This window comes from Eublepharis macularius, chromosome 1 (genome assembly GCF_028583425.1).
Source record: "Eublepharis macularius isolate TG4126 chromosome 1, MPM_Emac_v1.0, whole genome shotgun sequence".
Lineage (NCBI taxonomy): Eukaryota > Metazoa > Chordata > Lepidosauria > Squamata > Eublepharidae > Eublepharis > Eublepharis macularius.
Window position 1 is genome coordinate 140,554,890 of NC_072790.1, and position 65,531 is coordinate 140,620,420.

The 65,531-nt window shown below is 42.1% G+C and overlaps 1 protein-coding gene across 1 annotated transcript; it reads right to left on the bottom strand.

The window, feature by feature from the left end:
- Positions 1–1,143: 1,143 nt before the first annotated feature.
- Positions 1,144–60,487, bottom strand: C1H6orf118 (chromosome 1 C6orf118 homolog). Its single transcript, XM_054984522.1, has 10 exons — positions 60,416–60,487; positions 52,455–53,161; positions 45,143–45,265; positions 36,966–37,025; positions 34,553–34,677; positions 28,166–28,224; positions 26,744–26,928; positions 22,042–22,095; positions 12,359–12,420; positions 1,144–1,750 (listed from the first exon to the last, which is right to left on the bottom strand). The coding sequence occupies exons 2-10, from the start codon at positions 53,145–53,147 to the stop codon at positions 1,624–1,626; spliced, it is 1,488 nt and encodes a 495-aa protein (XP_054840497.1). The 5' UTR covers positions 53,148–53,161; positions 60,416–60,487; the 3' UTR covers positions 1,144–1,623.
- Between the last annotated feature and the right edge of the window lie 5,044 nt (positions 60,488–65,531).

Consider the following 65,531-nt stretch of genomic DNA (forward strand, 5'->3'; position numbering starts at 1 on the left):
TAAGATATAGAGGTACACCACTGGCTCTGTAACACACTATGGTTTTAGAGGAAAAATGTATATAAGGGGAAAAGGGACTGAAATTATAGTTGGACTTTTTGCTTTGCACATCAAGGGGTTTGACCTGTGAGTATGAAATTGCAGATTATCATTTAATATGAATTTGTATGTTCTGGCTGTGGTAGTTATTATATTAGTTACCATAGGATATCTACTTTGGGTATTATTTTGCCTATACGTGAAAATAAAGTTTCTCTGCAAGAGAAGATAAAGTTGTGTCTTCCTTCCTTTGGCTTCTGATAATTAATTGTTAGTGGTAGAATTGATGTTCCCTGTTCCTTAGGAACCTTCCCCAGAGGGATGGGGCCTAGGAGGAGGTAATTATAGTTGAGACACCTTAACTCAACCTGACACATCAGCAAAGCACCAGAACATATGTAATCAATAGCCTTTAAAAATGTATATTTTGTCCTTTAAAATTCTAAAGTAGAGTGGAGAGAGTTGGTTTGAAATAGCAAAACCAAATGGAGGCTGAAGGGTGAAATTCTCTTTCCCTTCACTATATGGCCCTGATCAAAATCACACAAGCTGCCCACAATTGGTATTTTATGAATGGAACAAGATGCATGATCCTACAGTGCAATCCTAAGAAGAGTTATGAAACCAATGGGCCTGGACTGGAGTAACTCTGTTTAGGATTGCATTGTTTGGATCCTAAATCAAATGATGTATAAAATCCACAGAGCCAGCCTGTCCATTAGGCAGGCCATGGTGATTGCCCAGGACACCAGAGCAGTAGGGCCCCCCCTACTGCTGATTGCCTAGGACACCAGGACACCAGGGTGATTGCCTAGGACACCAGAGCAGTAGCCCCTCCCCAAGTCATGGGGTGGGGGGCACCCAGGTCAAGTGATTCCACACTTACCAAGGCTGCAGTGGGGGGTACTGAAGTCATGGGCTGCCTAGGGCACCAAAAAAAACCCTTTGGGCTGGCCCTGTGAACCACCTAGCCCACTCAAAATTATGGTCTTGTTGAATGTAATAGAAATGAACAAACGTCATTCTGCTTCTGTAGAAAAAGTGAGAGTAGATACCAAAATTTCTGCCAGTGTGAGATCTTAATTACAGAGACAAAGGGAATGCTGATTATTTTTAATGTGACATTTAATAACATCTTCAGAAATAAATCTATGCCTACTTTTCATATCAAGAAAATACCTTTAAAATCAAGCATATTCTTCTGCTTCTACTACAACCTAAGACATTGTAAAATTGCTATGAGTTTCATTGTGTTTGAAATATGAAATGGTTCATATTTTACTACAAGCCACATCTTCAGAATACCAATAATTTTCTTCTCAGATAAAAGAGAAGTAATTAAACTCTTTAAGCATTTACTGCACCAGAGAACCCAGATTTACCAAAGCAAAGTGCCAATATAGTGGAAGATTCCCTTTCAAAACTACAACCAGCCTTCATTAATACCACTTACATGGCAAACAGAAACATCATTACAGGTTCACATTAGGAAAAAATGAGACTTCTTTCTCATTTGTCCAGTAACATAAAAGACACAAAGTCTGAAATCTCATATAATTTTTTTCACACTGTGGATCCTTTCTTCTATGAGCAAATGTTCATATCCGATGTTGAAATGGGACCCGTTTTCTCATATACTTCTTCCACACTTTCTAAACGTTCTTCATTTTCTGGAGGTGTCAAGAAACTGTTCATCAAGTCCCAACAACTCCTTAAAATAAATAAGACGAATATCATTAGTGAAAAACATACTTAGAGCTAAAGGCGGTACTGCTAGGGTTTCATATAGAAGTTCTACAAAACATTATTCCGTTTTCTTATTAGGATAACCTCAGATGTTTTACAAAATTACCATTTTGCTGTTTTATCTAGTCACTATTCTACAAAGATTCCATGTTAGGCAATCCATAGAAGAGAAACAATGAATCATCTCAGTTACTTTTCAGAGTATAGGTAGACCAGAGAGAAATATGTTCTGTGTCCATCATAATATTGAAGATGGAACCAGAGCCCCCTTACAATGATACCATTTGTATATCATATGATGGTGTGTTATAGAAATGTGCTCTCAGTATTTGCATCACTATTATGGATCTCCTACCTGCTGAAGACACAAGGCTCATCTTCCAGAAGTGCTAGTTTCTTGGCTCACACTCACAATGTCATTAACAACTGATTACTCAGAAAGTGCTTTAGGCAGAGCAACCACTCCCTGCTCATATCCTGTTGCTAAACTAAGCAGCTTTCAACCTGGCTAGTGCTTAAGTGGGAGATTGCATAACACTTCCATGGAAGCAAGATGGAGGTCTAATGTTTATTCCTTTCTTTCCATCCAATAAAAGCTCTATGATTCAATGATCTTGAGAAGTAGATATTCTTTATCATTTGTCATCCAATAGACAAAAGGAGTAGGACTTCCGGTTGGGGGTAATGGTGAGACCGTTGTGATCCGGAGCTCCGGACCATCTGAAGTGCTGTTTTTGGTTGGTGGGGTGCACCAATCGCCCACAGCCCCCTGATTTCAGTCAGAAATCAGGCCGGAACGCTTGAAGCCCCGAAAGTGAAGGGTCTCGACGGGTGGGAGGCTCTGAATTAAGGGCTTTCCTCCCAAGCTTTGAGATCCTCCTCGGAGAAGGGTGGCTAAAATCTCTGCAGCAGCTTCTGGAGTCATTAAATTGGCATAGGCTCGTCGTACCCCAAGCCTCAGGAACAGAATTTGACAGAATTGGACGTTTGAAGCAGTGAGTACAACCCAAGAAGTTTGTGTTAAGTAAAGATTACTATCTCCCCCAACGGACTGCTTTACTGAACAAAGACTGATTTTATAAAAAAAATGAAGAACTGAGATACTAAGCAGAAAAAGCATACTAAAGAACTGAGTTGTTTAATTTGAAGTTTGAGAGCGAGAAAGAGCTAAAAAGTGCAAAGAAAGAATATTGTTTTGCATACCTGCGGTTGGGGAGATAGCGATGCGGAGGGAGGATCGTGGGAATCGGAAGAAGCAACGCGAGGCAGGAAGTGGTTACAGCAGAGTATAATAGACGGAGAGGAGACAGAGTGGTGAGGGAGAGATCAGGAAAAGCCGGAAGGGCCGGAAGGAAAACAACGTTGGAAGAGGGAGTGAAGCGCCCACCATTGAAAGTAAGGGAAGAGGAAGTAAAGTGCCCACCATTGAAAGTAAGGGAAGATCATTGTGTTGTCATCATTACCATAGAGAAAGATCGCCTGACATTTTATACTATAGAAAATCATCGCCTGACATCTTAAGGGTAAGGGAAGCCTTAACCGCCATTTTAATTGAAGGCAGACGGCTGAAATTTTGACATAAAAGAATTGAGACTTGAATTAAAAGGAAGACGGAGTTAAGAAAGAGAGCAGATTTGTGGGGGCCCAAAGTAAGCCCGATGGCTTCAAAAAAAGAAAAGGACTGGCAAGCTGCTATGGAGAATTTGGACAAAAAAATAACGGAGGGAAATAAAGAGATTCGGGAGATGGTACAGCAACTGCAGCAAAATTTAATGATGGAAATTAAAGAAGTGATTAAGATGGAAATAACGGAGGTTAAAAAAGAGATGGAGGCAATAAAAACAGATTTACAGAATACCCAACAAAAAGTGCAAGAAACACAACAGATGGTGCAGGATGGAGAAAAAAAACAGAGGCTATAAAGACAGAGACTATGGACATGGGAGAAAGAATTGTGATGATGGAATGTAAAGCAATGGATAGGCAAATTCATATGAGGGGTGTGCCGGAGAAAATGGGCGGATCTGCGTTGAAACAAGTAGCTGAAATATTGGCAAAATTTTTAGAACAAACAGAGGAGGAAATGATGATACACTTGGATATTGTGTACAGAGTCAACTCAAAGTATGCAGAACAAAAGAATTTACCAAGAGATATTATTGTCCAATTGACCACAAGGAGAATGAAGGAGGAAATTATTAGAAGGCATTTTGAGACTCCACTGGAAATAGCTGGGACAAGGGTTCGAATTATGAAAGAAGTACCAAGAAAAGTGCTCCAAGATCGGAAAAAATATAGAGATTTGATACAAAAAAAGAAAAAAATAGTGGACTATGAAAAGATAAGAGACTATTTTGACATGATTGATTTGCCTAAGATGCTGGAGAAGTTGAAAGGGAAGCTTGGTTCTGAAATAACAACATTGGAAGTGGTGCAAGCAATACAAGCTACTACAGTTGGTAAAGCTCTGGGACCGGATGGAATTACAGCAAAATTTTATAAAGTGATGGTAGAGGATTTAAAACAATTGATGCAAAAAGTGATGAATGAGATATTGGAGCGGGCAGAGATGCCAGATACATGGAATGAGGCTAATATTACATTGATACTGAAGGAGACATTAGATTTAAGTAATGTTAAGAATTATAGACCAATATCTCTAACTAATAATGACTACAAAATATTTGCTAAGGTATTAGCGGAAAGACTTAAGGTGTGGTTAGTGGAATTTATAGAAGAAGATCAAGCTGGTTTCTTACCGGAAAGACAAATAAAAAATAACCTACGAGTATTGCTGAATGCCATTGAGTACTATGATAAAAACCCAGGGAAGCAGGTTGGGGTTTTTTTTGTGGATGCGGAGAAAGCTTTTGACAATTTGAACTGGGAGTTTATGTTTGCAACAATGGAGAAGATGCAGTTGGGAGAGAAATTTATACAAGCAATAAAAGCAATATATAAAAATCAATCTGCAAATATAATTGTTAATTCGGATGTAACAAAAAAGTTGGAAATAAGAAAAGGAACAAGACAAGGGAGTCCGCTTTCCCCACTTCTGTTTGTAATGGTATTGGAGATTTTACTTAGGCAAATAAGAGAAGACAATTCAATAAGAGGATTGAGGACAAAAGGATTTGCGTATAAAGTCAGATCTTTTGCCGATGATATAATGGTGATAGTGGAGGATCCAGTAGAGTGCATGCCAAAATTGATGAAGAAAATGAAAGACTTTGGAGATTTAGCTGGATTTGTTATAAATAAGGTGAAGTCCAAAATATTGTGTAAAAATATGACTAAACACCAGCAAAAGGAGTTGATGGATAAGGTAGAATGTGAAGTAGTGAACAAAGTTAAATATCTAGGAGTGGAAGTGACAGCGAAAAATATTGATCTATATAAGAATAATTATGACAAGCTGTGGCAACAAATAGATAAAGATATGATCAAATGGAACAAAATGAATTTGTCATGGTTAGGTCGTATTGCAGTAATTAAGATGAATGTTCTTCCAAGAATGATGTTTCTACTACAGACAATAACTATTGTTAAAGATAGTAAACAATTTGAAAAGTGGCAGAGAACAATATTAAACTTTGTCTGGGCTGGAAAGAAACCCAGAGTTAAAATGAAGGTACTGTATGATGCAAAAGAAAGAGGAGGTTTACAATTACCAAACTTTAAATTATATCATGAAGCGGTATGTTTGGACTGGATAAAGGAATGGTTGACATTGAAGCATTTGAAGCTGTTAGCACTGGAAGGATATAATAAACTATTTGGATGGCATGCATATCTATGGTATGACAAAGTAAAAGCAGACTCTATGTTTTTACATCATTATGTAAGAAGAAGCTTGTTTGCTGTATGGACCAAATACAAGAAATATATGGAAGAGACTATACCAATGTGGATTATTCCTGCTGAAGTAGTAAATCCAAGAACAGAATATGCAGGGGAAGAGTGGTTGACATATAAAGAAATTCTTGAGATAAAACAGAACAATTATTTGCTTAAAGACAATGACGAATTGCCATTCCAATATGGATGTTTTCAATATATGCAGATAAAAGATTTGTATGAGAAGGACAAAAGGAAAAATGGTTTTATGCTACAAAATTCTGTGATTGAGAACTGCTTGCTTCAGGAGGGGAAGAAAATGATTTCTAAAATATACAAGATATTATTGAAATGGTTCACAGAGGAGGAGGTTGTTAAAGTTCGGATGGTTAAATGGGCAATAAACTGTAATAGGGAAATTTCAATGGAAGCTTGGGAAAAGGTATGGAAAATACAGTTAAAATTTCAGCATGTACCACAGTGCGAGAAAATGTTTATAAAATGATGTATAGATGGTATTTAACACCGAAGAAGTTGGCCAATGGTAATAGTCAGATGTCTGATAAATGTTGGAAATGTAAACAACATGAAGGTTCATTTTATCATATGTGGTGGTCTTGTGACAAGGCAAAACAGTTCTGGGGGGATATAGTAAAGGTTATGTCGGATATTTTACAAAGGAATATAATTAAAACCCCGGAATTGTTGTTATTATGTATGAACCTAGAAGACTTTGATAAAATGGACAAAGTTATGGTATTTTATATGATTATGGCGGCCAGAATGTGTTATGCACAGTTGTGGAAGACTCAGGAGATACCATCTATGGAAGACTGGATTTTGAAAGTTCTGAATATGGCAGAAATAGACAAACTAACGAGGAAATTGAAAGAGCAAGAAGTATTGGAATATACACTAAGTTGGGAAAAATTCAAGAAATATGTGGAGAAAAAGTGGGACATGAAGGGGAAATTGTGGTCTTTGGATAGTTGTTAAGGGGGAGATAGAAACTTACTTAAGGTTAAAAGGGGGTATATTTTATTATATTTTATTGGATTAGTATAGAGTTATAGTATTATAATATTATAAAGTTAAGAGTAAGACAGCGTATTCACATGGGAAGTAATAAGGTTGAACAATAAGGTTGTATAGGTAATAGGGAGTATATACAATATTTTAGTGATGTAATAGAAGCAATAGATTTATAATATAGATAATAGGTATTTAAGGATTAGTATATTATATATATATATATTTTTAGTTAGTATATGTACCTATTATATACTTATATATTTTTATATACTCTTAATTTAGATAAGTATTATATTAAGATAGTTAATACAACTAAATAGACTAGATTAGTATGTATTATATAGATATATATTATATATATTATTATAGATTTTAAGAATTTATAGTATATATTCTTTAGGTTAAGTTGGGTATGGAAAACTGTTGGGAGTCATTAGATAAGGGAGGGGGGAAAGGATGGGGAAAATGCAATGGGGTGGAAAATGATAATGATTATTATGTTTATGTTTGTAAACCCATCCAATAAAAATTCTTTAAAAAAAAAGGAGTAAAAAAAGTTTTGTGACTGCTAGAGTCTTTTTATGGATCTTTATCAGCAAGCAGAGATGTAACTAACTCATAAGGGTATGAATCAGAACAAGCATAGTGAAAGATAACGTATCTTGAGATTAACATACAGAGGACACTCCAAAAGAATGTATGCAGTAGAATCAATCTTACTTAACCCTCCCAAGGGGACAAAAACAACTGAACTAACTTGCAATTGGGGTCAAAATGACCCCAAATTTTGGAAAAGGCAATGGAAACCTGATAGCTCTCTCAATCATGGCATCAGCTACTAAGAAAAAAATCAGGCCTCAAGAATAACCTTTTTCAGCAATGCAGGACAAAGAAGAGTAAAACGTGCAATCAAGGTCAAAAATATCCCTCATCAAACCTCACAGAAATGAAGAAAGGGGGGGGGGAATAGGCACATAACAGACCCTTGCAATAGAAAGGGGCATTCCATTCCTGCCAGTTAAAGGGGTAACAAAAACAAGAGAAAATATCTGCATTCTTTCTGCTAGCCTTCTTGTAACCTGCCCTCAGCCTGCACTTGTTGGAGCCTTACAATTAAGAGCTCTTCCTGAATAACAAAGGGAAACAATCAGCTCAGTGGACAGATGGCTTTGGGTTTTCTAAAGTTCCAGGCTGAATGGCTCCTTCAAGTCTGGAAAATGTAAAGAGATTCAAATGCCTGAAAACATGCCCAGGCTTGTTTTGCTGGGGGCCAGAATGACTCAATTTTCCAAAACTGCAATACAGTTCAATTTGAGCTTTTCAATGTATCTATGGAGTAGAAGGGAAGCTTTGATAGAGCTCAACAAAGGGAAACAATCAGCTCAGTGGACAGATGACCAGGGGTTATCTGAAGTTCTGAGCTGGATGGCTCCTTCAAGTCTGGAAAATGTGAAGAGGTTCAGAGAATGCCTGCAAACATTCCTAGGCTTGTTTTTCAGGGGGCCAAAATGATCCCATTTTCCAAAACTGCAATACAGTTCAATTTGAGCTTTTCCATGTGGCTATGGACTTAAGGGAACCTTTGAGAGAGCACAAACCCAGAGCTTTTACCTGCTCTTACCATACAAACAACAATTCAGGTTGTAAACGTTGGTTTCCTTGAGGGTCATTTCAACCCCCAATTTCAAAACGTATGTAAGACACCAGATCCAAGAGTGTGATATTTTTGCACAAATATCTATTGTTTAAAATTTCTCTCCATAATTTATGTTTTCACTGTTTGCTCCACTTTCCAATAAAATGGACATATGTGTTGGTCCATCTATTCATACATAGAAACAGTGCTAAAATCATTTTTCAGTATTTGTTGGGGATCACTAGAACCCCTAAATACAATTATGCAAAGTACTTTCACTTTCAAGCCAAGTCTAATGGGAGCCAGAATGACCCCTTTCACAAGTTAGATGAACCTCAAACTTTTTTAAAAAAGGCAGTGGGGAGGGAAAAGAGGGACTTCAGGGCATTTCAGTTCATTGGGGGAAAACATAACTGGAGTCGAGTGTCTGTAGATAATTATAAATGGGTAAACTAATTCCAGGAGCAAAATAACCTCTGTTCCTTTGGGAGGACTAAGGATAAAGTGCAAATTCATTCTGAAGAGTAAGATAAGTGCAAAAACATCCCCCACATGACTACCAAAGAATGAGCTTTTTGTCTAGCCAAAGCAAAAGCTTTTAAGAGACCTGAAGAGGTCAACAAATAGGTATAAGAAGGGAGAGACCTCAGGGGAGCATTACCAAAAAACAGATGAACAAACGTGGTGTGTTCTAAGAGCAGAGCTTTAGCAGTCAATTAAGTTTATACGATTTCTCACCAAAGCAAATGATGCATGACAGCCTAATTCCTGAATAGTATTCAGATTCTTAGATCTTTGTATGACATTAAAGGTATTTGAATTGAATTGTATTCAGATTAACGCCAAGAGCTAGAAGTTTCTCAGGGACAGTTTTAAACCAGATACATATGTAAAAATCCTCTCTTAAGTACACCAAGCAGTACTTACTGGTTAAATGTAACCTAATAACTAGTCTTAATGCTTGCAACAAAATCCTTGCTTCAAAGAAAGGTTGACCTAATTCCGAGTGAAGAGCCACACCTGCTACACAGTGGAGAATATTTAACAATTCCAATTAAAAAAAAAAGTAGATGGTCAATATTTTAATAACCAATGCAATCCTTATGGCTGCTCCATAAAGGATAATAGGGGTGACTTTTAAGGTGAAAACTTGAACAGCACCAAGAACATAATTCCCACTTAATATACTTAATTAATATACTGCTAACACAAAATTTTGCTTTATTTCTTGGCAATGACTGATATGGTCCTCATTTCAAATTAGAAGAAAATAGAATACTCAAATATGAAAATACCTTTACATGTTGAGGTCTAATGTTTATAATAACTCTAGACAAAGTTGGAAATGGCCTTATGGACTATCTAGTCCAGCTGCCTTCTTAGTGCAGAAAACTCAAAGTAACAGCACTCCTGACAGATGGCTGGCCAGCCTCTCTTTGAAAATCTCAGATTAGGAAGAGTCATATCTTCTTAAGTAACTAGTTCCATTGTCAAATTGCTGTTATGGTTAAGATGTTTCTCCTAATATTCAACTGAAATGTACTCTCCATTAGATCTAGTCTTGCCCTCTGGGGCAGTGGAGACCAAGTTGCCCTCTTCGATGAGAGTGCCCCTCATCTGAAGAATTCTGCTAAGTCTTCTCCAGGCAAAACAGATCCTGCAATCATCATCATCATGTGACTTATGCATGTTGATCTGAGGCAGGGGCACTAGTAAATGAATTGTCCTGAATAATCCATTCCAACACTATCATCCCAATCCAGTTTTACTTAAAATAGGTGCATTCCAAATGGGTAGCCATAGGAATCCACTGTAGCCAAAGGAACAAAGGGTCCCATGGTACCTTAAACATGAATGCATTTATTGTAGCACAAGCATTTATGAGCAAGAGTCTACTTTTTCGAATTCTTCTGACAAAACAGATTCGTGCTCACAAAAGCATATACTATGATCACTGTTGTAGCTTTTAAGGTGCCATGAGACCCTTTGTTATTTAAAATAAGTCTTGTGCATGCCTACTTGAACCAGGATGTAGATTAGGGGTGTGTGTTCAAGTGTGCACACACCCTAGAAGCAATGCTGCACAGAAGGCAGCACTCACTTATGTATGCAGATTGTGATGTACATGTTCCTTTGGGTTCCCAACTCAGTAAGTGGCTTGCTCTTTCCTTGTGAAAATTATGTTTCTGCATTAGGAAGAGTTAGGGAAAAAATGCTAAGTCAACTGGGTATATTATACGAATTTAAATATTGACACAGTCATGGACATGGGGCACACATTCTGCCTTCAGCTCAGTGGATAACACCAGAGTACTAGAGATGTTCTCCTTTGGGGACTGCATAGATACATTATTAATCTATGCCTTGCTGATAATTAATGCCATTTAAATAAGCTTGTAGGCACCAAGGGCAAGAAAAGATGATACAGTTCTGACTTCATACAATTAGACAACCTCCTTCAATTATGCCTCCAAGACAGACTTTGATTCTCCTGTTCCTCACAGTGTTGCAGACACTTTAATCTATAACAGAGAAGAGTTATGCCAGCTCCTGAAATGAGAATCATAATAAAAGGAGGGCAAATTTTGGGAGCTCCCTCATCTATAAACTGTCTTATTATGCAAATATCCCAAGGCACTGCGCAATTTAAAAGAGCTTAAACATTGGGGGGGGGGGGCTGGGAGTAAATTTTAAAATAGTCTTAAAGTTAACACATTTAAAAATATTTAGTGAGGGCACTTCCTTAACTGTCTTAGGGCTAATTACTTTTAATAATTATCTGCCTATAAATGAGACTAATTAACCTTGTATTCCAGTATTATCTACTTGTAATTGCTTTAATATTTTATTTCTAATAACCTCCAAGATGGCCATATTTTAATTATTTTAAAATGCTGCTTTTTTGCTTCTAGCAACAAACCAAAAAAAAGGGGGGGGGAGAATTTACTTCCTCAACAACACTGCTTCACAACGAGAAAAAGGAATTAATTGGCATACTTCCTTTTTCTCGTTGTGAAGCAGCTTTTTTGCTTCTGACATAATTATTTCCATTATTTGTTCAGGAAGACAAGCTCTTCACATCCTGCTAAATTTCTTTTATCAGCTGCAGATAGGCATATGCAGACCTGACTGCCCCTTCCATGGTGCTAGATACCTGCCCATGCTGGGCTCCTCCCTTGCATTCAACAATCCTTTAATTGTGTGCGTGATAACTCCTATGTGTGCGTGATAACTCCTATGACACTCCTATGACTGATTACCAGTAGATCCTTCTAGCAAAACCCTTGTGGTGATGGCCACTAATTAGTCAGCATCTTTTACATGTGCCCAATTGAGTCCGTATTCACCAGCTGTTCCAGAGACAGTTGGGAGGCTCACAAATAAAGAAGAATTCAAATTGTATATGATATTTCAAAAATCACTATTGCAGAGACTGGAGTTATCCATTTGTTTCAAGACTGAGTAGCTCTTAATGAGTAACCCATTTACAACTTGCTCGGGATGGGTGGGGTGGGGTGCTGAACACAGGTTATGATGAGACAGGCTTTCATAATCAAGGTGTGAAATGTATCACATGAAACAGAGCCACGCTTGGCTTTAGTGCTGAATTTCTAAAAGAAAAAAGATGACAGAGGTCAAATCCCTCCACAAACAACACTTTCAGATTGGGAAGACTTTCTCCTTCTGCCTGACATGTGAAGACTCTCTGCTTATTCAGCAGTGGGGGGAACATATCTGAACCAGTCTGGAGTAGTGGTTAAGAGCACAGGACTCTAATCTGGAGAGCCGGGTTTGATTCCCCACTCCTCCACTTGAAGCCAGCTGGGTGACCTTGGGTGAGTCACAGTTCTCTGGAGTGGGCATTAAGTTGTCCTGAAGGGCGGTATATAAATCGAATGTTGTTGTTGTTGTTGTTGTTGTTGTTGTTATTACCTGTTCATGGATACTCTCTTTGTAATTATTGTATGTATTACGTACATAAAGCTTGACACTGGAAATAAATTTCAAGTATGAGTTCTAGGGATCACTGATGTAAATTGAACCCTTCCTGTCTCTTATCATACTTACTTCTGATTTTCTGGAGTAATCTTCTGCCTCTTTAATGTAACATTGAGACTGGTTTCAACATCCTACAATACATAACATTTTAAAAAAAACCATAAAATTCTTAAGAAGGTCATCTCTTTGATCAAAACAAAAATAAAGATAGTATTTGCATCATCACACATTTCAAGTGCTCAAAGCATATCACCCACATTTTGTCATTAATCCTTTCCCAGCCATGTAAACTAGCCAGGAGTTTATTACTTATACCATTTAATTCACTTATTGTAAGAAGCAAATTTGTCAAGCTTCAATCATAAAAAATAATGCATATGAAGCTACACCAGAGGTAGGAAACCCCAACCTAAGCTCAGTAGCTATGGGATAAAGGGCCAAGTCCTCTTGTGGATCGAAAACTGGCTAATTAATAGGAAACAGAGAGTGAGTATAAACGGGCACTTCTCACAGTGGAGGGTGGTGAGCAGTGGGGTGCCACAGGGGTCGGTATTGGGTCCAATGCTTTTTAACTTGTTTATTAATGATTTGGAATTGGGATTAAGCAGTGAAGTGGCTAAATTTGCAGATGACACGAAATTGTTCAGGGTGGTGAAAGCCAGAGAGGATTGTGAGGCACTCCAAAGGGATCTGTCAAGGCTAGAAGAGTGGGCATCCATGTGGCAAATGAGGTTCAATGTAGCCAAGTGCAAAGTAAAGCACATTGGAACCAAAAATCCAAAATATAAATACAAGTTGATGGGGTCTGAACTGGCGGAGACTGACCAAGAGAGAGATCTTGGAGTCATGATAGATAACTCACTAAAAACGTCAGCACAGTGTGTGACTGCCATAAAAAAAGCTAATGCTATGCTAGGGGTTATTAGGAAAGGGATTGAAAACAAATCAGCCGGTATCATAATGCCTCTGTATAAATCGATGGTGAGGCCTCATTTGGAGTACTGTGTACAGTTCTGGTCGCCACACCTTAAAAAAGATATCATAGCACTGGAAAAAGTACAGATTGAGCTTGGGGCTCTTTAGCCTGGAGAAAAGACGACTGAGGGGAGACATGATAGAGGTTTACAAGATAATGCACGGGTTAGAGAAGGTAGAGAAAGATGTGTTTTTCTCCCTTTCTCACAATACAAGAACTCGTGGGCACTCTATGAAATTATTGAGCAGTCGGGTTAGAACAGATAGAAGAAAATACTACTTTACACAAAGGGTGATAAACACATGGAATTCGTTGCCACAGGAGGTGGTGGCAGCTACAAGCATTGCCAGCTTCAAGAGGGGACTGGACAAATATATGGAGCAGAGGTCCATTAGTGGCTATTAGCCACAGGAGATAGATGGTATTCTCTTTGTGGGGAGGTGGTGCTCTGTTGTCTTGGTGCTGGAAGGAAGGCAGTGGGAGGGCTTCTGGTGTCCTGGCCTCACTGACAGTCCTTTAGATGGCACTGGATTTCTAGCCACTGTGTGTGACAGAATGTTGGACTGGATGGGCCACTGGCCTGATCCAACATGGCTTTGCTTATGTTCTTATGTTCTTAACCACACGGAGGCACATCAGACTGTTTATCTCGGCATGCAGCGCTGTTTGCTTACCTGAGGTGAGTTCCTAAGGTGCCATCAGCGCTGCTGGAGCTTATTTTCTTCCTAGTGTGCCTGGCTGAGTACAACCCTTGTCTCCCCCCACCCCTTTGCATAATGGAACATCATCATCTTCACACAGGTAGAAGCTGCAGAGGATTGGGTACTTAAGCCTAATTCTACCTACTATCCTAGTGATCAGCACTATCTTTGCTTGCCAAGGCATTAAGAGAGTTTCTAATAAAGCAACTGTCTTCCATCACTGTATAATAGTGCTCAGCTTATAGTGCAAGCAATCCTAAGAGAATTACACACTTCTATTACACTGTTTATGATTGAACTGTCAATCATAGATGCAATATCCCAAGACATAAACAGTCAATCTTCTAAAGCAGGGGGATTTAACATGTTTCCCCCCTCATTTTGTTCATTTACTATTCTTGCTGCAACCATCAAATGTGAACCCATTTCCTAATCATCAACATCAGGCACATGTATATATATCCCAGTATAAAAGTTCAGATTTTAGCATAGACCATCATATTTATAATCTGCTCCAAAAATGATTTACAAAATGTTTTTATCTTATGACTAGGCTGGCTTTCGCTTTCAGCGAGCAGTGGAATGTGACAGAGCTGTTGCTTGCTACTTGCTAGCCTTTGGGGAGAGAGACAGAGTATATTTGAGCTGGGATTTTGGGGATAGGGATCTATCTCCTCTGGTTCCAGGGCTGCTGTCTGGCTCTGGGGCCAAGCTCAGTGGGCACCTCGGCTGAGGGCTCACATTGATTATTAATCAATGCCCCATCGGCTCCTACCAACTGTATGATGTGAATGTGAGAGGCTGGAAGAGATTACACACTGTGCCCATGAGGAGTTCCAGCACGAAACGGGGATTGGAAATTGCTGGCTTAGACCCGTAGGGCTGTTCTTGGTGTGAGATTCAGCTCAAGGTCGTTTTCTATCTGACCAACTCCTGGTGGTCCTCGAAATAAGAGCTCCAGTTCCAGGTTGCCTTCCATCGTCATTGCCTCTTCATATGTATTATGGACTCTTCACCAGTTGTACTACTGTCTGTATAGACACTGTATGACCTACTGTCTGAATAGACACTGTATGAACTACATAGACGGCTATATTGCAGCTAGCTCTGTGTATCTTAACTATTTTTGAATGTTATTCATGAGATGTGGTATATGAAATATTTATGATATTGCTTTAATTGATTGTGACACAACACGGTTGCACTTAGCACTTTATTAAATTCAATATATTTCATATTTCATATTGCAGTTATATTACTACCTCCGAGTTGTCTTGAACTTTACAGTTTGTATATCGGAGGGACCCCCTTTGGTTAGTCAAACTTGGGTGCTGGCTGGAGGAGAGCCTGCTAAACACTTCCTGTGAATATGGGCTCTCTAAGTGCAATGGGGGCCATTCCGACGCCCATGAACCACGGGTAACGGGAAATGTTCGTTATGGTTTGTTTGTTCGGGTTCAGCGGCGGCACTGAACCACGAACCACAGGTTCATTATTTTGGGGTGTTCATGCCCATGTCTACTTATGACATCTCCCCAAAATTTGTCCCTTTATTTACCACATCACCATCAAGGTGGGAAAGTATTATTAGTGTTCCCCAGGGGCTTAGGCTAGCAGAGTAATGGCTTGTCATGACAGAGATGAGATTCCAGCTCAGGACTTCCCAGCTCACAATCTTATCTATTGCACAATACCGGTTCTCTTTGAAAGCTGATTTAACAAAAATCTGAAAGTCTCTGGTGTGAATCTGTCCTCTGCGATGAATTTATAAGGTGGCCTTGGGCAAGCTCACCACTTCTTTAATATGGAATAACAATAACAACAATAATGCTATCAAGCTGTGTTATAGGATTATTGTTAGGGGTGTGCACTGACAAAACTTTTATTATAATTTCTGATCCATACATAGGAGAAAATTTTACCACTATTGCTTACTGATATTACTGGTTTGGGAGGAATTCCATGTGTTTTTTTCCTCTTTGGGGCTATTATTTTCAATGGGAAATACGTTCAAGGGTCTGGGGCAGTTGTTTATAAAGGTAATGGCACCATTTGCACAGAACACAGTCCTCCCTCTAAAGACCTAAGTTTCAAGCAGGTTGAACAAAGGGGGTTGATTTTACAGAACCCCAAAATTGGTCTCTCTGTACAGCTGCACTTATCTCTACTGATTTCTAAAATGGCATGAGAGCTCCAGACCAAACATAGGCATTCTGCACCCTCGTCTGCACTCATTTTATTTTCCTACTCTTGTAATGACTGACTGAGAATAATAAACATTTACCATTCTACTGAAAACTATCCATGCTTCCTTGTTGTAGAAGTAAGGAATGAGACGGACATTTTTTCCATTATTTCCTAAAGGGGAATTGGGCAGTGTGTGTGTATGTGTGTGGCTGGAGTCATTGTTTTACAACAAGATATCAGCAAAATGGCAGTGGAGTGTCTTGTGCATGTCCTTCAAATAACTCCAAAGGTTCAAGCAACTTGGGCAAAGTATTTGAATTCTATAGGCCCCCGAGAAAGCCAAGGCTTTCTATTTTTCAAAGAAAAAAATTTCTCTCCAGCCTGCAAAGATGGGTGAAGAGGAAAGGAGGAGGAAGGGGGGAAGGCGAATGGCAGTTCTCTGTATCTTGAATTGTCTGGGAGTGCTCTTTACTCCTCCCTTGCAAGGGTCTGATTGGAAGTGATGTCATTGTCCAGGAAATTAATGAGAAAAACATGTGGTCAATCAAACTGAAAAGCTGGTAAAAATTGGAACTAGAGAAAACAAAAAGTTTTTTTTTCAGGGAGGGAGTTTCATTTTTGCAAGCATCTTGTATTTTAATCCAAGTACTGATATAAAATAGCAATTTTTGTCTATGTCTTCCATGTATATCTTTGGCTTCATTTTTCACAGCCCTAATTATTAATGATTTCAGCAAAATTAGTATATGTGAAATGCTTTAAACACTTGAAGATGCTATATAAATGTACTGTTATTATTATTATTGCTATGAGTTGTGGCCCACAAAAACTCCCCATGTGAGTAGTTGATGTGACAGGAAAATTTCCCAGTTGCCCAGATCTTCCTTTCCAGAATACTATCAGCTGTTAAGGACAATCAAGACAATTTCCTCTTCTCCTGTTTTCTCCCCACCACCTTTAACTGATGCTCAGTTTCCCTCAACAATCCTTGCCTCCTAGAGGCATATGAGCATGCTCAGGTCTCTCTCATCAAGGCTTGTTTTTAGTTCCATGTGCTAAATGTTTCTACCTGTTTGGGGAGCCGCAAAAGAAACCCCTGCATTATCGGTATTGGATTCCATTTCATTCTTCTACTAACTGGCTCTCAGCCATGAAGTTTAGTAATGGAGGGATTATGGAGAGTGCAATAAAGATCACAAAATTCATGCTCATAAACCAATCTCTGTACCAGTATTCTTTGCACCAAGGACTTGAAAAGGTCAGTATATCTATCTTCTTACGTCTTCAACTCTTTAACTGGCTGTCAAGTTCCACCATGGTAGTGGCGGAGCCTTGGGCATGGGTATCCGTGGGCGGGACCTTGGGCCCAAGCAGATTTGGGATTGGCCCCTGGATAGTGGAAGGAGGGGGGTATACATAACCCTTGCACCCTCTCAGCCACTTATGGACCTGTCCTGCCGAAGCCTCTGCTCTTCCCTCCTGCATTGTCCCTTGCCAAGTGAACACCTTCTCCTCTCTCTCTTTTTCTCTCTCTACAATCACTCCTACACAACCCACCATTAGCTTCTACACTCTCCACCCCCTGGCTCCCAACTGAGCTTCCTTATATAGAGCTTCCTGTCCTGCTCTCCACCCTTCCTCTTGTGGGCTGCTTGCTCCTGATCTGGGTCAGCTAGGGAGTCCTCCAGGTGTCTCTCCCTGCTCTGATCTCCACCCTTTCCCCTTGGGCTGATTGCTCCTGACTTGCGCCAGCTGAGGAGACTTCCAGGTGTCTCTCCTCAGCTCCAGCCTCTCTCTTTTTCTTTGTTTCTTACTTGGAGGATGGGGCTGGCAGAGCCTTTCCAGGCAAGATGGCCTGGTAACCGTTTCTCCCTAGGCATGCTTGCAGCTAAACAGGTCCCTGGGGGCAAGTGGCATTTCTGTGGGCTTGATGCCCGGCTGGCCAGCCTCACCCAGTGTGGGTGCAGGGGCTGGGGTATCTCCTGCCTGTGTGCATTGCCCCTTGGGGCCTAGCACCAGGGGAGGGGTCTGAGGCTCATCCATGGCTGCTCCCAGGTCTCCTGGGGTACACTGGCTGCCTCCTTGCACTTTCAAGGCTCCCCCGGACACTGGTGTTCTGCTGCTCTCCACCTGCTGTGATGGCGGTATGCTTCCCACAGGTGCCAGGTGTTGTGGCCGTGGCAAGTCTGGGGGGTGCGGGCAGCTCATCCCTGGATACAGGCTCAATGCTTAAACTTCCTGGTCTCCTGGAGCATGCTCAGTCCTTATCTTTGGATTAATTAACATTTGTAAATAGTTCCCTGAATATTTAGAAATTTCCTGTTGACTATGGGTGCTCTAGCATTGGTACTTTCATAGTTGGCATGAGCCACTCACTTTCCTGTTACATATTGTAACAATTTTTATCACCATACAAAGAACCAGTAGTAAGTTAATAAGTCACAATTACTTAGTATAGAGTTCTTAGAAGTGCAGTTAGGCATGCAATCTAAATCACAATTATACTTGCATTTGCGGATGACATAATGTTAATTGTAGAGGACCCATTGGAGAACATGCCAAGAGTGATAGATAAGATCAAGGAGTTTGGAGACTTGGCAGGTTTCTTCATTAACAAAAAGAAGTCAAAGATATTATGCAAAAATATGACTAAGCAGAAACAACAATTGTTAATGGAAACAACGGATTGTGAAGTAACAAGTAAAGTGAAATATTTGGGAGTCGAATTAACTGCAAAGAACATAGATCTATTCAAAAACAATTATGAAAAACTATGGACTCAGATAGAGAGAGACTTGATTAAATGGAATAGATTGAATTTGTCATGGTTGGGCAGGATTGCAGCAGTTAAGATGAATGTGTTACCAAGAGTAATGTTTTTGCTACAGACAATACCAATCATCAGAGACTCCAAACAATTTGAAAAATGGCAGAGGAAAATATCAGATTTTGTTTGGGCAGGCAAGAAGCCTCGAGTGAAAGTGAAAGTTTTACAAGATGCAAAGGAAAGAGGCGGAATGCAACTGCCCAATCTGAGACTTTATCATGATGCAATCTGCCTAGTTTGGTTGAAAGAATGGATGACATTAAAGAACAAGAAACTATTAGCCCTAGAGGGATATAAAAAAATATTTGGATGGCACGCATATTTATGGCATGACAAAGTAAAGGTCAACTCGATGTTCCTGCATCACTTTGTTCGGAGAAGTCTATACATAATCTGGAAGAAGTACAGAATTTATCTACAAGAAGGAACCCCTTTGTGGGTGGTTCCATATGAGGTGATAGACCCGAGAGCTGTTGATAATGAACAACAATGTTTAACGTATAAAGAAATAACTAAAACTGAAGCATCCAAACTTAGAATAAAGACACAAGAGGAACTATCACCTAACTATGATTGGTTCCAGTATAGACAGATCAGAGACTTATATAATTCGGACTCTGTAAAGGGAGGTATACGAATAGAGAATTCGGAACTAGAGCAGACCCTTCTTAAAGAAGATAAGAAAAGAATATCCAAGGTATACCAAGTACTGTTGAAGTGGTATACCGAGGATGAGATAGTTAAAACACAAATGGTGAAATGGGCTATAAACTTTAATAAAGAAATAACAATGGAGGCATGGGAATACTTGTGGAAAACTACAATGAAGACAACGACATGTATTAATATCAAAGAGAACATTTATAAAATGATCTATCGTTGGTACATGACACCAAAGAAGATTGCGCTAGGGAATTTGAATACTTCTAATAAATGCTGGAAATGTAAGAAGCATGAGGGCTCCCTCTATCATATGTGGTGGTCGTGTGAGGTAGCCAGGCAGTACTGGGGGGAAATAATAAGAGAAATGAGTGAAATTTTACAATTTCAAATTAATAGGAACCCAGAACTCCTGCTACTGAACTTGGGAATGGAGGGAATTCCAGCCCAACACAGGACGTTGATATTTTATATGACAGCAGCAGCTAGACTTTTGTATGCGCAAAAATGGAAAGTACAAGAAGTGCCAACTATTGAAGATTGGACTTACAAATTGCTGTATATGGCTGAAATGGACAAGATGACAAGAAAATTGAGAGATCTGGACTCAGGGCAGTTCAACACAGACTGGGAGAAGCTGAAACAATACCTGGAGAAGAAATGGGAGGTGGGAGGAAAACTGTGGCAGTTTGAGAACTACTGAAGAATTGAAGTAGAGGGGGGAGACTTTACCGGGGGGAGAAGAGATAAATGTGAATTAATAAGCAGTCAGATTAATAGATTGACATATATATAGATATATATAGGTTAACAAACAGAACATAGAGAAAATAATTAATTATAAGGACTAAATATAAGGAGCGATTAACTAACAATATTTTCTTTTTTTTCTGACAAGTTTTGTACCAAACTGAATGTCTGAAGATATAGATGGGTCAAATCGATTGACTACGTGAGGAGAGATATATAGAACTATTATAAAAAGATAGAATGAGTAATATATAGAGAGAATAAGTCAAATTGTTTGATATAAACAAATGTATGATCTATATGGTTTATGATATATAGAAATACCTGAAATTGAAAAATTGGGATAAATTGTTTATCTAAGATGGAAACAAAGGCTTACAGTTTGGGCATATAATGTTAAAAATAGTTAAGGATGTACTGCTTAGAATAATGGAGAATATATATTTGTTTTAGATAGAGGAAGCTAATAAAAGTAAGGGAAAGGGGACAAAGGGTTGGAAAGCTGCTGGAAGTCAACAAAAAGGGGGGGGGAAAGGGAGGGGGTTAGAGATGAAAAATTGGGGAAAATTGAATGTAAATGTGGAAATAATGGATTCTAACCCAATAAAAATTTTTCAAAAAAAATAAATAAATCACAATTATACTTCATGGGCAAGCCTACACAAGCCCAGCCCCATGCCCATCTGTCCTGACTAGAGATGGGCATGAACCAGGAAAAAAATGAACCATGTGGTTCGTGGTTCATCACGTTTCACAAACAACAAACTTTCACGAACCTGCCCCAGTTCACGAACCTGTTTGTTTTGGTTCATGAAAATATCACTTCTGGGACAGCAAATCAGCACTTCCGGGTCAGCAGAAGGTCACTTCTGGGTCAGCATAAGTTCTGCAGAAAGCCCAACCCCCATTGCCTATGAAACTGATTGATTGGCACCAGGCTGTCTGCAGTGAAGAACCAAAAATGAACCAAACGAACCACTCTAAAGTTCATGGTGGTTCGTCAGAAATGGGCTCTGATGAACCGCTGGTTCATGAACCATGAACCAGCCTGGTTTGTGACGAACTTTGATTCGTATTTCAGTTCATGCCCATCTCTACACCTGACTCCATTCTGAATTAGGCCTTAAAACTTTCGGAGTTTATGTTTACAGATTTGCCTGTTATGAGGTCCCTCATCCCCAGAGCTCTCCCCACCATCCTCTTTTCCCCAATTTACTGAGATGGTAGCAAGGAGAGCCATGGCCAGGACGCAAATGTGGATATTAGCATGACTCTATGTTGCAGGAAATTAGGAAGCATGGGAAAGTTGTTTCCAAGTTTCCCAGTGTCAAGGATGCAACAAGCTAAAGCATGTTCAGCAAACCATAAAGATCAGGTTCAAAATGCCCTATGAACTGGACCCTTCAGATGTTCAGTACTGAGCTCACAGGATAAATGTTGATCAAGCTATATAAATAGCCCATTCTGATTAAATGGCTTCATACTGGGCTCCCACCAAACCAAATTTCTAATGCCATTCAATAGTTGTAAACTATCTCAACCTACTGAGGCCATGGAAACCTCCGCAATTTTTCTGTTGGGCACAATTAGATAGCTTGCATGATGTATACTTGCCTTTGACCATCTCTTAAGCCATGTTTATAGAACTTACCTTTATTTGCTTTCTAAGGAACTTGTTAGATGCCTCGAGTTTCACTGCTTCACTCTACAAAAACCATTAGGAAAGGGTTTCTAAAATATCTCACCATATCATATATGATCAATAAACAATTGAGTGTTTTGATCAGAGCTTAATAACTGAGGATCAAGCCGGACTTGCAGGTTTTTAAAGATTTGGGTCCAGGTTCCCTATATCTAACTCGGGTTCCCTGCAGCCACACATCAGCTGTGGAAAATGGAAGTTTAAAAATAAAGAAAAGCCCAAGCAGCCTCAGAATGCCACTGTGGGAAGAGGAGGGGCTCCATCCTCCCCCCCCTCAACCCATTTCTCCATGTCAAAATAGCACAGGGGAGGGGTTTTCCCACTTTTTTCTGCTCCATGTCGAGTATTCCGTGCATATGGAACTTTAAAAACAGGATGGAAAACCTCCCTCGATGCTATTGTGACACAAAGCAATGGCTTGAGACTTGAAGAAGGAGCCCTTCTTTCCTCCACAGATGCATTCTAAGGTCATTTGGGATCTCCTTTAAAAAAAACAACAACAACAACCATTCCTCAAATCTGCTGTTTGGTTGCAGGGAACCCAACAGTTTAAAAACGTGCACTTCTATGTTGACCCTGACACTACTAGGAATAGTTACTTCCCCCATTTAAGAATACTATTAACTGGATCTCCAATTTTAGCTGGCACAGGATGATGCTTGAACATTGCTGTATGCCCAGTCAAAGATAAGGGTTGCCCTCAATCAGGTCTCAGAAGAGACAATATTCAAAGAATCCTGGAGAGTGAGAAAGAGTGTAGGCAGAACTCCTGGCTTTTGGCATTGTGAATATCATTGGGAGATGATGCAGAGTTTGATAATCTAGCACAGAATACAGGATTCTGAGAACCTTGGGTTCCAGTTTAAGAAATAAAACCACCAAAGTTGTTTCCTTTATATAATATTGAAACCATCCTCACAAACAAAAAAAGAGCTGGTGAACCTACAGTAATATATCTCAAAGAACAATACTATATCATTAGCAACTATATCATAATAAACTCTTAGAAGCCAGCTAAGGCATTTCAGTGGTTAGAGGGTAGAATTTCAATGCTCTCAATAGCTCCTTCAATATGGCTAGCTGAAGGAAAATAAACATACTCAAAGTAAGTATTTGTATGCAGAGTAGGGCATTTCCTTAACTATTGAAGCGAGACCAGATGTCACACTTAGGAGGGTTGGTTGGTTGGTTGGTTGGTTGGTTGGTTGGTTGGTTGGTTGGTTGGTTGGTTGGTTGGTTGGTTGGTTGGTTGGTTGGTTGGTTGGTTGGTTTATTTATTTATTTATTTATTTATTTATTTATTTATTTATTTATTTATTTATTTATTTATAGTTCGCCTTTTCCACTGGGACTTCAGACAAATTTTATAGAATAAAACAGGACATCCAAAAAGCAATGCAATAGGATTTGGACTGTAGAAATCTGAAACCAACCAGAAATCTGAAACAGGGCTAAAGCAAAGTGTAAGTATTAACATGATGCTAAAAACAATGTTAAAAATTACATAGGAGGATCCTCCTTACAGTAACAGACACTGTGAATGATATACAGTAGTATAGTTCGCAGTCCCTAATGCTTTACCCAAGCATCTTTCACCATTTTGCTACAGTACTGCCCTATTACCTGTGTAAATAATAATTCATTAATTCAGTTCTTCATAATTTGCAGAAAGCCAGGAGGTAGGAGCCTTCCTGTTCTCATCAAGCAGGTCATTCCATAAGGTGGGTGCTACTGCAGAGAATGCATGTGTATAGCACCTGCAGAAGGCCCTGCTCAGATAACTGAACCTGTCTTGCAGAGCATAGGAGGAGAAGCAGCCCCACAGATATGAGGGATCAAGGCCATGAAGGGCTTTGTAAGTGATAGCCAATCCTTTAAATTGAGCTTGGAAACTGATAGGCAGCTAATGGAGTGGCTGCAGAATGCTCCATCTAGCTCCCAACAGTAGCCAAGCTCCAGAGTTCTACACAAAATGGAGTCTTCAAACTGAGGGGATGCCTATGCAGAATGCCTTACAGTAGTCTAGTCTTGATATTGCTGTGGTATGGATCCAGTTGGCCAGAGTAACTGTATCAGCATAGGGGGCAATCTCCTGGGCTAGACTGAGGTGGAAGAAAGTGCTTTTTGAGCTGCATTAACTTGCATCTCCAGCAGTAATGTTCAATCCAGTATAACCCTTGGGATCTTAACTGAATTTGCAAAGGTTAGCTGAACCCTATCAAAGGTGGGAAGCACAATGTCCTTCAAGATCCCCACCTTTCCAAGGAGCATTACTTGTGTCTTTCCAGGGTTTAGTTTCAATTTGTTTAATCTTAGTCATTTAACCACAGTAGTCAAGCAGCAACTGTCATGTATGCCAGCATCCATGCCATTGTTGTGTCATATGCCATTGTTGTGTTCTGCATTTTATACTGAGAGTGATATAAGCATCCATGCCATTGTTAGGTTCTGCATCCATGCTATTATTGTGTTCTGCATCTTACACTGCATCTTAAACCCATGCTGATATAATGTCAAAGTTAACTACTGTTTCTTATGTGTTTTATATAAGTCACCTGAGGGCATCTAGACTGCTAATACTAATTTTCAGAGGAGCAAGTGGCCTCTTTGTTATCTCTAAGAAATATGCACTTTCACTTCTAAGTGGCCTTGGACCAGAGCTGTAGCTGTGTACTGAAATGTATCTTTTTCAAAGGAGAGAATGATTCCACTCTGTACTTTGTCTAGACTAAACTAAGATCTCTAAATAAAGTTTCTTTAACCAATGCACCTGCCTGCTTGCTGTGAGGGGTTTGGGGATCTAACTGCCAGGGACTGCCACCCTAGGACTGACAGCAACTCAGGAAATATGGATAAGGAGATATAGAGCTGATTATTGGCAGCATATTGATGAAAGTGAGCCCCTCTACTATGAATGATTTGTCCTAAAGGCTTTACATAAAGATTGAAAAGCATGGGGGATAGGATTGTGTCGCGGTCTCCAGTGGTACTTCTGCCTCCACGTGCTTCCACAAGTCAGAATGGGCCACTGTGTCAAAGGCTGCAGAAAAATCTAATAGGGGCAACAAAGAGGCATGGCCTTTGCCTGCATTCAAACAAAGACTAAAGACAACAAGGCCATCTCTGATCCATAGCCAAGCATGAATCCAAACTGAAAAGGGTTCAGAACAGAAAGACCTGGAGTTGTTCCACCACTGTTCTCTCAATCGCTTAGCCCAGAAAGTACAGATTAGAGACTGGGCAATAATTGGCCACATCATTTTTCTATAGGGATTTTTTAAAGGAGACAGATAACCACCTCTTTGAATGACTGAGGGGAGGTGCCCTGTGTTTTCCTTAATTCCTTTGTATATAGTGCCCAATTTTGATTGTGATAGGGGCTCACATGAAGAAGCTGCTGCAGTCTTCCCTCCCACTCCAATTTCCTGACCTTTCTGTGGGGCACTATTTTACCCACTGAGGAAACCCAAAAATAGTTTGGGCTTCACGTGGTTTCCTGCGACAGGCCATATAATGCTCCCCAGGACAATTTCAGGGTGGGCAAATGGCATGGGGGGGCTGAAGCCCCTTCTCTATCCCATAGCCACAATCCGAATCAGGCACTGCTTGCCTGGGAATTGAGAAGAAATCTGCAACTCACTGACAGTTACATAGAACACAGGATGGGGGCCCTGGACCCAACCTGTGTACTCCATAATGTGCAAAAGGCAGTCCAGAGCTCTCTTTTTCCTAACAGACAACATGCCCTATTTCATGAGCCTCTATTCCTCTTGGTGGACTGTGCTGGACTGTGGACAGGGCATAACAACTAGCCAGAGTCTGGTTGGTCATTAAGACCACCAGGAAGCTGATGGACTGGGAGATGCCCCCCTGCATCAGGACCATCCCAGGCCCAAGTGTGGGGTGGCCTTCACCCCATGCAGCAGTTGCCATGGCAAGCCAGTAGCCCTCATCCCATGCAGAGGGCTGCCTGAGCCTGTCATGAACCACTACCATGGAATATAAGCCAGCCAATGTCTCAAGAGAGCTACAGCCACTGCAGGAAGTGAGCAAGCCAGTTGGTTGTCCAAGGGAGTTGTGGCCACTAAGACGGCACACAGGCAGCCTCCTGAACTTCCTACATTTTTCCCACTTTCCCCTTTCCTTTTAGGAGTGTGGGGGGCCAGGTGTGGGGTGAGGCCCTTTCTAAGGTCATTTTTGACTCCCAGTCCACCCCCGTAAGTAAGCCTCCTCCTAGTTTTCAAATTACTCTGAATAGTTTGAAACATGGGATATAAGCACAGCAATGAAGGCACATTTGCCATTGCATGAACACATGGCAGAAAACTCAACCTCTCTGGTATTGGAAGGCTCAATTATTTTACATCTAAACATCTAGTGCTGTTATTATTAATTCATTTTCTATTTCTTTTTTCAGCAACACTTTGAATGCCAAATACAAAATTCATTCAACAAAATTGGTTAGTTAGTTACCTTGTAAATATAAAATAAGTTTTTAAAGTCTTAATAAAAAAAAGAAAAATCCGAATACGCCCCCCCCCCCAACTTAATGGAACAACATGATGTCCCTTGCCTGCTCTTTCATCAAACACACACATGTGCACATGCTCAAGAGAGCTACAGCCACCGCATGCGCATACTTGGGTCCTACCTCTAATTCTTTAACAGTTTTCTCTCTGATGCTAGCAATGCCAGCAAAAGTCATAGTGTCTTTAATTTCTTTTTCCATTAGTTGAATCTCCTCCCATTTGGTGAGAATTTGTAACCTCAGAGATTCAAGATGCTCACCACTGGAAAGAGGTGCCTCCTCTTTTATCGACAGTTCATGTTCAGATGCTGCAAGTATAAAAAAATCGGTTACAGGAGTGCAATCTTGTGGTTGCAGCTTCAAAAACCAGTGACAGTCAAAAAAGTTTCTACAAAGAGATGATTTCTGAAATAAGAAAATGAGTAAATTAGTTAGTAATCAAATGTAACTAGCAGGATGTCAATAGGCTAGCAGTGTCCAGCATATGACTCTAAGGCTGCATTCAGATGACTTATTCATTCACTTCATTGCCATCCTCGCATGTGCCCCTCATTTCTCCATTACGCCCTCCCTTTCCTTGTGGAGCACTTTCCTTCCCACTTGGAAGCTAACTCCATATCCAGAAGTAGGGCTTTCCCCAGACTTACTAGGGCAATGGGAGAGCAGTGGGACTGCTTCAGCACCTCTAGCAGCAGCCCACACACATCTCACCCTGGATACGGCTGGCTGCTTGCCACAGAGGTTGGCAGCAGCAAAGCCAGGGCATTTCTGGAGGATGCAATGATGGGCCATGGTGAACTGTCTGGCCTGAGGGGCCTGGCTACCTGATGAGATTAGCTGGCAAGCTACTAGATCAGCAGCAGGTAAAAGGGAGAGGGAACAGAGCATGAACAGCCCTGTAGGTATCTGAGCCTTCAATCTGGCCCGGAGGGACGTCCAGGTCTGGCTGGGAGGGGCAGGGCATGGACTTTAGGGTGCAGGTACTTAGAGGTTCTAAGGAGGGCCCAGAATCAGGGGAGAAGGTGGTGACCTGACCTCAAGTAAGAAAAAGCAGAAGTCACAGAGAGGAGGAGGAACAAGGTAGTGCAAACTCTTTCTTTCTCTGGTCCGAGGCATTGCAGACCTTTCAAGACTAGGCAAAGATGGCAGAAGGTGAAACCTATGGACTGGACAAGGCGGAGTGCCACATTTCAGTTACTCATGATGTACAAATGCAAGTGTACATGCTAATTTAAATTAGTTCCCCACACACACCAATGTATATCATGATCCTGATTGGAGGCAGTGGAACTAACTCCAGTTAACCCACATGCTTGCATTTGTACATCACAGACAACATCAGTTTCTAACAGGGATTCTTTGTACAAGAAGGGAAGGGAGAAGACAGAGGCACACTTGTGAGCCCGGTAACAAGCAAGGATCTTGTACATGTCAGTTCAATGTTCGCTTAAACTGCCATCTGAAGGCAGCCTAACTTCATAGCTTCTTTTACAGAGCAATTTTATATAGGCCAATATCATTATTCAAAGCTACGTTACTACTCACCTGGTTTTTCAGACACAGACTGACTTACCCACAGTTCAATTTCTAACTCATTTCTGAGTCTAAATTTAAAAGGAGAGAGTAATCTTATATTAATTTTAGCTAAATGGTTTTTTAAACCTTGCATAATATACTCAAGAGTCAAGACCCAAACCAAACTATAGAACCAGTGTGGTGTAGTATAGTGGTTAGAGTGTTGGACTAGGATCTGGGAGACCTAGGTTAAAATCCCCACTGCCATGGAAGTTCACTGGGTAATCTTGGGCCAGTCACACAGACACCTTGTTGTTGTGAGGATAAAATGAAGGAGAGGAGAATGATGTTAGTCACACTGAATATCCATTGGGGAGAAAGACAGGATATAAATAAATCTAAATAAATGAATAAATAAGTTTATCCTAGTGAATAAGTAAATAAGTTTATCCTAGTCACAGCTTCTAAGAGCTCTCTCAGCCCCACCCACCTCACAAGATTATTGTGGGGATAATAACAGCATACTTTGTAAACGACTCTGAGTGGGTGTTAAGTTGTCCTGAAAGGCAGTATATAAATTGAATGTTGTTGTTATTGTTATTATTATCATTTAATTGTGTATTGCCTTATGGTATATGAAAGACACTGAAGATGGCTTTCAACATAAAACATCAGCTAAAATATAACAAAATGTAAACACAAAAGTGACCCGAGAATTTGGGTTTTGTTTGAGAAAATAATAATAATAATAATAATAACATTCGATTTATATACCGCCCTTCAGGACAACTTAATGCCCACTCAGAGCGGTTTACAAAGTATTATTACCCCACAACAAACACCCTGTGAGGTGGGTGGGGCTGAGAGAGCTCCAGAGAACTGTGACTAGCCCAAGGTCACCCAGTTGGCTTCAAGTGGAGGAGTGGGGAATCAAACCCAGCTCTCCAGATTAGAGTCCCACGCTCTTCACCACTACACCAAACTGGCTCTCAAGTTTGGAGAGTGGGTGGTTGTTTTGTGACTATGAAAGCAGCTGTATATAATGTAAATAAGCAAACACCATACAGTACCAAAGAGCACAGTTCGGCCTAGTTTGCCATCACTAAGATAAACTCCTTCTTCTCCTTCTCTTTCTCCTTCTCCTTCTCCTTCCCTCTCTGCTTTTTCAGAGGCCCATAGAACTAGACCCCTTGGTTCAATTCACTTGAAACTTGGCAATTCCTTAGTGGACACACAGCACTAGATCTGCTATGTCATTTGTTGCTGAAAAACAACCACTCCTGCCCCACCCACCCCAATATCCCCAGAGGGAATAATTGCAGAGCTGAAGGACAGGACAGCGAGGTTTCCTGCAAAGGAGGCCTTTATCACTATGCGAAAGGAAACAAACAGACCACAAGTGCAGATTTCAGCAGAAAAGTAAAACATTTTTACTCTTAGTCTATCACTGTAAAGTAGGGAAATGAAATGAAAGCAAACAGGTTTTTTTAATGTCAGCCAGCGCTCTCCAGCTAGATAACTGCTTGACCATCATTCTCCTATAGGAATTAGTAGAGAGATGCTCAAAGAGCCACCTACTTTGGGGATCTGTAAAATCTAACCCCTTTGTTCAATCTGCTTAAAACTTAGGGGATCTTTAGATTAGAGGGAAGACTGTGTTCTGTGCCAATTTGGTGCATTATTTTTATAAACTGCTGCCCCAGACCCTTGAATACATTCCCCTTTGAAAATAATGGTCCCTGAAAATCTCAACCACCTGACATAAATGCATGGTATAATAAAGTGTGGGAACATATGGAAATGGAAAAAATAACGAACAGTATACAATACTCAACAGACTATACTAAGGCGATAAGTTTCATAGAAAAATGGCAACCATTTATAGACTATCTCTCTACTAAAGACTTACAAGTTACATTAACGTCGTATCAAAAAATTTTGAAACTAGAACTTTGAAAGAATAAAAAATTTGTACCGAAGAAATGTATAGCCTCATTCAAGCTCAAATTACTCTAGACTCAGAATGCTAAGGGGATATAAAATTGGCACAGTAATGCACCATACATATTGTTAACGGACAATGTTGATGACTGAATAAGATGTTGTAATTGCATTTTGTTACAATTTTTGTGCTTAATTGATTGTTGGTTAAAGTTTATCTTCAATAAAAATTTAATTAAAAAAAAAGAAAATAATGGTCCCAAAATGCTGGAACCTGAAAAACCACACAAATTTGAATCCAGAACCAGTAAAGTTTTATATGAAAATCAGCAGTCATGGAAAAATCTTCCCCCTTCTGAATCCCAGATCTGAAGTTAGAACAATTTTTTTTCTCAGAGCACATCTCTAGGCTTCTATATTCTCTGGAAGGAAAGACTGGCAAGTGATTTCTCTTTCTACAAATAGGTGATGACTTTTTCAAAGCTAGCACTTGAACAGAGAGAATGGAAGACCCATTCTTTTATGGGATGATTTTGGCTTTGACAAGGATATAGATCCAGGGTTTTTAAGGTGATTTGTCTTCACCTTCGCCTTCTTTGCCGGAGATTCCAACTGACTTGGAGGAAAAATGTGATTGTAGAACTGAGTATGGGACTAATGGAACTAAGACTGATGTTGGAACTGAGAGGGCAGTAGCAGTCATAACTAGTGGAACTGAGGAGGCATATGTGGGCCTCTTGGGGACTTTATCCCCAGCTGGCATTGTAGATAGAACTGTGCCTTTCAGGGCAGAATTCTATAGAGTGGCTTTAAGACAAGAAGCCCTATCTCTACCTTTAGTGTAAACTGCTTACAGCCTGAACACCTCATGGTGTTCTATGTCTGAACAAGGCAAAGCAGGCAAGAGTCCTGTGAGTCCAGCCAGGAAATCTTAGTTCCGCAGCAGGTACACTTCTTAAATAGGGCCTTCAAACACTTGTTCAATAGGTCTGAGGAAGACAGACCACTGGAACATGTGGTGGGTCTACAGAGGCAATAAGCTACAAAATCTTCTTTGGAATCTAGTCAGAAACTGGCAAACAATCAGAGAGGCTTCCTTCTTCAGTGGCAGCAAATGAAGAATTGAGGGAGGGAGGCTTTCTCCTCCCTTTTATAAAGGGAACTACCCTCCAATCTCATCCTTTTCTTCCCGCCCCCCTTGGGTTTGAAGTGAATGGCAGCTGACAGCTAAGCATGTGGTGTATTATTTATTTATTATTTATTTATTTATTTTATTAGATTTATACCCCGCCCTCCCCACAGATGGGCTCAGGGAGGCTAACAACATTAAAAAATAATTAAAATCACAAAAACATAAAATCAATAATAATTTTTTTTAAATCATTAAAATAGTCCAGGAGCAGGCTATTTAAACAAATATTGGGAGTCCATATATGGGCATAGCAGATGCCTGACAGCAGCCCTAGAAGAAGTGGTGGTTTTAGATGGAAGGAGGACACCCGCTGGCACTCAGCCAAAGGCCCGGTGGAACATCTCTGTTTTACAGGCCCTGCGAAACTGTAACAGGGCCCGCAGGGCCCTGATCTCCAGTGGGAGAGCATTCCACCAGGCCGGGGCTAGGGCAGAAAAAGCCCTGGGCCTGGTTGAGGCCAGATGGATGTCCTTTGGGCCAGGGACCACCAGGAGTTGCTTGTCTGCAGAGCGCAATACCCTGCAGGGGACGTAATGGAAGAGGCGGTCCTGTAGGTACCGCTTTAAACACAAAGGTTAACACCTTGAACCAGATCCGGAACTCCACTGGGAGCCAGTGCATCTGGCACAGCACAGGATGAATGTGCGCTCGGATTGGCGTTCCAGTAAGGACGCATGCCGCTACATTCTGGACCAGCTGTAACTTCCAGGTCAGGCCCAAAGGCAGCCCAGCGTAGAGTGAGTTGCAGTAGTCTAGCCTGGAGGTGACCGTTGCATGGATTGAAATAAACTATTGAAATATTGAAATAAACTATTGGGGAGAGGGGGAAGGTGGGGTGATATATGTAAACTAGGGAATGAGAGAGGGAAGGTGATAACGAGGGGGGCGCAGTGGGGGGGCTGCTCTGCTGAAGTGAACGGGGAGCAGCATTGAGATCGGACAATAGCAAGGGGGAGAGAGAACGAAAGGGAGAAGGGGGAGAAAAGTAATAGAATTTAAAACAACAACTTTAAACCCAACAACAGTGATTTGCTCCTACCTGTTGCACAGGGACTGAAAGGGAATTGTGTGTGTCTCACCTCACTTCCTCCTTCCTCTGTGGCAGTGCACACACAACCAGCCACTCTTTCCACCAAAAGCAACCCCCCCAAAAAAGCCTGAGGAAAGGTGAGAAGTAGAATTGATGCCAGCTGGGGAGGGGGAAAGGGATGTACTAAAAGTAATGACAGGAATTTCCACTGGAAATAATGGGAGAGGCTTGAAGGCTCATTGGAGAAAATGGGAGCCAGGAATGCCAATTTACTTGCATGGGCTCCATTGAAATGCATTACAAAAGAGCAAGAGTCCAGTAGAGAAGAAGTGAGCTGTGGCTCATGAAAGCTTATACCCTATCACAAATTTTGTTAGTCTTGTAGGTGCTACTGGACTCCTGCTTTTTTCTACTGCTACAGACAAACACAGCTACCCATCTTGATCTATTAACACAGGCCCCAGAGTGGAATGACAGAATCAGTGGTCTGGGACTGGAATGGCAGTGGGTGTGGAACGACAGGGGATATCATTCCAGTCCCAGAGCCCTGACCCTATTTCCAGGAGCAGTTATTCCACTCTTCAACCTGTCATGCCAGTTCCTGAGCACAGGTTCTATTCCTAGGGACCGTCATTGCACTCTGGGGGCTGTCATTCCACTCCCAGAGTATTCCATCTGGTCCCAGAGACCTTTATGGAAAATCCATTCCACATTTTCTTTGCAATTTTTTTTGTATTGTGATGCATTTCAATGGAGCCCAGGCAAGTAAATTGGCTTCCCTGGCTCCCATTATCTCCAATGGGCCTTCAAGCCTCTCCTGTTATTTCCAATGGGCAATCCTCCTGTCATTCCTTTTAGTACATGGCAGGGTGGGGAGGGGAACAAGAAAGAAAGGAGGGAACAAGGGGGACAAAAGGTCAGATGGGAGCTCGCTGCTCCCCAGCAAGCTAGAGTCTCTCTTGCTCGCAGAAGCTTTACCCAAGGCTTAAATTGAGAGAGAGAGAGAGAGAGAGAGAATGGAGGAGGAAAAAAAGGCAGAGAGAGAAATGTCCCCACTGATGGGGTTGAACTCAATGCTCCTCAGGCGCTGGCTGAGCAAGAAGACAGGCAGAATGCCTTGCGCCAAGAGAGAATTCCTGTGCGAGCACACAGGTGTGCGCATGCTGCAGGGAATGCCGATCGATCATTGGGGGGCCAGCATGGCACCTCCTTCAGAGTTCAGCGCCTGAGGCGGGGGCCGGCGGCACCTCAACGGAAGTGCTGTCAGTGGCTGTCAGGAGCTTTAGAACATCTGTAGCTGGCCTGTGCATATGCAGTTCCCATGTAGGACTGCACAGAAGACATGACGATGCAAGTAGATAAACTTGTATTGTGCTAAGCTCATGGATTATGCTCTGAAAAGTGAGCTGGTAAACGAGGTAAACTAATTTGCTCTTCAAGACTAAGCAATTCCAAAACTTTGGGAACAGCCATCAAGTACATGATTGCATATACCCAGGCCATTTGTTTCTGCTCTGTTGCTAGTAACTATGAGTTTGCTCTTGGCTTTCAGTGAAACTCCGTGTGGCAAGTCCACTTCCAGATCCTGATTCATTGTGTGGAGAATTGAATGACTCCTAAGAACTGAGTACCTTTGCAACTGATATTGTTATTTTTTGTCTCATATGTATAAAACTAATTATATGATGGACTTCTTAGGCGTGGCCTGTGATATAACGACTGCCAGGATGAAGAGGTGAAACGGGCAGATTGCTGGCTTCCCGTCGCAGTTGTGTATCCATTCTTCATTGCCGCCTATCACTGTCTTCATATGAGATCATATACACTGTTTCTCCAATAAAAACTTACTGCACTGAAGACCTTCTGGCATTGTTTCATCAAAACTTACTGGGACTTTGGTGATTACTGTTCAGACCTCTGGTCAATTCTAGGCACATAGCACTTTAATACTGTATAGGAAATCCTGTTGAATTATATTTTAATTATTTATATATGATGCTTTGCCTTCTGTAATCACCTACACTGTGTGTATATATATTCTCTGTTTATCTTGCTTAATTTGACTATAATGTTGCTGTAATTTGATTGATTTACAATAGAGACACTCATTAGTTAGATTTCACGGCTTGTTAGTTTTTGTTTATTTGTACATTACCGTGATACTCTCCCTTTGTTTACATTCCAAATTGTAGGCAAGAAATTCTCCATATGTGTGGTCTCTGATATTTAAACATCTCACATTTTCGTAACTTACTCTTCATTTCTTTCTAAGACCTGTTTGGACTTCTGCACAAGAGCCTGGACACCATGCCTTGCCTCCACAATTTCATGAGTCTTCACTGTCCTCTTCTCCATGCCTTTTACTGTGTTCTGCAAGGTCTATGTCATTGCCAAAACACAAAGAAAACATTTGTCAACATTAACTTAAATAATTGTAACAGAAATTTACTTATAAAAAGTCATAGAGAGCAATGGAACAGTAAATGCCTACACATGGACAGACTGAGAACCAGTTCAGCCCTGAATGTACTTCATTGCCTGGTACTTGATGAGGCCAAGCTGACTCCATTAAACAACATCTTTAAAATGAGATGAGGTAAGCTGAATGTTCTAGCTGAGTCCTGAGACCTATGATGGCTCATTCACATAGGAAATGCATCTGACGAAGAGAGCTGTAGTTCTCGAAAGCTTATGCCTCAATAAAGGTGGTTAGTCTTAAAGGTGCTACTGGACTTTTTACTATTTCACATAGGAAATAGTATGGATGTCACAAACATTGGGTGATGCATATGGTCTTGTTAACAAGCTCTCCCTTTTCAACAGTGTGTCTAGAATAAGAGACATGTCATGTAGCCCTTCCAGATGTTTGGTTGTGACCAATATACTAGTCTTGCTTGGTTTTGTCACTGCATATTTTCCCACACAAAACACAAAAACAGAATAACATACAACACAACACAGAAATACTAATACAACACACGGAGGAAGGAATATTAGAAATTAGAAATTCTGGTGGTTTGCTGTCTAAAGGAAGAACTTCTTGTTATATTCAGTTCCTTAGTCAGTTTAAAAGACTTTTTTTAACCAAATGCAGCTGCTGTGAGTGCTCTATGAAAGGGGAGTACTGTGCAGAACAGAGACTCTTTAACGGATACTTATATTCCCTGCCCCCAGTGGTGCCCTTGAGTAGACATGGGCACAAATGGAGAAAAAATTCTGAACACCCTGTTCATTGTTTGTTGCCATCCACGAACAACGAACAACAAACAGAACAGAACAGAACATGTCCCCTTAACTAACATGTTCGGTGTTCTTGTTCATGGCCCTTTAAAGATCCCTTTAAACTATCAGGTGGCAAAGGGATTCCCCCTTGCCGCCTGCCAGCTGATAGTTTAAAGGGCCCTTTCCTGCCACATGCAAGGGGCAGGGCCCTTTAAACACCCCGTCCCTCTGACAACGGGCAAAGCTGGTGCCACCACGGGGCCTCTTCTGCCCGCTGTCAGAGAGACGAAAAGAATCTCCTTGTCCGTCTGACAGTGGGCAGAGCTGGCACCACCATGTGGTCACTTCTGCCCTCTGTCAGAGGGACAAGGAGAGACTCCCCTGGTCCCTCTGACAGTGGGCAGAGCCAGTGCTGCGGGGCTGCTCCTTCCTGGTGCCAGCGGGATGGAGAGATTCTCTCCAACCCTCTCGCACCAGGAGAGCTGGTGCCGCCCCCTTTGCTGTCATTTTCTCTTCACAGTGGCAGAAACTGTACTGCCTGTTGGAAACTACTTTGAGGGGTTACAAAACTGACCTTCCCAATGTCCAATACCCACCAAATTTGCAGGAGAAATAGTCCTCACCGTTCTCTGAAGACCTCCCCAAGTTTCAGAGAGATTGCAGCCCAGGAAAGGTATGATCCATGAGTCCCCCACCCCTTTGCTGACTATTTCTCTTCTGAGTGGCAAAAACTGGACTGAGTGCTAGAAGCTGAAGGGTTAAAGCCAGAAGGAAAGCCAGAAGGAGTTCAAACAGAATTCCGTCCTTGTCGTTGCCAGGGGAATTGATTGAAGGCGCCTGAGTGTCTGGCTTCCCGAAGAGTGGCTGAACGCAATGAACGAGGCTTGCGACGACTACCAGTTCATTTGGAATGGGGACTCACGAATGGCCCATTTGCGAACAGACGAACAGGCTGTTTGTGAGTTTTTTTTCATTCGTATTGCTGTTCATGCCCATGTCTACCCTTGAGCCACTTTTACCCCTGGAGTGGGTGACATAAGCATCTGTAAATTTTCTCAGAAAGGTTTGCATTTTTTCAGCAGCAAAATGGAAGGGGATGGGTCCCTCTTTTTCTCCCTAAACAGTCTCCCCACCTCCTCAAAAAAGCAACTCTAGTGACTGCACTTGGAAAAAGAGATACAGTGCCATTTTCAGCATGTCTACTCAGAATTTTAGTCAGTTCTATTCAACAGCGCTTAGTCCCAGTAAATGTTCTTAGGATTACACTGTGAGTCTTAAAATGGTCATGGAATGACATATGATGTGTAGTTCTACCTTAAAACAGGAGGGACCTGCCACATGAGAATGCATGTCATAACAGCCATCCATGCATTATGTTTCCTCAGACTTACTTTCATGTAATTGCAGAGAGCATTTACATTACTGTACATTGAAAACAGAATTACCCTGTATTGCAGTGTAGGCAGAGAATCCAGCAGGATCACTATGTAAAGCTCATATTCATTCTGTAAAGTATAATGAAAGCATGTTAGAAAATAGAAAGAATGTTAGAAAATAGCTACGTTTGAAATGGGGGGCAGGAAAAATCTCACTCCTCCCTTCTTTATCTTCTAAATTTCCTATTAAATGCTCTGCAGTTAATAAGAAGCACCTGCAATTAAATTAACAGGATTCTAACGTAATTTTACAGCTGTCAACCAATTAAGGACATTCAGTTTATTAATCACAGGGTTTTTAACTGACTAATTGGTAATTTCGCCAATAGCATTAAAATATATTTGCCTATTGCCAAAACTTCATTTGAGGATACTAAAATATTTATGTGCAGATACAGAATAATTTCTTTTACAAATAATATACTTGAAGGAAACTTTTTTTAAAAAGCTGCCATTTGTGTTTTAAATGCAAGGACCATCTTTTTCTTTTTCATCACTGGTCCTCTGAAATCAAGAATATTCCATATTGCATAACATAGCAGAGGCCACATGTCCTAAAGCTGAGTAAATTCAAAGCAATGGGTAACATCCTACTGGAGGTCCACTACAGCCATGCCTTCCTCTGAACCTCGGGTCTTCTCTGACCCAAGGAGTCTTCTTCCCGTGTAAGAGGCTGTTCTGCCAGTGGAGAGGCCTCTTGCATCAGAAGAAGGCTTCTTGATCTGGAGGAAGTCACTGTTAGTGGAATAGCAGGGTACAACCCAGTATATGGAAGACCCAAGATTTGAAAGACCTATTTTGACATTGATTTCAACTGCAATATGCCGTCATCTTACTTGCGGAGGATAAAAATATAAAACCCATAAAAATGAACTGTCTGGAAATGAGACAATGTCCCCTGAAAGAGGTTGTGATGTTATTTCATCTTCATCAAAAGAACTTACTAAGAGAGGAATCCTATCCATTGTGTCATATAACTAATGCATAGAACTTTAATTCCAGCAAGTTTATAATTTATGGAACAGACAGCAAACAGTTCTGAAACCTGGCTAGACCCAACCAATATCCCTTTCCTTTCTATTTCTTGCCCTATCTAGTATTATCTCTTTCAGTCAGCAGCACTCCAAGCTCAGTTGATGGCAGGCAAAACAGTACTTTACAACACCATATTCAACAAGCTCTTTGTATGCTTTTGAATATCTCCTGCTAGTCACAAGTTACACCCTTCTGAATCCACTGAGGTCAATGAGTCTTGAACAGTGTAATTCTGTGCAGGATGGCACAATAAGATCCTCTATAATTTTCAGTTTTACCCTCTACCTATGGTTTTTGCATGAAAAAGTTAAGTAGATTTTCTTTTGCCTTCTTAAATGCTTTGGATTTTCAATATTTTCCTGAATAAATCAGCAATGGAAAAGTATTCTTTCTTCCTCCTCTGGGATGTTCAAAATTCTGAAACCTTGCCTGTTGGCTTAAATGTGCTGTATGCCATATAAGACTTGATGCTGGTGAGACAATAACAGGCATCTGAAGTCTTATTTAAAATGGGCCATCAGCATGCATGAAACTTTTAACATGCCAGTAATCTCATGCTTGGGCAGATGTTTCACTGGTGTTTCACACAGTGCATAACAGCACTACATATATAATGAAGCGCAGACACCCGACTTACTGGGTGGCCGGTTTGCTGCCATGGACAGGGAGGTCGGACAGAGCAGGGCGGCCGCCATGTTTCCAGCTTGCCCAGCGTTCCCTTGGGCAAGCCACGGCCAATAGAATTCAAATCCCGGGCCACCAATCAGAGGCGGCCAAGGACGAATGGCTGGGGGGGCGGGGCTTGGCTGCCAGACCTCAGGGAGGCAGTCTTCCCTCTGGTCCAGTGGTTTTGTATTTATGCCGCAGCCGCCCCGCTTCCTCCACACTTCGCTCTCGGCTGCAGAATCCCTCCCACCACTCCCTCTGTGTTTTGGGTTATATTGCTTGTACTGCCACAACTTTCTTTGGTGGTGGGTCATTGGATTGGATCTCTTTGGGGGGAACTAGGGCTGCGTGCCCCGGTTCCCTGGAAGGGGATTCCCATAAGGAATCTCGGAGTGAGAGATGGAGATGCCTGCCCAGCTCGGGGGCTGCCAGGGCATACTCACTTCCAGGTGGCAGGCGAATCATTCAGGGGTGTACACCCACATGATCTCCCCCTTCAATGCCACTCCTTGGTCCCCTGAGGGGTCATCGGCTGGCAGGCAGGTCAGCCGATGCTTTAGGAGGATCCAATCCACATGACTGCTACGCTCCTACTCACTGTTTTTTCTAATAAAGTTGTGGCCTTCTTTCCTCCAGTCGAGCGTGTGGTCTGAGTTTGTCACCTTGCCTCCTCCTCCCTCCCTGCCCTCAGCAGTAGGCTGCAAACTGTATGTGTAATGTAACTTTTAACATGCCAATTATTTACAGCTTGGGCAAGTATTTCAGTAGTACACTAACACAGTGTTGGTACATAACAGCACTGCATGAATAATAGACCTATTTAAATGAGATGCTGGGTATACCAGCATCATGTTTACATTCTGGCCTAACATTGATCGACAGGAAGGGGTAAGTTGGAAAGTCTCCCATATGCTATCAGAAAAGAATGCATGGAATCATGTCATCTGGCTCCTGGCTGCTTGCAAACACCCAGATATAACTCTGTCACCTAGGTGTTAGGATAATGGCAGCTATCAGGGTTAGATCTCTTACATCATATGACAAATTACTGTAATTGAAATCATGTTGGTCTGGTCATGCTGAACCCTGAAGAGTATTGCCAAATTATTCTGAAGAAGTTCTGTTATACGGCCATAAAGAAGTCCTGTGCAGGGCCAATTGAAAGTTCAGCTACGAGCAAAAAAGAATCCTCAAAGCTGTTTGACAATGCAACTTCATGACTTAGAGATGTTATGAACACTATCAAGAATAATGCACTGAGGAATTTAGCCACTGCTGGCTCCCTCTTGAACAATCAAAATGGCCTAATCATAGTAAAGTACAAAAGGATAACTCTGCCCTGACCTGGATAGCCCAGGCAAGCCCGATTTCATCAGATTTCAGAAGTAAGGCCAGCCTTAGTTAGTAATTGGATGGGACACCTCCAACAAAGACCAGAGTTGCAGAGGCAGGCAATGGCAAACCATCTCTGTTAGTCTCTTGCCTAGAAAACCCCACCAGGGGTCACCATAAGTTAGCTATGACTTTTTTTTTTAGGTTCAAAAAGTAACAGAAGGTTTATTTACAGTAGGTTAAAGTCAAAAGGCAGGTAGGCAGGTGTTTGAACTGAAGAAACAGAAAGGTTTTTTTACAGGAACTTCACTGGTGTGAGGCACAAAGCACTAGGTCGCTGGCTTCTTTCACAGGCTGACACTGCTTCACAAATGTTTCCCTTTTAAAGCACAGACACAGCATGACTTTCCCTCCTCTCCAGACTTAAGGGTGCTCCACTGAGACAAAACCTTACTAGATACTGGGCAGGCATTATAGTTATGAGCTATAACCCTGTTCCTGGCACTGAAGGGGACTATGACTTGATGGCACTCTCCATCACCACAAGGAATAGTTCTACTACCTGGACAAATGAAAATAATAAACAGAAATTCTCAGAAGTGAAATGACCACATGTAATCTGGTTTTGGTTTATGAACAATGCAGGGTATTTTAAAACAAAACCAATGTTAGTCATAGTCACAGTGATCCTGAGAGAAATGTTTGGGTAAAATTGGGTGAACAGCAACAGAAAGAGAACTATTACTGCAATTGAGATTTTGCCTACCATCCAGGGGAAACAGAGGGCAGCCTTGCCTTGATTCATCCCAAAGGGGTTCTGAAAGCATAGCCCAAGGACAGAGTTCCACCCATTCAGAGGGTAAGAAATCACCTTACTGGACAAGCTAATAGCTTTCTCTTTTCTTCATGACAGATTCACTATTCAGCACTCTAATTACCCAATGGTATGAATAATTTCATCAATACTACAAGCAATAGGTTAGGATTTCGAACACTAACATGTAAAGCAACCGGTATCCTCCTTTTACTCGAGATGAGATCTGCAGGACAGCTGTGCTATGTAAGGGGCTTAGGAAAGAGACAGATTGTAGCATCACAATAGTCTCTTTCCAGGTTCTGGAACCCTCAGTGCATTGAGAAATTTTGCAATAAGTTTAGCTACTAGTCCTGAAAGGAAATTTATGTTTTATTTATTCCTATTTACATTATTTATAGTCTGCCTTTCTCACTGAGACACAAGACAGGTTATGCAATGCTAATGAATGAGTTAATAAATAATGTAATAGGATTAGGATTGCAGAAATTAGAAACAGAGCCATAATCTCAACAAAGAATAGGTATTCAACATGACATATTAAACAATGCAGAACATGGTATTGCATAAGGAGGAAAACTATGCATTTTGCTGGATTTGTCTGGTTTCTTTTTTCTCAGGTGAAAATACAATATAATTGACAGCTAGGACATTCACTGGGCAAAGTACAATAATGAACAATAATCAGGACATTCAGGGAAACATACAATAGGGATTGGTAACAGAAAAATTCTAACAAATATAAAGCAGAACATAGAGGTGAAAAATTTTTCTGAAACAAAGCATAACAAATTTCCATGGCATGTGAAAACTCCCTAGAAGGTACATATCTACATCAGCAGACAGTGCCCAATAGCGTAGTGTTTAGCATGGCAGAGGGCCACAGAAAGACTAGTTTCCAGCAGGTGACTGTCTGTTCTGATGAAGTCCTAGTTTGCAAAATGCTGGAGTGTAGGAGCCTTCCTGATCTCCTCAGGCATGCCAGTCCACAAGGTGGGGGGCACTACAGAGAAGGCATGTACATGGGTAGTTGCTGATTTTGCCCGTTTGCAGGGTGGCACCTGCAGAAGACCCCATGGTGGGACATAGAGAGAGACTAGAGATGGGCATGAATTGAATTATGACCAAAAAAAACGCATGAACCAGGGTGGTTCATGGTTCGCAAACCAGTGGTTCATGGAAGCTCACTTCCACGAACTGTTCTACTGGTTCATTTGGGTCATAAAGGGACAGTTTAAATGATGGCCATATAAACTTTTCCTGTGGCTTGCAAGTGGCAGGTCCCTTTAAACTCTCTACTGACAGGCGGCAGGGGGGATCCCACCTTGCCGCCTGCCAGCTGATAGTTTAAAGGCACCTGCTGCTTGCAAACCACAGGGCCCTTTAAAACTGGCCAAGGCGGCCATTTGAGGGGCAGGAAGGCCGTTTTCGGCTTCCTCCGCCACCGCGCGAGCCCACGCAGCAGCCAAAGAGGCCAAAAATGGCCTTCCTGCCCCTCACAGGAGGACGGGAAGGATGCCGCAGGCCCGCAGGGCAAGGTAAGTGTGGAGCTGGAGCTGGGGTTTGGGCATTTTAAAGGGCCCTGCCACTTGCAAGCTGATATTTTAAAGGGACCTGCCACTTCCAAGGCAGGAAAGGGCCCTTTAAACTGTCAAATGCCCCTTTCCCTGCTCCTGCTAAGCGGCCGGAAAGGGGCATTTAAACCCCACAAACCACGAACTGGTTTGTAAACTGGCCCCAGTTCATGCCAGTTCATGGTTCGTGGTTTGTGAAAATCCACGAACCATGAACCTCATGGTTTGGGGGGTTTTTTGGTTCGTGCCCATTTCTAAGAGAGACCACGGCCATGAAGGTTTTGTATGTGATCATAGCTAATACTTTGAATTGAGCCTAGCTTCTAATAATAACTGAGCAGTGGCATTTTACTTTATCCAGGGTCCCTAAATTGACTTCAAGAGGAAACCTATGTAGAGTGCAATACAGTAGTCTAGTCTTCATGTTACCATGGCATGGATCCATCCAGGTGGCCAGTTCTGCCAAGTCAAGGTATGAGAGAAATCTCTGGGATTGACTAAATTGGGGGAAAAAGCCTTTTTTGTGGCTGCTTAAACTTGCTGGATGCAGTATAACCCCTAGGCTCTTATATGAGTCAGAAATAATCAACTGAAGCCCATTGAAAGTGGGAAGTACAACGTCAGTTAAGACATTAGGCTTCCCCACCAGCATCACTACTGTCTTGTCTGGGTTCAGTTTCAATTTGTTCACTTTCAGTCATTTGACTTCAGCAGTCAGGCAGTAGCTCAGGACCTCTACTGCATCACTAGGAGATTTGGGTAGAGAGATTTAAAACTGAGTGTCATCTGCATATTGATGACACACAGTTCCAAAGCTATGAATGATTTCTTCTAAAGGCTTTACATAGAGGTTGAATAGCATGGGGGATAAGACTTGTGTCTCTCTTCCTCTCTCATACTAATAGACATTTTTTCCAACCATTGTATGGAATGGCTGGGCTCAAGGTTATGTGCCACAGGTAAGAGCCCTTGTGTTCTCACCCTTCAGCTCATACCAAGACGTTTGTGTCTCTGGCAAGGCGTTGGCCTATTTGAACTGGCTCCTGGTCAATTGGGGCTTACTTAACAAACAGGGATTCCAAATTGAGAAGAGGAGTAGTGTGTTTGACAGATAAGCAGAAGACAGCCTTTTGGTATGGATATAGCTGCCAACAGGCCTGGAAAAAAAATGCCCTGTCCTTTTAACAGAGGCTTATGGCATGAAAATGGCAAGTTAATCGTATCATGTAATGAAAGTAAATAACATCAGTTGGTAAACAACACCCCATTAGGTAAAGGTAGTCCCCTGTGCAAGCACCAAGTCATTACTGACCCATAGGAGGATGTCACATCATGACGTTTTCTTGGCAGACTTTTTGTTACAGGGTGGTTTCCCATTGCCTTCCCCAGTCATCTACACTTTACCCCCAGGAAGCTGGGTACTCATTTTACTGACCTTGGAAGGATGGAAGGCTGAGTCAACCTTGAGCCAGCTACCTGAACAAGCTCCTGTTCAGGTAACAGAGGCTTATGGCATGAAAATGGCAAGTTAATCGTATTATGTAATGAAAGTAAATAACATCAGTTGGTAAACAACACCCCATTAAGCCTCTCTTAAAGGGACAGGACAGTTTGGTGTAGTGGTTAAGACTCTAATCTGGAGATCCAGGTTTGATTCCCCACTCCTCCACTTGAAGCCAGCTGGGTGACCTTGGGCTAGTCACAGCTCTCTGGAGCTCTCTCAGCCCCACCCACCTCACAGGGTGTTTTGTTGTGGGAATAATAATGGCATACTTTGTAAACCATTCTGAGTGGGCATTAAGTTGTCCTGACGGGCGGTATATAAATTGAATGTTGTTGTTGTTATTCTCCAAGCCTGTTGACAACCGTAGCAGTGCAATCTAATTTCTCACTGAATGAAGAAGTACTTCCTTTAGTTCATGCTGAATCTATCACCCATCAAATTGATTGGATTCTCTGCCTCCCTGAGTTCTACAAAAGGAATACAAAGTTCTCTTTTCTTTCAAGGAAAAATGTGATATATTATAGCTACTTAATTAAATTGTTTTAGAATAACTGGAGTTTGTAAAATTCAATTTTTGTTGTTGAGATAGTTTTAAGGTAAAGTGTACAGAACTGGCTTTACTTGCCTGGTTTTTCCCCCCCCAGACTTGAGGTAACATGTCATAATAATTTGGGATCCTAATTAGGCATGGAGCTGCCCCTTTCCATAAAATAGATCTCCCTGTGTTCACAGTGTGGTGGATCCAGCTATCCTTCAAGTAGCCTTCTTACTTCCACTGCAAGTGGCTCTAATGAAAGAACCACTTAAGTTGGAGGAAGACTTCAACTTTGAACCAAAAGGAGAAAGAAAGAAAGAAAGAAAGAAAGAAAGAAAGAAAGAAAGAAAGAAAGAAAGAAAGAAAGAAAGAAAGAAAGAAAGAAAGAAAGAAAGAAAGAAAGAAAGAAAGAAAGAATTTGCTCAGTAGAGTGGTACAATAGGGGTAGCTAAGCTAAAGCTAAGACTAATCTGTAGGTTAAATCACTATTATGTCTATTCATATGATGTATGCAGATAATGGGAGAACAAGTGATCCTTTAGTGTAACTTTTTGTCCCTTCACATTTCACTATTGCAAGGTCAACATCTGTGCCACGGTGAATGTGTTGACTCAATACTACTTAGTAGAAGATGAATAAAAAGAAAAACAGCAGCACATGTGCCAAAATAAACCCACTGAGGACCTTCAGAACATGCTGCGTTAAACATTAGGTATATCACAATACCTTCACTTCTTTCAGAATGTCACCAAAGATCAAAGAGCTGTTGCAAATATCTTCAAATACATCACCAATAGCTTGCAGGCGGTTAAAGTGGGGACGGGTACAATCACAGATATTCTGGAGGGCCTAGAAGAAAGAAAGATCACTCACAAGATTTATTTAGGTATATTGTACTGAGCATGACATGCAGTTGCAATACAAATTTTACACACTTGCTGACTCTGATTTTTCAGGAGGAGGGGGAGAGCTGTAAAGTATAATCCCTGTCATAGAAAGAACATAAAGACATATAGGTTCCTGGACTGAAACTTTGTCCAGTCGATCTCCTATAAGGTCAGGGATCATAAAGATGATTACTCCTCTAGAATTCTTACAGGGTATATATACCATATTTATGAAATCAGTACTGTTGTAGGGTTTAAATTTGTTCATTTAGAAAGAACTCCAAATATCACTGGGAATGTTATTATAACAGTGTTTGGTGGAACTAGCCTTTCCATTAACTACTGTCTAGATTATGAGTTGTTGGGATCAGAAAAACAAACAAATGAATGACTGGCATGTCCTGCTCACATTCTATTAGACAAATGAAAATATGAAAGGGGTACAAGTGAAAGGTTAATGGAGAAGCATTTACTAACTAGTAAACATAAGGATTCTGTTTTCAGATGCTATTTGAAAAATCAAAAATAATGGAGATATTCTAAAAACAGTCATTGTACAGATGACAAAAGAAAAATGGGTAAAGAAGTTAACAGATGAGATATTGGACTTACCAAGAAGTAAAATGCTACTAGAAGGTAAAAGATGGGAATATGTATAAAGAGATGAGAAAGCAGGTGCCAGGGCATGAAGACATGCATTCGGTAATAAAAGAAACTGCAGAGAAACAGGAAAAGGAAGCCAATATAGAACAAAATGAAACAAATGAGAGGAGCATCATGTGTAAAGGAAACAGGAAGAAAAACTAAATGCGCTGCAAAATTTAAAGCTAATAAATGAGGGGAAGGTGCGAAATAAGAAGGACAAGCAGGTCTCATTTTGAGACGGAACACGCAGGAACGCAGTTCCGGTAGTTCTCCAAAAAGGCCATGTCAGGTGGCCCTGCCCACCTGATTTTTGGCCATTTGGGGCCCATTTTGGTCTGGATTGGGGCTGAAACGGCCCAATTCGGGCCCAAAATGGCCAGGATCAGGCCCAAAACAGCCAGGATTAGTCCTGAAATGGCCAGGATCGGGCCTCTGACAGGTCGTGGATCACTCTTCCGCTCAGCAGCAGCCCAATCCTGACCATTTTGGGCCCCTTTTCGATCATTTTCAGCCCCTTTTTGCCATTTTGGGCCCAATTTCGGCCCTGAATGGCCAGGATTGGGTCCAAAACAGCCAGGATAGGTGATGTCAGGGGGTGGGGCATATGCAAATAAGTTACACTAATGACACACTTCCCGTGATGTCAAGGGGCATGGCATATACAAATGAGTTGTGCTAATGAGTTATGCTAATGAGTTCCTGCAGCTCTTTTTCTACAAAATGACCCCTGAGGATAAGTAAGATATCATTAAAAAATAAGCCTAGACAGTATAAGAGAATTAAAATTAAACAAAGGGTACAGAAACATTATGTTAGACAAAGTTCATTATAACAGAAATAAAAGGAGGGAAAGGTCACAGACAAAAGAAGCCCAAGCTACAAATATGTGAAGAAAAAATTATATAATCATATCCCAAAGGCAAAAAAAAAAAGATGAAGGAAGAGAAGAAAAAGGAGAATAATTTATAAATTCCATTTTAGATTAATTCATTTTCAAAGACATCCATAAAAATATAGTTGTGCTTGAATTCACGGGTAATTTATGAGGATGGAAAGGATTTCCATCAGTGGAATGGGACTTTTATGTCTCACCACTCACTGCAGCCCCAAATGCCCACCAAATACTTTCCCCTTTAGGCTGGGGAGTTCCCAAGAACTGCATGGTTAGGAGTTAGAGGTCTGCTGTAGGAGGGGAGAATTGGTGCTCTTGGTCCCAGGCCTACTGCTAGATAAGCAGGTGGCAGCTGTGGTAAAGGGTACCTTTTATTAGCTTCAACAGGTTAGCCAGCTGAGACCTTCCATAGGCAGAAAAGATCTGGTTACTGTGATACATGCCTTGGTTACATGTAGATTAGATTGCTGCAATGCACGCTGTGCAGGGGCTGCCCTTGAAAAGGGTTCAGAAACTTTAATTGGTGCAGAATGCTGCAGCCAGGGTGTTGACTAGAGATGGGCATGAACCGAAATACAAACCAAAGTTCGTGATGAACCAGGCTGGTTCATGGTTTGCGAACCGGCAGTTTGGCTGGTTTGTTTGGTTCATTTTTTTGGTTTGTCACTGAAGACAGCCTGGTGCCCATCTATCAGTTTCCTAGGCAACAGGATGGACTTCTTGCAGACCTGCTGACTGAGAAGTGGCCTTCTGCTGGCCCAGAAGTGACCTTATGCTGGCCTGGAAGTGATGATTTACTGATCTGGATGTGACGTTTTCATGAACCATTGGGAACCAGTTTGCGAACTGAGGCAGGTTCGTGAAAGTTCATAGTTTGTGAAATGTGACAAACCATGAACCACACTGTTTTTTTCCAGTTTGTGCCCATCTCTACTGTTGACTGGAGTGGATCGCAGGGAACATATCACTCCAGTCTTAGCTCATCTGCACTGGCTCCCAATGTGCTTCTGGGCACAATTCAAGCTGGTGCCAACAATTAAAGCCCTATATGTTTTGGGGACAGCATACCTGAAGGACCAACTACTCCCTTATGAACCTACCTCACCACTGAGATCATTTTCGGAAGCCCTGCTTCAGATGCCCACCTTCTGAGATTAAGTGGGTGGCACTCAGGAGAGGGCCTTCTCTCTATTGGCACCAAAGTCTGGAACACTCACCCTGGGGAGATTTGCCTGTCTCCTGTTGCTGTCTTCTGCCAGTGGGTGAAGAATTTTTAAATCGGTGTTCCCTCAGTGATACCTCCTCTCTCCCCTCTGTTTTAACTGTTATCTTTTGGAATTATTTTAAATTCTTGTTTTAAATTGTTTTAGTGATGTATTTTTGTGTTGCTTTCAATGACTTTTAAGATGATAGTTTGCATGATTTAAATTTGTTAGTTGCCTTGTCTGCCCTGTAATGACAGAAAGGTGAGATTTAAAAAAAATTAAATAAATAAATAAATAGATGTGAAGGGGAAATAAACAGAAATCAAAAATTCCCCAAAACAAAATTCTGCTAATCTCCAAGAATTTTCTTTTATCATCCAGCAGTAAAAATCAAGAGGAGCTACATGTTGCAAAGGATCTCTTATGTGCTGGAGCTTTGCTATGCCTGTGTCAACAAGCTAGAATTCTTCAGCTTTCCTAAAATGTGCTGGCTTTAGAGTCCCACTGAACTCCACATCAGCTAATTCCATTTTACTCCTGAAAAAGAGATCTTTGACATAGACCTGGGCACAAATGGGGAAAAAACAAACATGCTGTTCATTGTTCGTTGGTATCCACGAACAAGGACAAACAAACAGTAACGAACATGACCTGTTAATGAACATGTTCATTGTTCGTTGTTTGTGGGGACCGGAATGCCCCCCTTGGGACTTACAGAGCCCATATTCACAGGGAGTGTTCAGCAGGCTCTCCTCCAGCCATCACCCAAGTTTGGTCAAGATTGCAATACAGATATTGGAGTTATACAGTCCCAAATCCGATGCCCCCAGGAAACTCCCATTTGATACAATTGGAGCCATCAGCTGACCTTGGCCCCATTTACAAGTGGAGGACTCCCATGGAGGGCCACCTCCCTTTCTCAGAGGCAGGGGGTTTGGCTGCATACTGGTAACACCCCCCATATGCCTGCCCACCAGGCCTCAGAGAGGCCGCCTTCTGAAAGCCATTAAGATGGGTCATGTTGGCGGCCGCCAAGCCTTGCAGGCTCGGGGAGGTGGTGGTGGACCACCTCCACTCTAAGGGGCAGGGAGTTGGCCACTTGCTGGTAGCACCCCCCATGTGCCCACCCGCCAGGCCTCACAAAGACTACTTTCTGCTCAGCCGGAAGGTGGGTCATGTCGGCAGCCGCCGGGCCTGGCAGGCTTGGGGAGGTGGTGGCAGGCCACCTCCCTTTCCTGGGGGTGGGGGGTTTAGCCACTCACCAGTGGCACCCCCATGTGCCCACCCGCGAGGCCTCACAGAGGCCAGAAGGTGGGTCATGTCACGGCCGCTGGGCATGGTGGGCTCAGGGAGGTGGTGGCGGTCCACCTCTCTTTCTCGGGGCAGTGGGTTTGGCCACTCACCAACGGCACTTCCCATGTGCCTGTCTGCCAGGCCTCACAGAGGCTACTTTCCACATGGCTGGAAGGTGGGTCATATTGGTGGCCACAGGGCCTGGCAGGCTTGGGGAGATGGTGGTGGGTTGCCTCCCTTTCTCGGGGGCAGGAGATTTGGCCGTTCGCCAGCAGCACCCCTCATGTGCCCACCTGCCAGGCCTCACAGAGGCTACTTTTTGCATGGCCGGAAGGTGGGTCATGTCGGCGGCAACCGCATAACTAATGACCCAGCAACAGTCTGCAAAGAAAACCCTCTAGCGAGACATGGTGGCTTACATGGAGGCCTTGCACACACACAAACACACACCCTGGTGGGTCAGAGACGCCAACATACGTCCACCAGATGGGGACATCATGGCAACATGGCCGATGCCGTTGTCCACACCTCACGTGGTGCTGAGGCTGTTGCCGCCCAAACACACCAGCTGGACATGGAGCATTGGACAGTTAGGTACATGGGATAGATAGTTTTCTCAATAGATAATTGGAGAGACTGGTGGATTGAATAAATATCTTGGTTGTCCCATCAGAAAGTTGGAAGGAAATAACCAAGGGTAGGAGGTGGGGCCTGGCCCTAACGTGTGGAAGCGGAAGCTCACGTGCTGGCCATTGAGGCGGTAGAGGATGCCTTCCTCCCAGTTGTGGGGGAGGCATCAGTTCCCCCAGGAAAGAGGATTGTGGGCAGACAGGTAGGTGCCCATGTGGGTAGCTGTGGGCTGCCTCCAGCATCACCCACCAGCCTGCCGTCACGGAAGTGGCAGTCTATTCAGCACCCTACAGAAGACAGCATTGCAGCGAAGGCTGATGCCATTGTGGGTCCCTCCAGCCAGACACGGTGGGGCTGGGAGGACACTCAGCCCAAACTAAGTACTCCGGGTAACGGGATCCACCTTGAAGGAATGTGCAGACTGCTGCTGGAGAGACACTTGTCCACCTCTCCTGTGTCAAAGCGGAGGCTGTTGCCAACATGACCCACCTTCCTGCCATTGCAGAAAGGATGGGAGTCACAGCCGGGACCCATTCCCCCCTGCTCAGAGGGTTACCAGCCGTGGAAGTCCCTTGTGCCCAAAAGTGGCAGCTGCAGACATGACCAACCTTCCTACCTTCACAGAAAGGATGGGATGGACAGGACAGGAGACACCATTGGGAAAGGTCAGAGTGGTTCCATCCAGAGAGGGAGAGGTTGAAAGAGGGACTGGGAAATTGTCCGGGAGAGGAGGACAAAGGGTTACCAGCCGCATTGCGGAGCAGGATGAGGAAGACCCAAACATTTGCAAGCCATCATCCAAGAAACCCACTGAGCTTGGCTCTGGACCTTGGAGCAGCCCCAAGAACTGAGGGGGGCTAAAGCAGCACCCCACCACTCAGAGACACCTTTCCTGCACAGGCAAAAAAGGAACTAATAATAACCAGTGTGAGCCCTCAGCCAAGATACCCACTGAGCTTGGCACCCGACTGTGGAAGCAGCCCCGGGAACTGAGGGGGGCTAGAGAATGACACCACCACTCACAAAAACCTGACCTGAGCAACTGCGGGACAGGTAATAGAAGTAAGTAGCTTTGCCCCGGAGCCAGTCAGTGGGCCAGAGATCTTGAGGCCACTGCAGAGGAGCTTTGCCTAGACTGGGGTGGCTCAGAGCCCAGGTAAGTCCAGGTCCAGAGAGGGATATCCAAGCAGGTGGAGGTTGACCTTAACGAAGGTCAACATGTCCACCAGGTCCTGGTGCAGACCTGTGTGGCGGGAACAGAGGAGGTCTCCCAGGTGGGAGAACACCCGCTCGCTCTGCACGCTGGTGGGAGGGCAGGACAGGTTGTTGGTTGCCATGATGGACTGGCCCGGCTATACGGCAGATTTACTCGCCCAATACTCTAATTGGTTGGACTGGGGAGGCTCAGTGGGCTCCGCAAGGTACTCTCGTACCATGGCCCCCGCTGAGTCCTCCACAGTGAGAGACGCACCCACTGTGCTGCAGCCAACCACACAGCCCACCGACAAGGCCCAGAGATCGAGTGGACCCATTTGGGTGGGTCTCTCCTGCCATGGTTCTCCTCCCACCTCCTCCCCCTCCTTCTCTTCCTCCTTCTCCACTGCCTGCCTCGTCCCTGCCCAGTTCCCTCCATCTTGCCTTCTCTGCCTCTAAATGGAGCACCAGTTTGTGGAGCTCCGTATTGCAGCGCTGCATCTCATCCTCCCACATGGTGATGCAGATGCAGGTGAGCAGATCCTGATAGAAGTAGTGCTCGGGGTCCTCCCCCCACCTCTGGAGCAGCTCGCGGGAAGAGTTGATGCTGCGGGAGAAGTGGGAAGCGATGCGCCAACAGCTGTCCAGCAGTTTGAGCATCCACAAAGTTCCCTCATCCCAGCAGTCCCTCGGCTTGCTCCCTAGCCTGAGAACATCCCTCATGACCAGGTGCAGCTTGTGCACCATGCACACCAGGCCCAGGAGGGATGCCTCTTTCAGGGCTGCCAACATGTGGCGTTCTGCATCCGTCATCATGAAGTCATGGACAAACCGTCCCCCCTGGCTGTCCACTCCCTCAAAGCCACCCTTATCGTGGTGGTGATGTTCTTCCCAGTATGAACATCATCCATCCCCAGGGCCTGGAGAAGAACTACCCTGTAGCCTGGTGTCAAGCATGGAACCTGTTTTCGGGTGCCAGCTCTTGGCCTGGGGTGGCGGAGGTCCTCTGGTTGCCACCAGCTGATTGGGCTGTTCATGGCTTTTTTTCGTTCGTATTGCTGTTTGTGCCCACTTCTATTTTGAAAGTTGACTGAATTAATCCAAGGTGGTCTATATCGAGATGGCAGTCTGGGAACCTGAGCAGAGACCTAACGGCATTTTTCTTTCTCAGTCTTCTAATCACCAAACAACTATTTTCTCAAAATGATGTGGATTGGTTTGTTCCTTGATTTAATTTCCCAGGGTTTGCATTGATGTGTATTATAATTATTTTCTCCTATCCATTTACTTACTTGTGCCAACTTCTTTTCATGGTGCTCTGCTGACTTGCTCCCAATAAAGTCATTTTCTAGCAAATCCTTCTTGGCAATAAAATCCTTCTGAAATTGCATAAATTTGTAATATTGGTCTGTTTTGGTCACACCAGCTAAATAGGAAGGAGTGAACTGGTATTCATCTTTAGTCCCGTCTGTGACACAAAGCCGACTGTTCATAGTTGGTTTATATTTCAACATTTTCAGCTCTGGAACATCTAACTCCTCTCTAATAAGTGGCTTCCGAAGTATACCAGCTCCCTTATCCATTTTCTTAGCTGTTTCCTTTCTTTGTATATCTCGAGGGGTACCTAGAGAAGCACTTACTGGAGTGCCAGAGCTTGCCTGGGATGCCTGAGGTCGACAATATGAACGAGCAGCAGATTTGGCACGGGTGGGAGTTGGTGTGGCATCATCAATAAAATTGGCCAAAGTAGTCTTTCCAGTTACCTCAGTTAATATCCTGGATGTTGTGAATTCAGGTTTTTTTGTAAAGACACATGCTGATTTTTTGCCACTTGCCCAGATATTGGATTTTTTTGATTTTTTTGGCTTGTAAAGCTTACTTGGGTTGAGGTGCCCTGAGATGTAAAGTTGAATTTCAGCCTTGTGGTCTTTTTCTACTCCATCTATGAGAGCTGAAAGATTGTTCTTCTGCTTCCTGTCTGCCATGTATAAACTAGAAACTGTGTTAGAGAAACAGATTTTTCAGCTTAAATTGAAGAAAGAAATTACTTAAAATATTTTAAATTCACTGCATAGTCTAATGAAGCATGTCTAACAATACTTAGCTAGCATGCCTTTCCCAATTAATGCATGTTTATTCCACCTTGTGTCTTTCTGAAACTTAAAAAAGAATTCCATCACACCACTGACCATTCTCAGACCTGCCTATGCAGTAAGTTGGCTGTTCACCATAGCAAGTTGGGACCACATGGCTACCTGTAAGGTATGCTCACTGGGATATAGCCGCAGGATACCAACCAGAAAAAAGTTAACCTCATTCCCCCCAGCATGTTCTTCACAGGACCATTATGCCTGTGTTTAGTGAACTGAGGGTCATATGACCACTCTGTTGATGCCTTTGTTAGAAGTCTCATTGTTATATTGTGGAGGGCAAATGAGGTTCAGTAGTATCCCACAAGGAGTGAGTTATAATCTCCTGTTCCTTCCCTGTGGACCTCTAGGCCAAACTTATTCACACCCAAAGGTGGAATATGGATTTAATGAAAGAGATTTTATATACCATTTCTGTGCCTTTCAGTATTATAGGCACTTTTACTATGCTTAGGAGCTATTGTAGTATTTGTAACACAACTTGCAAGAAAATGAAATTTGAAACAAAAGACCAAAGAAGAATGTATGTTAAACATGTTAATTACTGTGAGAACTGAGAATTAACAGTACAATGCTTGCTATATGATAGAGATGCACCTGTCACACACACATCTGCAGTATGATTTTAATACAGAAAGCTCTTTGTAAGAACTGTCTATGCAAAATGTTGCAATGAAAGCAAGCTAGGATTAGAAACATCTCTCTCAAGGCTGAGAGAGAGAAACTGCAAAACTAGGGCCAGGGGCTGTAACCACAAGCACATTCCAATGGCTTTCCACCCACGGAGCCCAGCTCCTGGAAAAGACTCCAAGGTTGCAAGAAGAGACTTTAGGACACCGCCGTTAAAAGTTACATTGGCAAAAAGGAGTGCCCATAAGAAGAATTATGTGAGAAAGGAAGGAAGATGTTCCTCTCAGAGATAACACCAAGGACAGATAAGAAATTGCAGTCTTACAATTTCTGTTGCTGACCTAAGTTACTTCTTCCAATCAGAATACCCCTGGACATTTGTGTCATGATAGGTGGTCCCCCCTTCTGTGCCAATGTGGGACCCCTGTATTCTGCGAGCCAATAAGATAACAAATATTATAATTAACCAAAAGGTATTAATTGCTTTGCATTGCTATTGTAGCTTCAATGAGCGCTGAGCATGAGACCTTCTCTACGTGTAAAAATTGTTCATCCATTGTTTATTAAACAATCAGTTACTGCTTCAATCAACAGGACTCCGTGGTGTGTCTCTCTTATTATGATTGGCTAGAGGGACACTAAAAGGCACCAGTTTGTGCTTAATACAAACACTCTGTGAGAAGAGGGAGCTAGAGTATTTTCCTCAAAGGGCTTTTTGAAGACATCAAAGAGAAACTCCCTCTAGATTATTGTGTTTGTTGTGAGGTTAAAATTCACTACAAACCTATGCTTCTCTTCTTGACTTTAACCATTGCCTTAAGGTTTATTGCATTCATTGTTCTAAAAAAGAGGTATTTTCATTTTCCATTGGAAAAAATGGGGTGAAAACCACAGAATCACTGACAGATGTACAACAAGAAGGATCTGAAAGAACAAGTAGGGATGCCATGGAGTGACAAACAAATAACAGAAGGAAAAGGAAAGTCTTGGTGATTGGTGACTCTATGCTGAGGAGTATGGGACATCATGTGTTCAAGCCTGACCCCATGGCCCAAGAGATATATTGCTTGCCAGGGACGAAGATCAAGGATTCACAGACTGGATGGCCAAGCTAGTCAAACTAACAGACCATTATCCATTTGTGATGGCCCATGTGGGAACAAATGACAGTTATGAAACCACTGAGCACATTAGGGCTGACTATGAAGTTCTTGGGAGGCAACTGAAAGGAATGGGGGCAATGCTGCCTGTCAAAGGAAGAGGAATGCAATGGAAACAGAAAATTATGGAGGTGAACCACTCACTGCATTGATGGTACCAGCAGGAGTGATTTGGATTCTGGGACCTTGAACTAAGTTTTCTTGAAGTTGGCCTGCTTGCTCATGATTAACTTCACTTGTCAAGGAATGTGCTTGGAAGGGATCTGGGGAGATTCCTTGGGAGGGATTTAAATTGACATCTCAGGGGAATGGAGACAACTGGCATAGGGATTTCAGGGAAGGAGAATAAATAGAAGAGGCCTACTTGGAAAGGCCAGGTCAAAGAGAGGGGATGTTGCAAGGCTTCCGGTGCCTATACACCAATGTCCCAAACTTGGGTAATAAGAAGAAGGAACTTGATCTACTAATGCAGATGGAAAGATATGACTTAGTAGGCATTACAGAGACTTGGTGAGATTCCCATGTGTGGAAAACAGTAGTGAATGGGCATGTGTTATTCAAGAAGAACAGGAAATGTCATAGAGGAGGTGGAGTGGTGCTGTATGTGAGGAAAGGGTTTGATGGCCAGGAAATACTGGCAGAGGAGAGTGACAATCCAGTGGAAAGTATCTGAGTGAAGATAAGGGAGGGAAGGAGGAGCAGTATTATGGGTGAGGTCTGCTACATACTGCCTGACCATGGAGATGAGGTGGATTCTGCCATCCGTGAACTGCTTAATAGTGTATCCAAGAAACATGACCTTGTAGTTATGGAAGACTTCAACTTCCCTGACGTGTGCAGGGAGACCAACTCTGCTACATGTCCAAGGTCACGCTTCCTGACCTGCCTGGTCAACAATTTCCTTTCTCAAATGATGAAGGAAGCAGCGAGAGACTCAACCATACTGGACTTGATGTTAACCAACAAGAAAGATTATGCTGATGTGGTAAAGGTAGTGAGAACTCCTATAATTCCTTTTGCTGTGGGGTACCAAGGGAGTTTGTAGCCAAATTAGCACATTAGATTTTAGTAGGGCAAACTTTAATAAACTTAAAAGACATGATCAGAGTTATTCCATGGACAAGAATGCTGGAAGGTAAAGGAGAGAGTAAAGGGTGGGCTCTCCTAAAAGAAGAGCTCTTGGAGACTCAAGCTATCCCCGTTCCAGCAAGACAGAAATGTGATAGAGGATCTAAGAAGCCAATGTAGATGAATAGAGAGCTCTGTGATAAGCTAAGGAAGAAAAAGGAGATGTTCAAGAAATGGAAGGGAGGAAATGCATCTAAAGATGAGTATCTAGGGGCAGCTAGGTACTGTAGGGTCAAAGAGGTCAAATAAGCTGAGACTGGTCAGGAGGTTTTGCCACAACAAGAAGATGTTCTTCAGATATGTGAGGAGCAAATGGAAAGTAAAGGAGGCGATATCCCCATTGCTGGGTGAAATTGGAGAAACTCTGACAGACAGAGAGAAGGCAGAAAGGCTCAATGCCTATTTTGCCTCTTTTCTCTCTGAAGGAGACAATGGGCCCACCTAACGATGGTAGTAGGTAAGGTATGACTTTGGGGTTGCTGGTTGACATGGGTAGACAAGTTGTGAGGAAGCACCTTGCTGCACTGGCTGTTTATAAATCTTCTGGGTCAGATGGGTGCACCTGAGAGCACTTAAAGAACTTTCAAAAGAGCTTGCAGATCCTTTGTCGACCATCTTCTAGGCCTTTTGGAGGATAGGTGATGTGGCAGAAGACTGGAGGAGTGCAAATGTCATCCCAGTCTTCAAAAAAGGGAAAAGAATGAGCCTGGGAATTACAGGTCAGTCAGCCAGACCTCTGTCCCAGGGAAGCTACTGGATATTAGAGGTGCCAATTTGCAAGCATCTGACAGACAAAATGGTGATAAGGAGACATCAGCACAGATTTGTCCCCAACAGGTCCTGTCAGGCCAATCTCATCTCCTTCTATGACCAAGTGACAGGCTTACTGAACCATGAAAATACTGTCGATGTAGTTTTTCTGGATTTCAGTAAAGATTTTGACACGGTTCTGATGGGTTATTTGGAGGACTTGGACAGGACTCTAAAATGACTAGATGGATAGGGAACTGGCTGGATTACTGCACCCAAAGAGTAGTTGTCAATAACATCATGACTGATTGAAAGGAGGTGTCCACTGGAGTGCCACAGGGCTCGGTTCTGGGGTCAGTGCTTTTCAATATTTTTATAAATGACCTGGATGAGGTATGAGGGGATTACTCCTTAAATTTGCAGATGACATCATACTGGAAGGAATAGCAAACACCCTTGAAGACAGAGGTATAATTCAATGAGATCTGAACATACTAGAAAAGTAGGCAGATTGGAATAAGATGTGATTTAACATGGTGGATTAGTGCCGGGTTCTGCACCTGGGTAACAAAAATGTAAAGCATGCATACTGGATGAGGGATACACTTCTGGATAGTAGTGTGTGAGAGCCAGTTTGGTATAGAAGTTAAGAGTGGCAGGACTCTAATCTGGAGAACTGAGTTTGATTCCCCACTCCTCTACTTGAAGCCAGCTGGGTGACCTTGGGTCAGTCACAGCTCTTCCAGAGCTCTCTCAGCCCCATCTACCTCATAGGGTGATTGTTATGGGAATAATAATAACATACTTTGTAAACCACTCTGAGTGGGTGTTAAGTTGTCCTGAAGGGTGGTATATAAATCAAATATTATTATTATTATTATTATTCATCTTGGGATGTGGGTGGATAGGAGGCTATATATATGAGCAGTCAGTGTGATGCAGCAGCAAAAAAGGTGAATGCAATCTTGAGGTGTATCAACAAAGGCATAACATCAAATCACAGGATGTCATTGTCCCACTATATACTGCACTGGACAGGCTCCTCCTGGAGTATTGTGTGGAGTTCTGGAGGCCTCACTTCAAAAAGGATGTGGACAAACTGAAATGGGTGCAGAGGAGAGCAACCAGGATGATCAGGGCCTGGAGACCAAGCCCTACAAGGAAAGACTGAGGGACTTCAGAATGTTCTGTTTGGAGAAGAAGAGGTTGAGGGGAGACATGATTGCTCTCTTTAAGTATTTAAAAGTCTGTCACTTAAGGGAGGGAGCTGTTCCTGTTGGTAACAGAAGAGAGGACTTGAAACAATGGCTTTAAACTACAGGAAGGAAGGGACTGGCTGGACATTAGGAAAAAACTTCTTCATGTTAAGAGTAATTCAGTAGTGGAATCGGCTGCTTGGGGATGTGGTGCCTCATTGGCAGTCTTCAAGGAGTGGCTGGACAAATACTTATCAGGGATGCTTTAGGCTGTTCCTGCATTGGGCAAGGTCTGTAAGACCCCTTCCAAATCTATGATTCTATTAAATGTCATCCACTTTTCCCATGTGACTTTCCAAGCCTTCATATCTCTGGGTGGGACATGACATCTTTAATGGATGTATGTTTTGCAAAATAAAAATTCAGGAAAAATAAGGAGGCTCAGGAGCCCCAGGGGCCATCCCTATTGTTCAGAGACATCAGGATATTCTCCCAGAAAGGTCTTATGTTACCCCAGCACTGAAATGGTGTGCTGGAATGATTCAATAGTGGAGAAGCAGGAGTTCTGTTCCAAGAAGAAGAACCCTTATGCATTTAAGAGCTGTTGGTCAGAAGTTTCAGACTGACTTCCTTAGCCTCCTGTAAGATAATATTTCGAAAAACCTGTTCTGATGGGGACAGAATCTCTAAGCAGAAGAGGAATCAGAAGGAGGGCTCTTCTGTTTGAGAACTGGGAGGTGAGGATGGTCTGAAACAGATCTCCTGCTAGCTTTTGCATTAGATCGATCTTGAGCAGACACTTCCATTATAAGTTGCTAGTGCAGAGACCTTTCTGCAGACTAACTGAAAGAATGTTTTATAGTGCAGATGACCTAACTCTCAGATCATCTGCACCTGCAACCAGCACGAGGCCAAACGTTCCTTGTGCGTGGTCACAGACATGATGCAAACAAGTTGCAAATTACTCCATTAGAGTAGCCAAAACTGCCAGCAAACTTATAGTGGGGAAGTATAAAACTGATCCTCCAAATGAATTGGCCAAGCCTGGGTATCCTGGATCTGATTCACAAATCATGTCTTCTATGCCTTTGCTGTGTATGTGTGCTGTTAAAACGGCAATTGCCTGGTGATGGTTGTTTATTGGAAGAACCCTGATAAGAGGAAGGGTGGGGATATATAAAAAGCAGAATTTTAAAGTGATCTTCCAAGGAGGCACCTACTTGCACTGCTCCTGGCTACTATCACTTTGCAACAATCATTTCTACTTAACACTATGGCAGCTTGAAAGTTGGATTGCTAGCCCCCCAGTGGGGACAGAGATTCCTTACCCCCTGCTGGTATTTCTCACTGCCACTCTGAGAGACAGTGGGAGGAAAATGAAATTTTAAAATGGCTGACAGCCAATGTCACATCCAATTGTCACACTTCTCTAGGCAACCCAACCCCCTGCCCACCATCTTCCTGTTACTTGTTTGGTCCAGAGTCTACCTTCCAGAAGTGATGCTTAATGTTCTAGCTATGTGCAAGGTTCTTAACTGTTAGACCATGACTCAATGGTCTCCAAATGTAGCACAGATAACCTTGTCCTGGCAGTTGATTGAGGTCTTGGCTGATAAATTGTCCAAATGCACCAGAATGAGAAAGCCTCATAATGTGTTGGAATACAAGCAACACCAGTCTGATCACCAACAGTTCCTGCCACTTGATGCTTTTTCATTACTTAGAAACTGGCTGATGCTGAAATATAGCAACGTTAGGGTTGACAATTCCAGGCTGGGAAATTCCTGGAGATTTGAGGGTAGAGCTTGAAGAAGGCTGGGTTTGAGGATAGGCAAGTCCACAGTGGGGTATAGTGCCACAGAGTCCACCATCCAAAGCAGCCATTTTGTCCAGGGGGACCAATCTCTTTTATCCGGAGATCAGTTGTAATTCCAGCTCTCCAGGCTCTACCTGGAGGTTGGCAATCCTAAGTAACAAGCTAAACATGCTTTTGTGTTTCCATTTGGTAATTCTTCATGCACAAGCTGGTTTTTTTCTTTCATTATTCTTTAGAAATGCTTGAACAAAAATGACATTAACAATAAAAGTACCAGCCCAAAGAGCTGCATGCCCCTTTTGGTTTCAGCATGAGTTACATAGCAGCTCCTCAACAGAAAACAAAGAACTTTCTTTCCCTTCCCCACAAATAGTCTAACAAAAGCCACAGGTTAAAACTGAGGCACATTTAAAATGAACTTACATTTCACAAGCTCCACAAATCGTCTGGCTTAACTGCTACCTTTATGTTGGTTTGTTACCAAGGAGATCAGTCAAACATTCTGAGTTCCATTGGAGCACTCCGTCACTGTTAAGCAACAATATAGGCCTGATCAAAAGCAAGCTGGTGCATTTTGTAGAGTCAAAGTGTCAGTTGTTTTCTTTACATCAGGCGAGGGAGTATAGTTAAACTGCTGTTTTTAAAATACAATTTCTTTGTTGGTTAAATCATATGGTGGAAAAATTTCCAAATTGCAAAGTCTCAGGCGAGATTGTTTTTCTACTTTTTTTAATTGAATGTATACAAACAATAGAAAGGTACACATCAGTTTCACCCTTGGTTACATCAGCCACACTGGAACAAAAAGGCAAAGGTGACATGAGTGAAGGCATAAAAGGCATTTACTGTAATGATGTGTTATTTTCACTGTACTTCTCTCTTGCTGCTCAGCTGTACCTATATAGTCAGAAATTTCTTGGTACTTTCAATCAAGTGATGGTGTTTCTTTTCACTTCTTCTTGTGTGACCATATAGCAAGATGAATTGAGAGAAGTATTTGAATGTAAAATAAATAATTCCTATGTTGAGCATGGGGATGGATGAGATACAGTTTTGCCAAGGGTTTAATTTGTATGGCCAATGCAATAAAACATGGGAAAATCCCCAGCAGATAATGTAGAAATCATGCCTTATTGAATAGGACTACCTGCAGTTGACAGAATATACTCAGAGTGAAGGCCATTTATTTTTCTGCATCAGAACTTTTAATGCACAATTAAAGAGCAAGAGAAGCTAGACCTCTGAATATATGAAGGTGTTGGTGTTGAGGATTTAGGGTGAAGGAATGCATCAAAAACATAAATCCATCTATGTACATGCCCCATGATCTTCCTTATACAACATTACACACATACAGGGTAGAGAGAAAAAATCCACACAATGGGGCCAACTATGGATAGGAGGATGTTTCTACAAACTTGGGGAATCCCTAGGATAGCAGAAAAATCTGAAAACTGGAAAAATGTATGGGGATTAAACCTGCAATGTAAAAAAAAAGAAGCAATGTCTACACTTGCACAGATACTGCCAGAGGGGGGAAATACATTCAGTGTCATTTTGGGTTGCAGGAGACCAGGAGTAGGGGATGGGAGAGGACATGTGAGCCACAAGGGGGAGGACGAAGACTACTGGGGGCTTACAATTTCAATCAGTTGACCAGCAGGTTCTTCAGGGTGGCTTGAGGTTAGAAACATATCCTCCTGTCTGCTTTCAGCCCTAAGTCAGATCTGATCAGCAGACGAGCTGGGGTGGGGAAGCACATAATAAAAGCAATAGGAACAAGAAGTGGGGCCACTTGGAGAGAAATGATGTTATGCAAGTCCTTATGGATGTCCTATTGGTACATACATGTTTTACTGCATGATTATTTATTGTGAAGCTTCAGACTCCTCTGGCACCAGAATTCCAGTGCATGAATTCACACAAAACTGTGTACATATCTTCTCCTCTACACCTGTGAATTGGTGAAATATTGTGGCAGAAAAACACATATTATGGATGTCAACTCAAACTAATTCAGGAGCTCATAATAAATGAGACAATGTACCATTTGCTTGCAGGAAAAAATGTTGCCAGTGCTGTAAAATGTTTTTAACTGAGGCTAGAATATTTGATTTAACATGTACTCGTTCAACACTTACTCAAAACATTTGCTTACCATTTGAAATGTTAACATTTGAATTGGGTTATAAGAGCTGTCAGTTTTGAAAAGATGATGGATGCTGCCAGAACAGAATCTCATCTATTCATTTACAACAGTTTCCCAAAGATCAAATATTTTGTCCATCATATGGATTCTTTGGGTAACAAAAAGCTCCTTGGTCGTTTCTGGAATCCAAAATGACAGGAAATGAATCCTGTCTTATCTAAAGCCCCTCAAATAGATGGAATTGTTACTATGAATATGCATAATAAAAAAGAGCCAAAAGTACATACCAAAATCTCTGGTTCAGCTCAGTGACTTCCAATGTGGCAGAACAAATACGGGAAATGAAGCTGTAACACTCCCCCCTCCTGCTGAAAAGTTTAGGTTCTTACCATGCAGAGGCTGCAGAGGCAGGCCCAGGCAGTGGTGGGCCTTCTGGCATTCATCATGCAATCAATTGGATCCAAAAGGAAGCAACTGAGCCCTTAGTGTTAACTCCATTGGTGGGAAGGAGATGGGGGTGTCCCGCATGAGTGCATTTTTCTTCAGCACTTCCTGGGCAATGGCATTGGATGGCTCATAGGAATCAAATTGAAAAAAAGGTTTGTTTTGTGCCAGGGAAGGGAGCAGCAGATGGCAGAGTGTCATTGGCGTCTCTTTCCTAATCTGCTGCAGGAGCCCAGGCCGGGATGCCTGGCTGCCAGCTTGTCCTTGCATTGTGTGTAAAAACTCACAGAAAGGGAGGGCTAGGGCTTCTCCTTCACAGGAGGGAGGATGGTCCTCTTTCCCTCCTATTTTTTACTAGTAAAAGTGGAAGACTGGACTCCTGTAGCAGATTAGGAAGGAAGATTCGCTAAAATGGCCCCTTGTGTGAGTTTTCATGTGCTTGAAGAGAAACTCATTGGATTGATGGGTTTTTGGATAACTTAACCAACAGTTTTTGGTTAAGTGTGGATAAAGCCTCATTTCCCAACTCCCCGCCCCTGAAAAGAAGGGTGTGCATGTGCACCTTCTCCAAGCATTTCTCAGGGTCCATAAACACATAATCTTGTTGCTGCATGCTCTCAAACTCAGTGAGCCAATGGTGAGGGAGGACCTTGTTCTGTGTGATTTTGGTGCAGTTGTGTACAAAAACAGCTGCCCCAGAGCCTCATTTCCTCACTTCCCTTTGAGAAGAACTGTGTGTGTTTGTGCAAGTGTGGCTAATGTGCGCACATTAGGCTGAAACTCATGAAAACAAAAAAATCAAATGGAATAGATCTGAGCCAGCACTACCCCAGCCAGAACAAACCAGTAATGGAACATAATTATTTATGAGCCCACTGGCGTGGGGAGGGCGGACTATAAATTGAATAAATTAAGTATTTCGGAAACCCCAGGACCAAAACTGAAATGGAAATTTTGTTGGTGCACAGCCTTAATTGTTACATTCAAAAGAATTTAGAATTTTGTAATGGTCTTATCAATTGATGTCCAGCCAGCTTTTCACTGTGGCACCTAATTCCCAATCCCCCCCTCTTACTATAGCTTGTTCTGCATGGCTTTTGTACATGCATTTCCCATGATCCCTAGCATAGCCTTTTCTGATGGTTATAGAGCCGCCTCCTGTGATTGACATAGTAATGTAGCCCTCATAAGTTATTAAAAATATTCAGATGATTCTCTGAGCATTGGAAGCTATGTATGCACCAATGCTTTACACAGTACAAAACTATTTAATATTCATTCATTTCATTTACAGCCCATCTTTCTTCCGAGGAAGCCAAGTTGGCACACAAAGTTCCCAGGAGGTTTCTCATCCCAGCACTGACCAAACTCAGACCAGTCTGTTGCTGTATCATGTGCCTTCCAGCTATTCCTATTTCTATAGGTCTGTCTTCTAAGAGATGAAAAACACATACTAGATGGCCAGTGGTTCCCATCTAATTTCTTTTCCACAAACTATACTAAAAAGAAACACAAAGTAATTTTTGTTAGAAAAAAATCTGTATTCAGTAATATTCACATCAAACTGTATATTTATATGAATGTATACAATTAAAATTATGAACATTTCTAAATATTTTATGTATCATACATATATTTATATGTATAATTACATATCCACAGAAATTGCTTTGCTGCACTACAGCCAGCTGTTAAAGCAGAAACAAGTTTCACAATTGGACTCGCAGATATGCATATGTTCTGGCTGTTTCATTTCACAAATTTATGTACAACTTATCTAGACAATAATAAATGATTTGTGTAGTATTGTACAAATGTAATAGTAAAGGTTTGGGTTTTTTTTAAATACAAAGACTGCAAATGAATACATGAAAAATTACATACCATATACAGTATTTATAATTTATAAATGCAAAGTTAAGACCTCTTGAAGTTATTGCACTTGCATATTTTTTTATAAAGAGGATTTCCTAACCATCATATATATATAAAATCTTTTCCCCCAACTTCCAGATATAGTAAAATTGGATATTGTTGCCTTGAAATGCCTTCTTCCCAGAACAATCCCCTAGAACCTTGGCATGCATGGATCTATTCTACAACCCAATTAAATCACTCATGTTTTTAGTGTACATCAGAACATATACCCAAATACTATTGAGCACAGTTTTTGGTCGGCAAGCAAAGTTTTAAAAAGAAAATAACTATGATGAGCCTTTGCTAGGTTGGAACTTAAGAACTACCATATGATGCTCCTAATAGCAATTAAGGGAAAGTAATTTCTTGTCCTCAGAACTTATACACTTGCCCTGTATGGTGCACAGCATGAAACTGCATCACAGTGTAGGTTTCTATGAGAGGCTCATAACTGCTTGGGCAGTTACAGGTCTGGCGCAGTTCTACATTAGTATATGCAATCTATACCATAGTTTTAACACTGACTGAGGAAAGACTCAGGTCTGTTAACAATAAAATGTTCTACAGATAATGTAAACAATTCTATTTATGCCATCCATATACAGTATAACATTGTGCCATTGAGTGCCACACTGCATGCCCTCCCTGAACTGATTCATAGCTTTCTGAATTTGTTCTCTTACTTTAAAATTACAGTATTCTACTGTTCTAAGGGATCCTAAAGAGTACACTACCAGATGACTGCAGAACATTGAATGACTGTGTAATATTGCTGCCATTCTAAAATTTGTTTATTTAGAGTAATACAATTTCCAGTGAAATGGTTTTTGAGATACACACCCAGAGTCTACTTTAATATAATGGTGCCATGGCCAAAAGCATCTCTATTTCCAATTGGCAGCACTGGCAAATAGTATCAGCTGAAAAATTAGTATTCAGTAAGCATAGACACTTATGGCCTGCTCACGTGTTACTTTGGCCCTTGGAATTCTACCTGTGGTGAGACTGACAGGAAACTTTGGCCCCACA

Bases quoted from the DNA above. Each gene is read 5' to 3' on its own strand.
- C1H6orf118 (XM_054984522.1), bottom strand. From the start codon at position 53,147: ATGGCAGACAGGAAGCAGAAGAACAATCTTTCAGCTCTCATAGATGGA. The intron at 34,678-36,965 runs GTAATTCTGTTT...GCAATGACATAG, and splicing joins TGCCTACACTGCAATACAGG to ACCTTGCAGAACACAGTAAA. The intron at 26,929-28,165 runs GTGAGTAGTAAC...TTATACTTGCAG, and splicing joins GTCTGTGTCTGAAAAACCAG to CATCTGAACATGAACTGTCG.